General features: G+C 40.9%; 1 pseudogene and 1 gene segment (V, D, J or C); one reads left to right on the top strand and one right to left on the bottom strand.

Annotated features, from left to right (window-relative positions):
- The first annotated feature begins 39,285 nt into the window (after positions 1-39,285).
- Positions 39,286-61,098, top strand: LOC141114131 (T cell receptor alpha chain constant-like). The segment is given in 5 exon segments: positions 39,286-39,385; positions 49,395-49,679; positions 55,214-55,264; positions 58,256-58,363; positions 60,693-61,098. Coding segments are annotated over 4 exon segments (543 nt in total).
- An 8,753-nt stretch (positions 61,099-69,851) lies between these two features.
- Positions 69,852-69,957, bottom strand: LOC141124360 (U2 spliceosomal RNA; annotated as a pseudogene).
- Between the last annotated feature and the right edge of the window lie 2,132 nt (positions 69,958-72,089).

The raw sequence follows: 72,089 nt of genomic DNA, 5'->3' as shown, positions 1-72,089 counted from the left end.
ACAGGTACGTTAATCTGCCTGTATGTGCCCTTCTGCCGCAGTATATCTGTGTGAGGCGGTCGGGAAGTGGTTAAACCCAAAAACAAAAAAAATGTAATATATTGCAGCTTACCAATCCTTAAATATAGTGTCTGCATTACCTTATTTTTTTACATTTCTTTTTTCATTTATTTTTACCTGGTGCTCCAGCCAGTAAGACATTTCCTGTCTTATGGCCCGTACACACGATCCAAAAATGGGATGACAGATCGTCTGCTTTTTTTTTTGCACGCTAGTCGCATTTTAAAAATGGAGAGTTTACTAAAGTCACGAAAATTCTCATATGACAGAAAAAAAATCAGAAGTAATGTCATGTGTTGTAATGTATTTGTATTGTGTTTTCGGAAGACAGCTGTACTGATTAAACAAAAATCATACAATCTGGTATCATACGAGAAAAATTTTCGTGCTTGCTCCATCGCATAATATCGGATGAACTGTCGTGATCGGCTCTCGAAAGCTCTGTACTAGCGATCCGATTATTGTACGATCGAGTCGAAAGCGGTATTTTTCGTCCGATTTTCGGATCGTGTGTACGGGCCATTAGGGTGCAGAGAGTCTCCTCTCTGATGAGAGGAGCAACAGAGCCACCTTTGGAGGGCAACATTGTCAATTTAGGGTGTTTGTAGCTGTTTTTTTTCTTTTGGGATAAAGGTTTAAAAAATTGAATAAAAGCTGATCATTGTAAGCACCCCTGTCAGTGGTAAATGATTTGTCTTAAACCTCTTATTGCTACTTTCACTGGAAAACTTATTTAAAGCGGAGTTCCACCCTGAAAAAAGTTTTTTTTTAAAGTCAGCAGCTACAAACACTGTAGCTGCTGACTTTTAATAAGGACACTTACCTGTCCAGGGAGCCCGCGATGTCGGCCCCCAGAGGCCGATCCCTCCATTAGATGGGGTGTAGGCACCTCCATTGTAGCTAAGGGAAACCAGCAGTGGAGCCTTCAGGCTTCACAGACGGTTTTCTACTGCGCATGCGCGAGTCGTGCAGCGCTTTCTGAATGGCTCTGTCGTCTTCTGGTACACACACAGGTCCCAGAAGGCAGCGGAGGGAAGGAGGAGGGGCAGAGCCAGAAGAGCACATGACATACCTCGCCGCGGCGAGGCTGGGACGGACGTTCACCGTTAAACTATTAAGGTAAGTGAAAAAAAAAAAAAGAAACTATCCAAAAACAAGGGGTGAAGGGGTGGTCTTTCCTTTAAAAACAAGTTCTAAAGTTGGGTGGAACTCCGCTTTAAGGAGTTAGGCCCCTTTCACACATGCTGTCCGATCAGGTCCGCCTGTCAGTTTTTCAGGTGGACCTGATCGGATGCTTCATTCACCTCTATGGAGCGACGGATGTCAGCTGTGACATGTTCGCTGACATCCGCTGCTATCCGATCCAATCTGGTTCGCCAAATCCAGACGGATGGAAACCCTACTTTCGATCCATCTGGCAGGTGGGATCGAATGAAAACGGACATTCCGTTTTCATCCGATCTCCCCATAGAGGAGAGCGGGGCTCTGACAGGTCCGTCTCTGCTCACTGTGCTCAGCGGAGATCAATGGATCGATCCCCGCTGAGCAAGTGGAGTCCGTCAAAATGGATGTGCCCTGTGCGAAAGGGGCCTTAGAAGTAATAGATTTACTGGCCAGATCACCAGGTAAAAATAGAGGTAAAAATGCCTATAAAAAGCAAATCGAATGCAATCACCACTTCTAAGAATTGGTGAGCTGCAATATAATATTTTTTTGGCTGTTTGGTTTCTTTGCTTTCATCTGGTGATCCAGCCAGAAAGTCTGTTTTTTTTCACAAACTCAAGCTTTCCAGCAAAATGTATCAGTTTACAGGGATGAGACAAACCACTTATCACTGGCAGGGGCGATTAAAATGATCAGCTTTTATTAGGGTTGCACTGATACCGCTATCAGTGCCGATACTAAGCATTTGCACGAGTATCGGTGCAAATGCTGCGACACCTGAAACCAATACTGAAAGTGACGTCAGCTTGGGGGCGGACAGTGGCATCGCTAGGTGGATGTGGGCCACACCCGGGTGATACCCACCACCCACATGTCCAAGGCAGCTGCTATGGCTGGGCTGCTCCTTGAGCCTGAACTGCTCACCTGGCCTTTCCACTGCCAGCGGCCAGCCATTCAATTCACTGCACAACCATTGGGCCGGGGGGGTGGCGGAAATAGGTCAGCTGATTGTGAAGGGGAGGAGCTGGAGAGGAGACCCGTATTACTGCGTGTCAGGATAGGTGTCACTGCAGACACCACGGACTGCAGAAAAAGTGAGTGTTGCTTTCTCAGTTCACAACGAGTTTGTCACATTACATAGAGATAACTATTATAGGAGGATGGTTTGGTCACTGATCTCTCTCCCACTTACAATATGAGTGAAACTGAATCTGATCTCTGATGCCTTTACTTTACCTTCTTTTATCCTCTGTTCAGTATCACTCAGTTTGTAAGAGAGAGACAGTTCTCGGACCCAACAAGGTGTCCTGTATTTAACCACTTCCCGTCCGCCACACATTTATGGACGTCCTCGGAGGGGAAGGGTGATATCTCGGTCATTGCTGTAGCTGAAGCAATTCTGCACTGAATAAAAGTAATCCAGGCAGCTAAAAAGCCACTGGATTACTTTTACAAGTGGCGGAATGGGGTCCCACCCGAGTCCTGCCACCGCCGCCTCTACCGGCCTCTCCCATGCAATGGGAGAGCCCAGTAAGGATGAATCCAGCTCTAGGCAGACAGTGAGAGGAACGGATTTTGTTTGTGTGACGTCAGAAGAAAGAAGCAACAAGGATTTCATCACTTCCTGTTTCGGCTCTTTGTTACCTGGTCGTTAGTGGCTAGTGAAGCAACCAATCAGGCCAATCTGCGTCGGCTGCATTGGAGGCTAGAGGAGAGATCTGGGGTATGATAGACCCCAGATCTCTTCTTAAAGAGGACCTGTTGTTCATGCCTTGTAATAGCAATAAAGATGATCAAAAAAGTTAAAGGTACAAAAAGGTACAAAAAAAATTAATTGAAATAAAAAATTATAAGATAACAAAAAATAAAATAAAAAAATAGGTATCGCTAATTGGTATCGGCAAATACTCGAGGACAACTATAGGTACTCGTAATCGGTCTTAAAAAATTGGTATCGGTGCATCCCTGCTTTTATTTATTCATGTAAAACCTTTATCCCAAAAGGAAAAAAAACAGTTTGCTGTAATTAATTATAAGGCCTCATGCACACTGGATGTTTTTTCTGCCTTTAAATACCCCAGCATGTTACCATATGTGTCCATGCACGCATAGGCATTTAGAGAAGTTTAGAGGCAGGGCAGTTTAGAGGCAGAAGAAAAACCCCACAGCCAGTGCATCCAGGAGCAGCAGCGTTTTGGCAGAAAAAACAATTGACGCAGGTAAATGCACCGAAATGCATGTTAACGCTAGGCCAGTTTAGCACTTGAGCGTCATTCATTTCAATGGCAATGATAAATTATTATTCTGGACAATAAAATGAATTAAAGTGGATGTAAACCCACATATCCCCAGTGAAGTAAACAGCCTCAGATGATACACAGGGATGAAACAAATCCTATATAAGTTTTACATATATATCTGCTGTCTTCAGCTTTATATACTGTTTAGAAAGTTCAGATCGTGTTAGGAGATTTTCTCTTTCTGTTCAACACTGCAGTGAAGCCTGGGCATACAGACAAGACAGCTGATTGGAGGAAAGGCACACACCCCCTCCCCTCATAGGTAGAGACTTTCAGCTCTGTTCGTTGAATCGTTCAGGGCTCTGCTAATCTATTTATAGCATCCACCCCAACTCAAAACTCAGGCTGCTTTTATCATATGTGAGGGAGAACTTGTCAGGAGTTATAAGGCTGATAACAGAAGAACGGAGCAGGAGACAGCTACAGGACATAGTGCTTTGAAGAGAGATAACAAAACACTGCAGATATATGTGCCCAGCTCAAATTTCATTTAACATTATTCCCCTCTCCCCGAGATTGACAAAGCTGCTGTCTGCTGTTCCTCCTGTGCTTATTCCTATTGTGTCTAACAGGAAGTGTTACTGGCCTGATCACCAGGTGAGAACAGAGGACTGCAGCCACCTCAACTAATGATTGGTAAGCTGTAATATATTTTAGGTTTTGGGCTTAATACCACTTTATTGTTTTCAAAACAAACCTGAAAAAGTTTAATTGCCTGGCTGCTTCTGGCATCCATGCTCCCAGAGTAACCAAGCTGAAACAAGCATAAAGATCAAGAAAGTCAGAGAAAATGTTCCTATGCCTAGCACAGATAGTCAGAGACAGGTAGTCCATCAAACTCTATGGTGGAGTCTTGCATGTGCGCTGAACTGAACAGGTCACAGATGTCAGTCAGTCTCTTAATGCTGCCGGGCAACAGGTAGCCTGCAGCAGCAAGAACAGGAAGAAATCTTTTCCCCCCTACTCCCAACCCCCCTACCTAATTCCTGACTTTTCCATAAAGATCAATACTACAACTATCAGCCCATCCACTCATGCCAGGGTGCTAGAGACAGTCCTAAACTAGACCTGTTCTTTCAGCCCCAAATCCAATCAGCATGTAGACTTCACCTTTGTAAAATCTCTAAAATACACCTCTAATTAACCAATGAAACCACTAAGCTACTCATTCTTGCCTCTATTGCAACTCTCTTTTCATCGGTCTACCTCTACACAGACTATCTCCCCTTCAGTCTATCATGAATGCTGCTGCCAGACTCATATACCTTACCAACCACTCATTGTCTGCCACTCTTCTATGCAAATCCCTCCGCTGACATCCAATTGCCCAACAAATTAAAATGAAAATACTAACAACTTACAAAGCCATTTACAACTTTGCTCCAAGCTACATCACCAATCTTGCCTCAAAATATCACCCAAACCATCCTTTCCACTCCTCCCAAGACTTCCTGACCTCCAGCTTCAGTCTCCTCCTCCCATGCTCACCTCCAGGACTTCTACAGAGCCCCTCCCATCCTCTGAAACTCTCTACCTTAATCTGTCCAGTTATGTCCTACTCTGTCCACCTTTAGGCAATCCTCAAAAACTCATCTTTTCAGGGAAGCCCATTAGCTCATTCCTCGCAGTTATTACCTTTTGTACAACTTGTTCCACCCTATTAGATTGTAAGCTTCTATGAGCAGAGCCCTCCTGACCCTCTTGTATTTTATTGTATTGTAACTGTATTGTCTCCCTTTATATGGTAAAGTGCTGTACAAACTGTTGGCACTATATAATTACTGTATAATAATAAAAATATAAATAATCCATCATCAGGAGCTCTGGTGAAGACCCCTTGCCTCAAGTAAACCCACATCATCTGCAGGGAACCTTCTTGTGCCTTTATAGATTTTCCTCTAACTGGAGGAACAAAGTCTCTGGAAAATAGGGAGAAACATGGCGGTGCTTTTCCCACACATGGGTATCAAAGTAATATTGCAAGTGGGTCAACCTGGTAATCCTGTCTATAGAAACCCACTAAATTCCAAGGAGAGAAGAGAAGAGAAAGCTGGACGCTCGAGGAGAAGGATCACATTTATCCTCTGTTGAGGATAAAGGAGTGTTGTCTTCATAAGCATTAGTTGGCACTTGCTCATTCAGGGGAGGAGTCCGGCATCCTGGGAGTCTTCGAGACATCCAGGGCCACCCATAAATGAGGACATGTACCCTGGGGAGAAATCTGGGCTACTGGACAGTTACAATGTGCAGTTCCGAGGTTGAAGGCGTTGAAGCCTTGTCCAAAAAGGCCTCCAAACGAGGAGCAGGAAGAGACCCAGCCTTGGGTACATCATGAGGCATCATCCTTTCCATAACTAAACTTAACAGTAGCTGCCTCAGGCCGCCCCAGGCTACCTGTAACAGCCATTATCTCAAACAAAAAAGTTCATGTCCTTGGGAGTATTCATTCCAACAGCCTTCGCATGCATCCCGTGCTGGTTCCAGGTTCACATGCTCATCCTAGTCCTGGATCTGGGCCTCCTCCATTTATATGACACAGGAGGGAGGCTGGACCCCCGAGGAAAATGGGAACACACAAGGGAAGACGACACAAGCATTAACCCCTTCCCATGCCCCCTGCTACATTGGATCAATTGTGCTGCGTTTAGCAAAGTCAAAGTAAACAAAACCTGCATTAAAGTGCCTAGTACTTAGTGCTTAGTAGAGAACACTGCCACAGAGGCCAGAGGACACTACTGTGGGGAGAGGGGGGTTATTGTGAAGGGTCAGAGGACACTGCTTTGGGGGGGCACAGGACACTACTGTCGGAGGGGGCCAGTGGACACTGCTATGGGGGGCAGAGGAACGAAGAACATTACAGTGGGGAGGGGGTTGATGTAAAGGGGGCAGAAGACATTTCTGTGTAGGGGGGCAAAGAACACTAATGTGTGGCAGGGCAGGAGACACTACTGTGGGGGGGGGGCAGGATATATTACTGTGGAGGAAATGATGTGAAGGGGAGCAGGGAACACTACCATGGGGGTGGGGGGTGACAGGACATTACTGTGGGGGTTGATGTGAAACAATGTGAAGGGGGCAGAGGACACTACTGTGATACACTATGATTTCTTCATGCCATCTTTTTGACCTGAATTTGTCCTGATCAAAGTGGGTTTTGACCTACATTTGACTTGCTCAAAGCTCAAAAGACATTATGGTTGGCAGCACTGAATCATGTGAGATGAAGTTTGGGAAAGAAACTCTACTATGGCAGTTAATGGACTATTAAGGTATATAAAGAGAGAGAAAGCTGTATTTTCACAGGCTGACAACTAAGGGATTTCCTTTTTGCTGCAAGGAGACTGAGGTGTGCACCTCACTGCTCCTGTGTGCACATCAACCTGCTAACCGGCAGAAGAACTAGGGCTAAAGATTTCTCAGCTTCACAAGAACTTTGCCTATTGTCCATAGTAAGAGGTACCTCTACAGGGAGTGTTAAATGTCATCACTGCCATTCATATAGCATACAATCTAAAGTAGATATGGCCCACTGTTTACAGAGGAATTATCGCATTATTGTTTATCATTACTTTTGCTGTATTCTAATGCTATTACTTATTGCTGATTTAGTGGATTACCAGGTTTTCTCTAATGTAGCTGCACAGAACTCCATTTTATGCTTTATGCTTTTGCTATAGCCTAGTGAACATATTGTCTATTGAACTGTGATTGGCCTAATCTTTTACTTAATCAGTAATGTGCATACTGCTATTTACTGTAACCTATGACAATATATTGTTTTTTTTTGTCTCTGTGCGGCTGCCCTGTGGTTACCTTATAGAAAAAGGGCAGGGACTTTTTCCCAGCATTTCCTGCAGGTACAGCAGTGTGCCCATGCAAACGAATGAGCTGCTGTGCCCATGTAAACAAATCCGTACAGAGATAAAATATGTGAACCTAACCTTACTTTCTTTGATATTAGTCACCAGTATAAAAAGAGGGGTAAATTTCCCCAATGGGTACACAGACACAAAGAAAAAATTGATAGAGAGTAAATGTAAAAAGTAACTAAAGAGGGGAAAGGTGCACAACAAAACAGCCACGTCCGTAAGTATTGAGGAAACAGAAATTGGGTAGTACTAAGTATTACCAAAAGGGCAGACTTTTTAGGCTAAGAAACAATGGAGAAAAGACATACTATAGACAATCAAATTTATTGAAATTAACATCAACATAGAATAATCAAAAGTAGATAAAAATGTAGCATATATGCATCTATGCTTTAGTGCAGTGAGCCCTTGTGCGTCTACGCGTTTCGCCATTAGGCTTCTTCAGGACACGGCCAAGGTTCAAAGATGAAACAGATAAGAGAATGTGTTTCTCTATGTTGATTTGGGATACAATAGCCACAATAGGACGAACGATGCATATAGAAATTATGAATAGATCAAAAAAAGCTGAGTCTATAGGCAGGGGCAGATGGAATTTTAATATTCCTGGTCTGAAAGAGGCAAAAAGGGCCAGACGGCGTCCAACATATAGGTCCTTACTTGGATTTCAGCAGTGCTTGTGGCTATGTAAAGCCTAACAGCATAATGCTGTATATTCAGGATTTTAGTAAAAGAACGTGCCACTGGAAGACAGCAATCCACTGCACATGTAAAAAGTTAAAAAAAAAAAAAAAGGTTTTGTCTAGAGATACAGTTAAATAAGGGGTCAAATTTGATAACATTTTATTTAAATTGTATTTATTTATTTTTTTATTGTTTTTACTCGCAAGGCTTCTTTAACTGATCTCAAATGCAGATAAGTCTTCATTCAGACTTTAGGGAGACTGGACTGTCAGCAGTGTGTGAAGAAAATGTCCTGGCATCAGTGGGAGTAAACAATGCCCTGTCATTGGTATTAGGGGGAGTAATAGCACCCCATCATTGGTGGTAGTGGGAGGAATAGTGCGCCATCATTGGTGTCAGTGGAAGGAATAGTGCCCCATCATTGGTGTCAGTGGAAGGAATAGTGCTCCATCAAAGGTGTCAGTGTCAGTGAAAGGAATAATGCCCCATCATTGGTGTCAGTGGAAAGAATAATGGGGGTAATTTACGAAACGCAAATCCACAATGCACTACACGTGCACTTGAAAGTGCAGTCACTGTAGATCCGAGGGGAACATGCAAGGAAAATAAAAAACAGCATTTTAGCTTGCACATGATTGGATGATAAAATCAGCAGAGCTTCCCCTCATTTCAGATCGGCCCCTCAGATTTACAGAGACTGCACTTCCACTTTGCACTTGTAGTTTGCACTTGTAGTTGTAACTTGTAGTTTGTAGTGCAAAGTGGATTTGCCTTTCGTAAACAAACCCAATGCCCCATCATTGGTGTAAGTAGAAGGAATAGGGGCCCATCATTGGGGTCAGTGGGAGGAATAGTGCCCCATCACTGGTATCAATGGAAGGGACAGTGTCACATTGAAGGTGTCAGTGAGAGGACTAGTACACTATTGTCAGTGCAAGTGGCAAGAATTAATGTCCCACTGTTGCTGACAGTGGGGGGGGGGGAATAATGCCTCAAGGGCCAGATAGAAGCAAGTAAAGGGCCACATCCAGCCCCTAGGCTACAGTTTGGAGACCACTGCCATAGAGCAACATGCTGAAATTTTAAAGCTAATTTGACAACCCGTTGACTGACCCTGACTGCTCGTTTGCACTCCCCAGCTGCAGAATACCCCCTTCTCCAGCTCCTTCCTATTTTTTCCCACCACAGTCTTAACCCAAATGCTGCTCTTTAAAGTAGAAGTTCAGCCAAAAACAAACTAACTCTAAATCTACTTGCAGCCACATTCTAAAACAAATCTAGCTAACCCTGTAAAGCAAAAATTGCTATATATATACCCTTTCTGCAGCCGCTCCGGTCCGGTCCCACACTGAGCCGTCAGCGGGGGCTTCAGTGTGTAGGCATGTGCAGAGAAGGGAGCCGACAACGGAAGTCCCAAAGTACCTCTATGGGTGACGTAATTTCCCATTAATTTCCCAGCCATTGTCGGTTCTCTCCTGCACACAGCATCGACCGCTGGATACCGAACTGAATCGGGTTCAGAAAGGTATGTATAGTGACTTTTGCTTTACAGGGCTAGATAGATTCGTTTTAGAATATACAGTCAGAGAGGTTATTTAGTGGGATTTTGTGGGTGCCAGGCAAGTAAATTTAAATTTAAACAACCATCAAGATAAAAAGTATAAATTACATTTTATTGAACACGAACAGAGTTTAAAAATTATTATGCTGATTACACATAATATAGAACAAACAGCGATACATATCTACATAAGAAAATGGGGGGTCACTCAGCACTATAGTCCCGACATGTTTCGCCCGTTGGGGCTTCCTCAGGGGATATGTGTTGAGGGACCAATTCACATTTTGATAGACAATTGCGCGGTCATGTAACACTGTACCCAAACTACATTTTTATCATTTTCTCCCCACAAATAGAGCTTTCTTTTGGTGGTATTTGATCACCTCTGAGGTTTTTATTTTTTGATAAACAAACTAAAAAAAACAAAATTTCTGAAAAAAAAAAGTTTTTCTTAGTTTTTGTCATAAAATTTTGTTTTGCCCTTCACTGACGGGCACTAATGAGGTGGCATTGATGGGCACTGATGAGGCGGCACTGATGGGCACTGATTAATTGGCAGTGATAAGGTGGCACTGATGGGCACTGATGAGGAGGCACTGATATGTAGAATTGATGGGCACTGATAGGCGGCACTGATATGCAGCACTGATGGGCACCAATAGGCGGCACTGATATGCAGCACTGATGGGCACTGATAGGTGGCACTGATGGGCACTGACAGGTGGCACTGATGGGCACTGACAGTCGGCACTGATGGGCACTAACAGGTGGCTGTGGTGGTCACTGACAGGCGGGTGTGATGGGCACTGACAGGCGGCACTGATAGGTGGTACTGATTGGCACTGACAGGTGGCACTGATGGGCAGCACTGATGATGAGGTACTGATGTGTTACTTACAGGTGTTACTGCTGGGCACTGATTGGCACTGTGGTGGGTACTGATTGGCACTGTGGTGGGCTCTGATTGGCACTGTGGTGGGCACTGATTGGCACTGTGGTGGGCACTTGAAGGGTTTTTTATTGGGGGAATGCTGGGCAGTGATTGGTAGTGTTTTTTTGCACATCTGAGGGGGCTGTGCTGATAATCAATGTGCTGATTATCAGCACAGACCCCCCCTCTGACAGGGAGAGCCGCTGATCGGCTCCAATCGGCTCTCCCTGTCAGCGCAAACTGAGGAATGCCGTTTACCGGCACTTCCTGGTTCAAGCTGTGATCAGCTGTGATTGGTCACAGCTGATCAAGTGGTAAGAAGCCGCTGACAGAGGCTTCTTATCATGATTGGAGATGCGGGGTGTCAGACTGACACGCCGCACTTGCGATCACCACGCTGCGCGCCCCCGCGGGCGGGCGCCGGCATGTTATCCTGCTGGACATCATATGACGCCCAGTCAGGATAACAGAACCACTTCCCGGGTGTCAATCTGCTATAGGCCGGGCGGGAAGTGGTTAACCACTTGCCAACCAGCCGCCATCATTATACTGCGGCACGTTGGCACGATCCCGCGAACCGTCGTTGGCTCCTTTAAGCGGGATAGCAGGTGCGCTCGCACGCCCGCTGCATTGTGGGGGTGCCGATGCTCGTAGTCGGTGGTCGCGATGACCGCCGGCTGCTCGCGATCGCAGGCATGAGAGACAGAACAGGGACGTATTTGCCTAAACACACAAATCCCTGTTCTGTGAGAAGAGGAGAGGAGAGGCAGATTGTGAGTTCCTAATAGCTAGGAACCACGATCTTTCATCTCCTATAGTCAGTTCCCTCCCCCACAGTTAGAACACACAGTCAGGAAACACAGTTAACCCCTTGGTCACCCCCTAGTGTTAACCCCTTCCCTGCCAGTGACATTTACACAGTAATCAGTGCATTTTTATAGCACTGATCGCTGTATAATTGTCAATGGTTTAAAAAATGTGTCAAAAGTGTCCGATGTGTCCGCCATAATGTTGCAGTCCTGATAAAAATTGCATATCGCTGCCATTACTAGCAAAAAAAAAATATTAATAATAAAAATGCCATAAATTTTTCCCCTATTTTGTAGACACTATAACTTTTATGCAAACCAAAAAAAATCGCAATAAGTGTATATTGATATACGCTTATTGCAATTTTTATTACCAAAAATATGTAGAAGAATACATATCGGCCTAAACTGAGAAAAAATAGCTTTTTAAAAAAAAAAAAATGGGGATATTTATTATAGCAAAAAGTACAAAATATTGTGTTTTTTTCAAAATTGTTGTTCTTTTTTTGTTTATATCGCAAAAAATAAAAACCGCAGAGATGATCAAATACCACCAAAAGAAAGCTCTATTTGTAGGAAAAAAAGGACATCAATTTTGTTTGGGTACAACATCGCAGGACCGCGCAATTGTCAGTTAAAGTGACGCAGTGCCGTATCGCAAAAAAAGGTTAAGCAACACCACAGGTTGTGTATTAATATTTCATAGGCTAACCATAGCACCCAACTCACCTAGTTGAAATGGAAATCTAACAATATTGACAATGTAACTAAAAATAGGAACTTTATTGAACAGTGGGGTTTAATGCATAGCTATTCTATTTGCCTTTTCCTGGAATATCAAGCCACAGTGCATTAGGCAGCCCAGGGATAGTTATGTGGTAGCACTACACTGTAAGCTCACATTATATTTTGCCAGATGTACAGCAGACAGTTTTTGAACAAGTGTATTTCACTGTGGGCTACAGCTGATAAACTCACTATTGGGAGAGGAACATTCCTAGAGATTCTGCCAAGTAAGCTATTTTGCTTTTTTTTTTTTAGAACGTTCAACATAAAATAAAATGAAATGTATTGAAATATAATATAGATAGAATCTTATAAGAGATAATTGTGTAATTAGACAACTGGTTTATACAATGTAATTAAACTATACATGTGTATGTGGTAAAGTACGGTATGTTTTTAATTTTCCTATATAATTACAAATGCACCCTTACAATGCAACATGCATTCTATTAGTGCCATATACTGTGTACACAATTTATTTTTTACTAAAGAACTTGGTGGCAGACTCCATTCTCATAGTAAGTATTATCTGACTCTGCATCAACTCTCTTTTGTTTAACAAAAACGTGCTAACTCATAAGTGCAGCCAATTTACTCTGCTGCTGAAATCAGACCAGTACATGATGGATTTTAATTGGACACAATAGATTAGTATACTTAAAAATGTGCCCTTTATATTGTATAATGCCGCCTGCACATGATCAGACTTCTCTTTGGAAAAAGATATGATGGCTTTTCTGACGGGATTCCGCTCAAGTTTGCCTTGCATACACACGGTCATGCAAAAGTTCGCTGAACTTACGACCGTCAAGAACACGGTGACGTACAACACTACGACGAGGCGAGAAAATGAAGTCCAATGCTTCCGAGCACGCGTCGAATTGTTTCCGAGCATGCGTAGGAATTTTGCACGTCGGAATTGCCATAGACTATCGCATTTTCGGATAGGAACATTTTCCGACCAAAAAATTGAGAACATGCTGTCAATCTTTTGCTGTCTGGAATTCGGCCAGCAAAAGTCCGATGGAGCATACACATGGTTGCATTTTCTGCCGAAAAACTCTCATCGGTCATTTGCGTGCTGAAATTCCGATCGTGTGTAAGCAGCATTAAGCTAAGGGGCTATTTATTAAAAAAAAAGCTGATTCAACACTTCAGATTCACCAGCTGGGATTTATCAAACTGGCCATAACATGCTGCAGAGGGTGAATGTCAGAAAGAAAAAAATGAAGCAATTTACAGTATATTCACAAGGTGGCCATACACTGTGCAATCCTATTGTACAATCTCCTCTAGATTTACCAAAACTGTATACTAAGAGGACACACCTAATCTATTCAGTCAATCTGTATCCAATCTGGCAAGCCCTTGCACTAAATAGCTGAGGTTATATCTAAAGGAGATTGCGCAATCGTATTGTATAGTGCATGGCAAGCTTTAGGCAATAAACTGCTTGGTTTCCCATAAGATATCATTTGCCTGTGAAATTATTGGATTTATCGGTGGCTAAAGTTTGCGGACAAATCCAAAAATATTTCCTGCCATTTAAATATGGTAAATGCGACTGAAATCAAAAAGAAAAGTTCATTTTAAATTGAATGATGGTGAATCTCTTTGTTATGTGAAAGCAATATATGACAGCAAATCTGCTTTATAAATCAGGTGGATGATGCTTTGGCGAAATCTTGTGCAAATATGACATTGCGGGGTTGATTTACTAAAGGCGAATAGATTGTGCGTTCTGCAAGTGCAGTTGCTCCAGAGCTTAGTAAATGAGGTAAAGCTTCACTTTGCAAAGAATACCCAATCACATGTAAGCAGAATTATAAAAACAGCATTTTTGTTTGCACATGATTGGATTATAGAAGTTAGCAGAGCTTTTGCTCATTTACTAAGCTCTGGAGCAACTGCTCTTTCAGAGTGCAACTGTACTTTGCAAAGTGCACAGTCTATTTGCCTTTAGTAAATTAACCCCTATATCCTTTCTATATAGACCCCAATATGTTCTAGTGCAGAAATCTTGTTGCTAAACTTGTGTATTTTGCTCATAATCTAAATTAATATGAAGGAATTATATATATTATATATATATATATATATATATATATATATATATAGTGCATGTTATACTTATATGAAATGTCCCAATGAATTACTAGGATTGCCTTGTGGATTAGGAATAAACTATTTGATGAAACCACACTTTTATATTTAATGAAGCTGGAGCACATCATAAAAGCAACTTTTTCTGTGGCACCGCATTAGTTAACTCATCTGATCACATGCTTCCTGACTTATAACGGTCTTTCCCACATCCAGAATACAGTACTGATGCTCAGGAGACCACATGAAGGCTGTGATGTACAGGATAAAAAGTATTCTCTTAGTTTGACTGTAACTTGTAAAGAGGCCAGATCATTTTAATGGAGTTAAACATATACATAATTTACAATACGATTTACACTTAACACGAGTTTTCTATCCCAATTATACTAGATTTCCAGTAGTTTTAAGGTATGGATTTAGTATTAAAAAATACCTGCCATAAAGACAATATTAAGTAATGTAGTTTTCCTTTTTTGCTGTGTACAAAAGTTAATTTCTGCTGTAAGTCAGATATAGTTTTTAAGTACCTACAAACTTATTTCTACAAAGCACTGATTCACTGTGCATGTGGAAGCGAGATCTCTGGTCTTTGGAAAGGATACCAGGTTGGCAGTGGAAACAGGTGAGCATGGGGTGGCTGAGATACCAAATGATTCATATTGCTGTATATGAGCTTAATCAGGTACAAATGATGTGAATACATACATTGCAATGTTTTCCAGCAATGGTTTAAGTCTCATGTAATGTTTAGACACATTGGTCAAGCAACTACACATTTATAAGCAATACCGTAGAGCTGGGAAAACTTGGGTGGTATTGGGGGCTCATGAGGTCCAGTGACTGCCAGTTATAGACATCTACTTTAAATGATACTTTTTAAAAAGTTTAAAGTTTAAAGTTGCTCTCTTATATCCATTGTTATATCTGTTACCCCTAACATGTTTTCTCTTCTAGGCAATAAAAATCCCTCTTCACCTTCAGTGTTTGTGCTGAAGTCTAATGAAACCAATTCTCCTACAGCCTGTTTTGTGAAGGATTTTTACCCTAAAAATGTTGAGATCTACATGAATTCCTCTAAAAGCAGCTCTGGGCCAGCGAGGGTCTCCCCAGTTCTGACGCGGCAGGGAAAGTACAGTGCCATCTTAGTCGCTAACCTAGGAACCAAGAATGTGCAGTGTCAAGCAAAGCACCAGAACATATGGTTGACAACTCAGGATAATACTTTAGGATCAAGAGGTGATCTCTTCTATTATCCTTTGTACTTATAAAAGTATATGCCATGTTTCATTTCATTCTTGTTTATACAGTACATTTTAAAGTGAAATAAATGGTTAGAATTCATGGGGAAGTGGTTACCGGCAAAAGATTTAGTATTTCTACCCATCCATTCTTGATATTTATACAGCACAGCCAACCAGCAAGCCAGGTTATTGACCTAACTTTTCAAGTTAAATGGCCTGGCTAGCCAGACAGCCAGGTTAGTAACCTGACTTTTCTCTGTTCTAATTGAGCAATACATTGAGGTCACCACCCTGCCCTAAACTTGTGATTGGACACTGAAGGAGCAGAAGCAGATTAATTGTTTACTCTGCTTTCTCTTTGCATATCCTTTGTCAGCATATGAACACTATAGCATGCCTAATTGTCTCTTAGTGTTGCCCCTCCATCTCTGAGTTCTACTCTACAGAGGATTACAAGAGGCTGATGCCAAGTCAAATTTGGGTACTTGTACTAATTTTTTAAAAATACACTTACTGAATTTTTATAATACATATCTGCATTCATTTGTTTTTTTATACCAGCCTGGTGTATAACTTAAAGACTTTTTTTTACTGTATAACAAACCAATATTTAACAAATGAATAGCCAATATATGGAAAAGGAAAGATAGGGCCCATATGCCAAGATGGGCTACAGTATATGCTTCCAAAAAGTTCTGGGCAGGTGCCCCCACAAGTTTGATTTATAAAGGGAAAAAAGGGGAGACAATTGTGGTACAGGACACCATTTTAAGCTAAACACCCACCTGCATTAATGTTTTTTAACTTAACAAATGAATGTTGTTGTTTGTCTAAGATAAGCCAATAATTTAAACTGTGAACCTTCTGTGCAAGTATGTTCTTAATTTATGGCAAAAAGCCACATAACTCATTTAAGGCTTCATTCACACCAGGTGGATCCGCTGCCACGGCATCCGCCGGAGTCTGCCAGCTCAGCGGGAGATCTCTCTGTTGATCTCCCCTGAGCCGGGGGGATGACATGTCCCTCTCTGCTCACTGAGTGGGGAGGGGCTTGTCGAGCGCCGCTGCTTGCTATGGAGAGATCGGATGAAAACGGACAGCATGTCCGTTTTTATCAGATCTCACCCGATCCAATCCGCCAGGGACGGATGTGAGCGTAAGGCCATCCGCCTGATTTTAGCGGATCGGACCAGGTCAGATGTCAGCGGACATGTCACTGCAAAACTGACAGGTGGACCTGAACGGTCCGACAGTGTGAAAGGGGCCTTAGAGTTTACTCTGACATACCCAGCAACCCCAGTTTAATGCTCAAGTGAGGCCAACTATATATAATTTTTTACTCCCAGTGGGCTCTCCTCACTAGGAGAGTGGCTGAAATGTGGGTTCAACATAGGCACTGGATATTCTTCTGTCACCAGTGACCATGTGAATATAGTGTAATGTTAAAATTTATCAGACTATTACATCAGTGTAAGGGTTTATTTCCTATGCCATATCTATCTATCTATCTATCTATCTATCTATCTATCTATCTATCTATCTATCTATCTATCTATCTATCTATCTATCTATCTATCTATCTATCTAATGTATAGACTATCGTAAGATATAGTGAAAAAGTTGTCCTTTATTAGCTAATTACTAGCTAATGTGCTAATGTATTATTTCAAAATACTAAATAATGTTAAAAAAAATAAATAATCAGAATTTTCTTTGTGCTAACAGAAATGACTACTACGTCTGAAGGTGAAAATAGGTCAGAAGAAATGGAATGTGACAAATTTGGTTAGTAAAATACACTTTAATTCTGAAATACTAGAATTTTGCCAACCATACTAAACTAATGACCAAATCCAATATACATGGATGACCAAAATACAAACTTGTTTAGGTGATAGTGTAAGTTATTGTTCATAAATGCATTTGCCAATAGAGCCCACAAAACAACCTTGGCCATTTGCTATATGAACAGATTTTTCTTGGCCTTCAGAAATTAGGCGCTTTCTTACTAATGGGTCCGTTATTATGAAAGAAAGAAAACATAAATCTTTACCACAGCTAGTCTGCATCTGAATAGATGTGAAAATCTAAATGTAACTTTGGGCCAATACGGATAGTTTTATTTTCAGATGCTTTAATAAATAACATTTGTAGTTACCTAAGTCTAGTTGATGCCAAAGTATATTATTTGTCAGTATTAGATTTTAAATCTAATTTTACCATAAAGCATCTGCGTAGTCAAAATAAAAAAGAACATTTTGGCAAATGCCATACATGTCAATGATTAGGTTCTGAGCTGACATAATGGCTAAGGACTTTGTGGAGCAATTCAAAATTCCAGTGGTTTATTACTAAAATAGTTATCATGCATGAAATAATTTATTATGCGTAGCAGTTTATATCATCAGGAGATGGTAATTTTTTATTGTAATAAAAAAATCTAATGGCAGGATAAAAATATGAAAATAATTATTTTCCACAATCTGGATTTAGGAACAGTTGCAATGGTATAGCAATACTTTTGGAAACACTAATGCGAAATAAATAAAACATTGTACAACAAGTTTAATGATTTCACCATGCATGGTGAAATAACATATTTGAATGATGTTATCGACTGTTTTCTATATTTTAGAAAAACTGAATATGCTTTTCTTGACTGTCCTGGGAGCTAGAGTGCTATTTTCTAAAGCTGTAGCCTTCAGTCTGATAATGACAGCCAAGATCTTCATGCTGTGAGGTAAGATATGAATGATGTTTGCAAAGGAAATAAATACATTTGAAGCTGTGTTTAATATATAATGGTGCTCCACTTTGCATTGCAATGTTTGCAACATACACACAGAATCAAAACTGCTCCAAGAATGGCATTTGTTGTATGAACAACAATTTTGAGGTACTTTACCATGCAATGAGGCAGCTCATTTATTGTGAGTAGGCTGCCAATACACCCCAGTGCACCAAAAACTGGATGTGGTCTTTTTTTTCAATGCAGGGCACCACAACGCACAGTACGTTACTGTGAATTGGGATCTGCGGTAACACAAGGCCGCTGCCTTAGTGCATTAAGGTGCTATTCAAAATGACAGCATGTCAAATTATTTACCTTAGACCCAATCCAATACACAGTCTCTCTCCTATTCATTGAGGCCTCATGGCACCAGTGAGCACTCTAATTAACTGGCTTGGAATGTGTCTTTTTGTACACCACATATATTTTTTGCCCCTTTTTCTACCTTATTTCTTCATATGTTATATCACCCTGCTTGATTATCCCTATTCTGTTAGTTCCACCTCCATCTGCCCTGCCCTTAAAAATGTTGAGTTCCCCTGTCAGTTTTACATGGTAGGGCTGCTTCTTTGACAAGCAACACAATGATTATAAACTTTCCTTAATTTATATCACCTCTTTGTTTTACCCTACTTAGTTACTGTGCAGATCCCATACACTTTTCATTCAGCTTTAATTCCATGCTTAGTTTGAAATTTGATTGAAGCGTGCTTTCTTTTCTATCTATGGTAAACACACCAAACATTATATAGTTACTATTCCCACACAATAAAAACTGTTTTTTTTTTAAAGTTCTGTTTAAAACAACTAGTTTTGCTTGTACATAATTGGATGGTGGAAGTCAGCAGAGCTTCACTTCATTCACTAAGCTAAGAGAAAATTCCCTAGCAAAGTGAACAGCTTATTTGCATTTAGTATATCTACCTCATTAAGTTAATATGCATCGTCTTTTGATTATTCAATGACATGTTGACATAATTACCCCTAGGGAAAATATGTTCTTTTAAAATGAAATACAGTAAAACCTTGGTTTGAGAGTAACTTGGTTTGAGAGTGTTTTGCAAGACAAGCTAATTTTTTTTATAAACCTTGACTCGATAAACAAGCGATGTCTTGATATACAAGTACCGTCACATCACAACTGAGTATAAAAGAGAAGAGAGGCGCCTGTAAGAGTAGAATTTTGGTTATGTTTAATGAAGGTACTTTACAACATTTAGCAACTCATATGGTTGATGATTAAAACAAGCATCTAAGTATACAGGCATCCGGGGTAAGGCTGTCCACACAGACTGTCCTCAGCCATCAACATCATCCCTTCCTTGCTGCGCTCCACAAGCTCTTCAAGCCTCGCTTTCAGATCGCTCTACTGCAGGGTAGTCTTCCCGGTCACGATTGCAGACTGACAGCAGTGAGATCCGGTGGAGCGGAGGATGGTGGACAGCTTTACCCCGGATGCCTGTATACTTAGATGTGCCTCTTTTAATTATCAACCATGTGAGTTACTAAATGTTGTACCTTCATTAAATAACCATATTGCTACACTTAGAGGCACATCTTTTCTCTTTGATACTCTGTAGCTATTTCTGGATTTTTCTTCTAATCACCTTCTGGAGGCTGCCATTTGTGGATGGACATTTTATGGTTACACAACCTATCACATTGCTATAATCTTTACATATGGACTATTAACTAAAGGACTTATGAATAAATGGTTGTGGAACGAATCATCTGAGTTTCCATTATTTCTTATGGGGAAATTCGATTTGATATACAAGTGCTCTGGATTACAAGCAGGTTTTTCCGGAACAGATTATGCTTCAGATCCAAGGTTTTACTGTAATAGTGACTTTTTCATCTCATACATGGAGCGAATCGTATGGGAGGTCCTCATGTTTGTTTTTGGTAAATTTGGCTCTAGTTTCTTGACTCCGCAATGACTCTTCACCTGCCAATAGTTGGTTTCTTGGCTTCATGGCACCTCTTATTTTGAAGCACCACTGTATTCTACTGTTAGTGCTATACAAAGTTAAGTGTTATTTGTGCATACTGCACTGTATATATTTTATATAACATTATACATATGCAATGTTTTTTATTTTTTACTTTAGATGCCCCCAAGCCAATGAAGAACTGCAAATGGATTTTTATTCATCAATGCAATGTCAACCACACTATACACATAGTGAATAATGATCAATTATGATAATAGTTATGATCTGTCCTTAAAAAGTGACTGTATGACAAAAAAATAAAAAAAGATGATCTCCTATCATTTACAGAATGGATCATGCATTGGAGCTCACCTCTAGGCAGCAGTTCTGAATAAATCAAAAGCTCCCTTTCCCCTCTATACCATCAGCCAGGTCTTTATTTTTCTTATCTTGCCCCTGGATTTAATTATTCTCTCTTCTTGGCCCCTATGATGTCATCACAGGCACAGGGGCTAAAAAACATCCTGCAGCCTCAGGAGCTAGAAGAAAGGTTTGGGTTACCACATGGCTGGCATTTCACCTGCCTGGCCAGTAAATCAATGGCACTTTGTACGCTGATAAGAAAAAAATATTGGCACAATATAAGCAGGTATTTTTGGGTGGAGTTTGCAACCAGCCAATCAGAATCACCCCAAACAGACATACCACACACATGTGACTCTTTGGTGCACAGAGAGGGCTTGACAGGGTGGCTGGTACATGTGATGGCTTCTTTTGGATTTTTTTTTTTTTAAAGGTTTTTTTTATTGTCACATACAAAAAAGTATACAATGAACACATGAAAGTCGACGCAGTTATACATACATTTTTAATATTTTCTTCTTCGCATATGACCATAATGAATATATATACCTCTCCCCAGGGACCCAACCAGGGATTTTAAAAAACATTTAGTGAATCTAGTCACACGCGGTTTCCAACAGGGAATTCTCACTAAAAAAGAAAGGTATTATTTAGTCCCTGCAGGACCCCGCATCCCAGTGATGTACTATCTCCCTAAAGTACATTAAAATAGTACAAAACCCCCCGGCAGACCCATCATAAGCAGCATCAACTCTATAACCTCTAGAGTTGGCCACTACATAGATTTTTTCCTCCAACCCCTTGTGTCTAAGGTTCCATCTTACCTTAGGGACACAGGGGACACTATCCGCCGGTTGGAAGGTATAGAATACCAAGACAACCTTATTCTGGTCACAGCTGACGTTACAGCATTATATACCTCCATCCCACATGGGTTGGGCTTGGCGGCCGTTGAACATTATCTAAAGGCCAATGGTAACATCCCACCATCACAACAATTGTATATCATGGAACTCCTATTGCAACACAAACTATTTCTGGTATAACAATCAATTTTTTTTGCAAAAGAAGGGCGTGGCTATGGGGGCCAAGTTTGCCCCCAGCCTCGCCAACCTTTTCATGGCTCTCTGGGAGGAGGATGTCGTCTATCCTGCACAGCGACCTGAGCTGTGCCTTTGGGCCAGATATATTGACGACATCCTCCTCCTATGGAAAGGTGACAAGGACACTCTCCATGACTTTATGGCCACTTTGAACCAGAATGACAGGGGTATTACCCTTACGTATGAACTTAGCACAGTTTCAATACATTTTTTGGATCTGGAGATTGCCATTTCTGACCGTCGGATTGTAACTACCACCTTATTCAAGCCGACGGACAGAAATGGTTATATCTCCATGGACAGCTGCCATTACGGTCCATGGCTTGACTCTGTCCCTCGTAGCCAACTACTACGTATCCGTAGAAACTGCACCAATACTGCTGATTTTTTTCATCAAGCACAGTTCTTAAGAGAACTTGAGGAAAAGGGCTACCAACCTGTTCAAATAGATCAAGAGATCACAAAGGTCTCTCTTATTGACTGTAAAACGCTGACATCTGTACGACCAAAACAAACCCCTAATGACAAGTTCAAGTGGTCTTTGTTCACCCAATTCTCTGTCCAGCATAGACAAATTAAGCAGATTTTGAACAGCCATTGGAGCATCCTGAGAAGTGACCCCGTTATGGGTCCGATGCTTCCTACTAGGGCGGGTGTCACTTTCAGGGGTGCTCCATCGTTGCGGAATCGCATTTCCCACAATGTTATTGAAGCACCCACAAAACCGTCTTTCTTTCCAGAAACCAAAGGATATTACCCCTGTAAAAAATGCAGTGTATGTACACATAATCTTTGTGGTAGTCACAGATCGGTTTGTTTTGAGTCTGCCGTTACTTCCACCATTTATCAGATTAAACATTTTGTCACATGCACCACGCGGTACATTGTGTACCTCATTACATGCCCCTGCAATATGCAGTATGTAGGTCGTACGATCAGATCGTTTAGTATTCGAGTCAACGAACACATTACTGCTATTAGAAAGGGTCGCACCAGTGTCCCTCGCCATTTTCTGGAGTCTCACAATAAGAACCCGAAGGGTTCTAAATTTCAGGTTATAGATAAATTCGTTCCATCATGGAGGGGGGGTCCACGCACCAGGGGGGTATCACAGCTTGAAACATTCTGGATTTACCAGTTAAAGAGCTATTCCCCCCATGGGTTAAATGTGGAATGGGGCGTAAACGCATTTATTAACAAATCCTAATGGGTGCTGCAATTCCCTGATATATGTATATGCCTTGGTGCTATCCTCTTTGGGTCCCCGTTATATGGTTACTGAGTTGGGTTTCATTCAGTTTTAAAATATATGATCATTTATATATATTTTATATTTTTTTATGTTTTGTTCACATCACTCTGATTTAACGATATGCATATAGATACATATATGTAACAGTTGATCTTGGCTATTGCTCCTGATTTGCCTTATCATACATGTATATGCTCAGCCCTCCTCCTGTAAAACAAAACGCTTATTTCCCCTCTCTGGGGACACCGGAAGTCGAGCGCATTGGAGCGCTCTGGACTGATGCGCTATGACAGCCCTCCAGGGCCATTGTGGGTGTAACTACTCCACTACTTGGCCGTTCACTTCCTTGTATAAAAAGGTGGCTTGGAGCACGACGTCCGTTGCGCGATGACGTCACGCGCAGTGAAGTAGTCATGTGTTTCCACTTTGAGCGCTCTGATTGGAAGAGGGCTTTGAGGTCTAGAACTGTCACCAATGTAGGGTATCACAAGGAGACTACTAAAGGCGGACTGACTTTATGCAGCTAATGAACATTCTGTGTAATTATCTATGTATGTTTTATGCAGCTGATGAGTATTTAGAGTGATTATCCATGTATATATGTGAGCGTGGTACAGACATTTAGGTTTATGCCCCAGTAGAAGGACGATGGTCCGAAACATGTCGGGTTGCTAAAGCCTACAGATGCTCTGATACCATGCGATTTTATTCTATCCTTTTTGTGATCACGTTTTATCTAATTAAGTGCACTGCCTAGCACTTTCCAGCTTTTCAATAAAAGCATTTTTTATCGGATTCATGCCCTATGTGGAGATTTTTTTGTTCTTTCCTTTTCCATGAATGGGATCCTGCTGAGCCCTAGCCATTTGTCTCTGCACACTCATCCCATCTAAGAGAGATATCCGGATTGGTCGTGGACCCACACATCATTGGAGAGCTGCGGTTGCCCAGGATGGGACTCCCCGTCAGGATTTCCTCAGCCAGATATCCCCGGGATCATTGGATCCCTAAAGCCCGTTTGACACTCCACCGTATGGTGACTGTGTCCATCCCTTCTGGTAAGGTCATTTACTTCTACCGTTTACAGTTTTGAGTGGGATTTTCAGAAGATCTATGTGTAAGGGGCCTCCTTGTACACAGCTTGCTCCAGTCTCCGCTCCATGCACAGATGTGACACCACATATGCCCACAAACCCCCAGTTTATGTGGACTAATATATGGTTCATCACACACCAATGGACTTTTTTCCTTAATTTGTTTATTTGTGATATGTCTAAAAAATCACACTCATTGCCTATATTGGCATAAATTATGCACATAATATTTGGTTACTTATTCACGATATATTATTATGCTACATATGTTTAAGATGTGTATGCACATTTCCAGCGCTGCATGTGTTTAATATCTATATATATATAACTAGAAAGAAAAAGTAAAAACAGCTAAACAAACTTCCACTAAACAAACCCAAAAATGTTGCCAGAGTGTACTCCCCCCTCCCCCCATCCCTCAATAAAGTCATTATTCAATAAAACACTGAATTTTGCTCAGTCGCAGAATTGTCGCTGTCGTCGCTTTCAGTGTCTGATGACAAATTTCCCCACGAATCACTATTGCTCAATTCTGCATGTGATTCTTATTTACTTATTTACTATCACTGTTTTCTAACTAGTCAAAAAACGATTTTGACGTAAAGGGACACTTTTTGCCATGGACATTCTCAAGTTTCCAGGCAGAAAGAATGGCATATATAATATAAAAGTGCATGCAGGGCACTGGACAAAGCACTAGGGACAAAAGGGATGTGAAATGATTTGATACAGTAATGTAATCTTACAGATTACAGTGTACTGTATGTATTATGTTTTTTGCACTTTTTGAATTTGCCACCGGGCTCAGCCCCCATGCTTCGCAACGCTCGCAGGGAACGGAGCCCAGCACATAGTACATCGGGCAGAGGACACAGCTCACGGACACAGCGGGGAGACATTGCAGGATCCTGGGGACAAGGTAAGTAATTTTGCCTGGATCCTGTGATGCGATCCTGAGTGTGGCTCGGGGGTTACTGCTTTTGGTAGTGAAAATTCAACCCGAGTCACACTGGGGAATACCGCTAGGAAGGTTAACTCTTCCCAAGTGTCTAAATTGTTTAGGATCCCCTCATGCTCTATATATGGGTTTGTAGCCACTGTGTCAGACGAATCCACCCATCTATACCATATTTTTCTAAATTTCTTTGGGCATCCTCTAGCTTCTTTTGGATTTTTCTTTGGTCTTCTTCTCCCTGTCAGTGCTACTGCTCAAGTCCCAGCCACAGACTAGCTAGTGCTTCTGCCACTGACTGAGGTATCAGACATAGAAGTAGTGTGTCTTTCAGTCACTGTCAATAGGCACTAGCAGGCTTATTGAAAAAGGCAGCAGCACATCAGCTCCATGGCCATCCCCAGCCACACACCAAGCTCTGAGCACACCAAAAAGGATGAGATTATATTTTTGTAAATCCAACCCTGCTGATCTAGTAACATATGCTGAAACAAGTTTTAGAATGTAAAACACTCATATCCTCCTGGTGATGACATCTTGTATATTCTGATCATTACCTTCACTCAAACATGCAATTAAATATTAGAAGCAAGTAACTATTTTTTACAAAAAGTGACATTTTCAAATGCTCCAGGAGATTAACAGATTTAAGGAAAAATGTTGTGTGCAACACTTGTGGGTGAATGTGTGGGTGAATGTTTGCTTGATGTCAGTGCGTAATAATTTGCCCTTTAAAGATGATACTGACATAGAATAATTAATGTGAAGATTACAAAGTGCAGGGAAGCACAGAGAGAATGGTCTTTTTTCTGCTAAGTGAACATATGTGTTTGTTGCTGTAAGCCAAGCAATAATTTACTCAAATGATTAAACAGAAATATTTTGTCTAATGCCGCGTACACACGGTCGGACTTTTCGTCTACAAAAGTCCAACGGACGCCGACGGACTAAAGCTGGCTGGTAATCCGATCGTGTGTGGGCTTCTCCGGACTTTCAGCAGACTTTTTCAGCCTCAAATCCGACGGACTTTAGATTTGAAACATGCTTCAAATCTTTACGTCGTAACTACGACGGACCCCGAAATCCGCTCGTCTGTGTGCTAGTCCGACGGACAAAAACCCATGCTAGGGCAGCTATTGGCTACTGGCTATGAACTTCCTTATTTTAGTCCGGTGTACGTCATCACGTACGAATCCGTCGGACTTTTGTGTGGTCGTGTGTAGGCAAGTCCGTTCGTTAGAAAGTCTGCTGCAAGTCCGCCGAAAGTCCGCAGGAAGTCTGTCGGACAGGCTGTCGGACTTTTGTAGACGAAAAGTCCGACCGTGTGTACGCGGCATAAGAGTATCTGCTGTTTTCATGTAGTTAAGGTGATTTATGTTAATATACTGCATACAGGACAGGTCAGGTATTAACAGAATATACAGAATACTTTATTAATCCCAAAGGGAAATTGGGAAATTGTTGCGATACAGACACACTTAACAAAAACAACACAAGATCACAACAATAAACTGAACATCTCAAACATCAGTTTACAGCTCCCTCCCCACCAATCCCCCCTCCCTTATACTTACCTGAACCCATTTTTGATCCAGTGCTGTGCCCAAGAGCAGCGGCTCTCTCTGCTCTCTCCTCACTGGTCACAGCATGTGAGGAGAGCATTGGGCAGGAGTGAGCCACACTGTGCTGCAGTTAATAGCTCTCCATGGTGCTGAAAAGAATACTGCTTCAGCACCATGGAGAACTATTGCTGGCAGATTTGAATTCCCATTATACTATATATGAGAAACTGGATGTTTGTTTGCCAGTTGCTGCATTTGCATGGTACACATTCATCGTACTGTCAATAGGGTGAATATAATTTTGGAATGCAGGGCAAATCCCACTGAATCCTCCAAGCACAAACTAAACAGGCATGGATGTAAAAAAACTGACATCCATCACATTTAGCACCGATTCAGCAAAGGATCTGCCTAAGGATCTCCTGCGAATGGGAGTGGACCCCACTCTATGTGAAAGAGCCCTAAAAAGCAGATGAGATATTTATTTACAACTATACATCACTCGGCATATCCTTTTCGAAGAAATTCTAGACTTCTGATAGTACAGGACTTAAATGTTGCAATAGATCTATTTTTATGTGTACAGTATATAAAGGCTATTATTTGAAGGTAAGATTTAGTAAGATTTTTTTTTCACCTCTTGCTATCTCTGCAAATAAAGTCAGGGTAAAGTGAAGGGAAATCTCTACAATAAGTACAGAAGCAACAATAAAAAACTTAACACTCTATACAAAAAGGTTGTGGCTGGAGTTCAATTTTATGAGTAGAAGGCAAACTAGTGTGTCATATATAAGGACAAGCAGCCAAGGGGCTTAGGGTATGGTATTGGGCGATATATTCTTTTCTGTACTATAAGAGCTCTGAAATCTGACTGGGTAAACAGTGAATACGATCATTGGCCACAACCCTACACTAGTCCGTCACAGCTTTTTGTCCTGAAAGATGCCACAGGTTTCTTAGTGTTAGATGGAAGGAAGATCCAAAGGGATAGGTGTAAAAGTGTGCTCCAATTTGTGAGGTTAACATACTGTGGAGGTTGTGTGCCTGGAGAGGCCGTCTTTGCAGTTAATAGAAAAACCCAACAGCTATTGGATGCCAGTGCTATTAGCATGGAGATGTGTTGAACAGAACAGCAAATGGGAAAAAAACTTACTATGCTGGCTTAACGTGGTATTAAAAGTGGAATAAATAGTGAGCGGACTACCTTTTTATTGCTCACTGTTTGAGGCTGTTTCTATCTCCAACTAGTCCTCTCAGTTCTTTTGCAATCATTAATTTAATGTTGGAAGGTTTACCCTTTTTATAATGATTGTGTTTTCTCTCTCCATGTTGGAATAATTTATTTTATTTTTTTGCCCAGACCATTGGTCATGACCCAAACTGGGGTCACAGGGGAAATAGAGTTGGTGGTCTTCCCCGTCACTATATGTTATTATAGCAAAATGCAACAGTGATAAAGACTACCAAACACCAAAGAGGACTCCCAGTGACCCATCGACTTTCCAGATTTCTTATCAGCTGGTTGCTGCTATTGGATGGTCGCCATTCCTCCAGAGAATGAGCAGGTATTCCGTTTGGGGTGAAACTGTTACCTAAGGAGGATATTCTGACACCAGCAACATTGGCATTGTGTGTGCATGCAGCTATGTGCTGCAGGTCTCTGCTGGGTCTCAAAGCATTTTATTTGTGTTTTAAACATTTATGCCTCTCCTGATAATCAAGAGAGGGTGGATTTATTTGTAATGTTACCTATTAAATTGTATTGGTTCAGCACCTCTTTTGGCCAGTGATGCTTTTAACTGCGTAAGAGAAGGGGAGCACTGACGAGTGATGAAGGTGGTGATCTTAATCATAGGTTTCTTACCTGCTGAAAAATGTTATTGGTGATTTTAAATTTAAGTAATTCCTGGTTATAGATAGAAAACTATTTTAAAAGATGGATCTCAGACTACTGTTAATTTTTTGGGGGCAAAGAAAAAGAAACCAATTTGTCTAGTGTAGACGGGGTACCTCCACAACTTAGGTAATTAATTCAAAGAAATTGAGAAAAGGAACGGGTTTAATAAAGTTTATTTGGCATATGAATATCATGGTTTGGTCCTTCATTCAACCACTTGCCCCTTTCCCGTTCCCTTTCCCAATTTCTTTGAACTAATTCCTGGTTATACCTGGTTCAGAGGTAGGGAAATTCCACAATCAATTTAAACTTTATGTCAGAGGATTTTATTCCTTTTAAAGTGGTTGGAGATTTTTTACCCTAAAGCATTCTCTGTATTAAAGTGATACTAAACACACACTGTTCAATTTACATTGTCCCTTCTCTTTCTGTATGTGGATGATGCCACTGTAATTATTTTAATTTAAAAAAAAAAGTGCTATTTTTTCTAATCAATATACAGCTGTCACATAACCCAGCTCTTTCCCAGCCTGTCTGTAGGGAAACAGTGGCAGGAAGAGCTTTTAGTCCTCTGCTACTGGTTACATGTTTAAAATGAAAAAAAAAAAAAACAGCCTTTGCAACACAGAGTAAAAATAAATAATTAATACCAATAAACTATTTTAAATTGCCATACAAATATATATTTAAAAACAAATCTTAATTATTTTTTGGCAATAATATGGTGTGGGTGGATTTCTGCCAGTCACAAGCTTTGTTACGCCCCTCCAGCCTGTGTCTTAAAACTTAAAATAACAGGGAGGTGAGACCTCCATCAATCAAGATGTAAGATCCTGCCCCCATTGTGTTTAGCTGGTTAGTGGGCATTGAGAAGGAGGGAGGGAGTTGGCTGTCATTTATGACTGTGTATACGCCCACATGGGCTGCTCATATGTAATAGGGAGGAAAAGTTCAGGGTAGAAATACACTGAAAAATTTGCATGTGCACTAACTGCCAATGCTGCTCTGCACAATTCCTAACTGCAGTGGACATAGGAGGGAGATAGGAGGGAGAAACAGAAAACAGTAGGATAATCCATTTTTTTTGCAAAATACAGAAAATGAATCCTATAGTGACTGAGTGAGTATGAAAAGCATGTAATGCAGCAGTTATTGATAGTTTTTTTTAATGATACTTTAAGGTAAAAAACCTTCTATTGTCAGCTCCACCCCCCCCCAGCCTCAACAAATACTTATCTGAGCCTGATCTTGATCCAGCACTGTGTTCGAGAGCAGCGGCACTGCTCTCTCTCTTCCTCCTTACTAGACTCAGTGAGAGCAGTGGGAGCCATACTGTCAATCAAATCCAGTGATGAGGGAGTGGGGGGGCTGGGGCCGAGCCGCACTGTGTGTATATACTGATACACACACAGCCCAGCTCGGAATCAAGCCTGAACCTGTGCCACCATAAGAAGCGGCTTCCTTTGGTGGCAATCGGAGAAGAGGAGGAGCCCAGAGTACCAGAGGGGAACCAAGAAGAGAAGGATTGAGGCTGCTATGTAAAAAAAACATTGCACCAGAGCAGGTAAGTATGACATATTATTAATAGAAATAACCATCACTTTAAGTGTCATCTATTTACAATTGTTTTTTTCAGATCTCAAGCTTCTCTTAGCTGAGCTCAAGTTTAAGGGATCCCAGAGGGGTAAGATGGGCATGTGGCTATCCAATGACTCTTGTAAGGCGCACAATAGTGCAGCACATAGAGGTAGATAGAATTATAAGGACTTTATATAATATGCTATATTTCCACTCCCTAGGGAAAAACGCACAGTGGCCACTTCCAGATCAGATTACTATATCAATGTAAGCATATCACCATATCAAAAAAAAATCTAAGAACCTGAGTTGCTAAGGTTTGTATAAATACAGATGGGATATAAAATCGTGTGTAATAGCAATGTCACAAAATCCACTGATGAATGTACAAAAAATATGCCTATGCTAGCATTATGCAAAAATCAACAAGATGGTCATGCATGCAAGAAGGTAAAGGAAGTGCAAAGCATATGTGTTGGAAGCAGAAGGCAAGACAGTCTGGGAGATACAGTAGCTGTAGGACATACCATTCTTTCCTAATGCAGAATTTGAAAAAGAAATGCAAGAACATATTAAAACATTATATCATGTATGTTTCATCTGCAAGCTGGTGTGCAAAGATTGAACTATATCCAGTCGCTCAAATATTGAGACAAGGGTTTCAGTGGAGTATGACAATAACACACTAAAAGGGGTGTTTGTCTTGTAATACTTATACCTATAAACTAGGTATTCCTGTATAAGGGGTAGTAGAGGAGTATGCCAGGCACACATTAAAGGGGTGTCTGCCTAAGAATACTTGCATGAAGGAAATTGTACTGTAAGCACCACCTAAATAAGGGCAATATGAATATAAAAGATACTGGCTTGGAGCAGGGGCGTTGCTAGGGGGTGGCTATTGGGGCTATAGCCCCGAGTCTCTTGCCGCAGGGTCCCTGCCTAACCAGTGTGTTGCAGCTGCTGCGGCAGACGGGCTGGCTGCATGAGAGAGGCGGAGGAGAGGAGAGAAGAGAGCAGGCGGACGAGCAGAGATGACATCTCTCTCCGCCCGCGTCACATCAGCGCTCTTCACAGCTGGGCCTCTTCAATTTGGGAGAGAGGTGCGGCGAGCAGCAATGAGATGACATCATCTCTCACTGCCCGCCACACATCAGCGCTCTTCCGCCCTCACAGCAAGGTGGAGTGGAGGTCACGTGCTTCCTGTCATCGTGGAGCTCCACTTTGCAGCCAGACCCCCTTGCTTCAATGTCTGATTCTGCAGTATGGTGAGTTGAACCACTTCATTATATATTAGAATGTAACAATAGAAATAATGCACTTCAATCACCCTGACACCATATCAACCATTATGCCAAGATGATTGAAGCGCCAACACCAGCCATCGCCCGTGAAAAATTGCTTACCACTGGTCTCCCAACCCCCCCCCCCCCCCACAGGCATGCAAAAAGCTTGGTGACCACTGCTATGGGCTCTAGCCCCAGATCTTTTGCAGACCTAGCAACGCCCCTGGCTTGGAGTATGGCAGTCACACCTCTGTTCAGAGTCTGCCACATAATACCCCCACAGTACCAGCTGTAAAGGAAAATAAAATAAAGAATCCTGCAAGTGCTCCCAAAGTTGAATTGTTCAACTCATAGCTTAGTACCAAGAACTGTCTATGCTATGATAGCAGAAGTAATTCCCAGATGCATTAATATACTGTACATTACTACTTAGCCGCATGGATGGAATTCCCTAACACTCAATAACCTTGGACTACCCAGACAAAGACACAACAGGTAACAGAGCTAGGCCGTAGCTGTATCACCATTGTACTGTGTAATCAAAATTTATACCAGAAATAAAGAATAGCATTTGCCAGTCACAAGCACTTTTTAAACCTCAGTTGATGTTCCCATCTTGGCGTGTATCATTGGTGACTCCTTTATGCATTGGGCTTCCCAACATGCATAGGACAGAAGCTTTGGGTGGAGTCTGGGCTTTCACATGTTTAGAATCCCCCTTTACATCAGTTTCTAGAGCGCCCTTTACATCAGAGTTCCCCTTTAGAGTACATCAGAGTCTGTAGGGTTTGCCTTACAGTGCAAGGGGGAACTCTGTGGACCCTGATGTAAAAGGGAACTCTGCAGACCCTGATGTAAAGGGGAACTCTGCTATCCTGATGTAAAAGGGAACTCTGCAGACCCTGATATAAAGGGGAACTCTGCAGACTCTGATGTAAAGGGGAACGCTGCAGACCGTGATGTAAAGGGGAACTCTGCAGACCCTGATGTAAAGGGGAACTCTGCTATCCTGGTGTAAAAGGGAACTCTGCAGACCCTGATATAAAGGGGAACTCTGCAGACTCTGATGTAAAGGGGAACGCTGCAGACCCTGATGTAAAGGGGAACTCTGCAGACCCTGATGTAAAGGGGAACTCTGCAGACCCTGATGTAAAGGGGAACTCTGCAGACTCTGATGTAAAGGGGAATGCTGCAGACCCTGATGTAAAGGGGAACTCTGCAGACCCTGATGTAAAGGGGAACTCTGCGGACCATGATGTAAAGAGGAACTCTGCACTCTGCAGACCCTGATGTAAAGGGGAACTCTGATGACTGTGATGTAAGGAGGAATGTTGCAAACTCTGGTGTAAAAGGGAACACTGGTGTTAGAGGTTCTCTGGTCACCAGAGCCCCTCCTTACCTCACAGTCTGCAAAGTTTCCTCTTGCACTGTAAGGGTGAACTCTGCTGACTCTGATGTAGAGGAGAATGCTGAGAACTTTGATGTAAGGGTGGCTCTGGTGCCCAGAGAACTTCTTTCAGCAGAGTTCCCCTTTACATCAGGGTCTGCAGAGTTCCCCTTTACATCAGTGTGAATACACTAAGGTAAAGGGGTTCACTGATGTAACAGGGGAGTGAGGACACTGATATAAGAGGAACCTTTATTTCAGTGTCCTTACCTTAGGGTCTCTACTCACCCCTTACATCAATGACCCCCATAAAATGACTGACTGACTGCGCCACAGACTCTTTGTGGTCTGGAGCTGTCACACACTGACAATTGCTTTCAGGCTTTGGTCCTCCTCTCCCCCGCATCCCCTCCTTGCAGTCGCTTTAAAATTTGCTGGAAAGGCGCCAAGCACCATGGCTTCACTGTGCACCTGACAAGCGGCCTGCCTCAAAACCCCCTTCCCCACTCAAGCTGAGCCCTGCCGAGACCAAACCTGAGCTGAGCTCAGTCGATTACTAGTTGTTTGGCTCTGGAACTCAAATGGTTAGTAATTGGCTGAGCTCGGGTTGGGTGGGGGAGGGGCTGATCCGCTGGTCAGGTGTGCAAGGAGGGGGCGCGGGTGGGAGAGAAAGCTCGTGGACAAGTGTAGTTTTAATGAGCACTTATCTGCTGTTTACGGAGAGCAGAAAAGTGCCCTTTTATACTGGCAACACTGCTTGTGGCCCCCCAACTGGCAGAACAGCAGGGTCCGGTCACAAGTGTGACCTTTGTGACCCTGGTAGTTCTGCTACTAAGCTATATCAAAATCATAATTTTTCTTTGCACATATTCATTTATTTGTTTTTGGCACACTATAAATTGTTTACATGCAACTATATGATAGTTTCTATCTATATGCATTTATTTTGCACATTTCATTTGTTATTACATACAGCGCAGCACTTGTTTTTAAATTACATCATAAGCCCACCACTCATTGTAAAGAAACATTGGGATAAACTAGGGATGCACCGATAACATTTTTTTAACACTAAGTACGAGTACCGATACATTTTTAACCTTTTCCTGCCCGCCGGCCGTCAAATGATGGCTGGGCGGCCCAGCTCTCGATCTGGGTGGACCTCATATGATGGCCTTCTAGAACGACTGCTCTTGTGCACCCACGGGGGCGCCGCACCATGTTGCTAGGACACAGCGCGACCCCGATCTGTGTAATGAGCCGCGGCTCTTTAACCATGTGATTGGCTGTGTCCGGTAATCAGCACTCCTCGCCTCACACTGACAGAGTGTGAGGAGAGGAGAGCCGATCAGCGGCATCTTCTCACAGAGGACATCTAGGGATGTAATTAGGGCACAGATCATCAGTGCCCTGATTAAAATTAAGTGCCAGCAATGCCACTGCCAGCAATCAGAGCCAACCAGTGCCCATAATTGGCACCAATCAGTACCCAAAAGAGCCAGCAATCAGTGGCCATCAGTGATGCCAGTCAGTGCTGCCTATCAATGCTTCCCATCAATGCCCATCACTGGTGCCCAACAATGCTCATCACTGTTGCCCATCAATGCCACCCATCAGTGCCGCCCATCAGTGCCGCCTATCCGTGCCGCCTATCTGTGCCCACCAGTGCCACCTATCTGTGACCACCAGTGGTGCCTATCTGTGCCCAGAGCCCACCAGTGCCACCCATCAGTGCCGCCTATCAGTGCTCATCAGTGCCACATATCAGTGCCACCCATCAGTGCCCATAAGTGCAGCATATTCGTGCCTCCTCATCAGTGCCCGTAAATGCCGCCTCATCAGTGCCCATAAATGCACCTCATCAGTGCCCATCAGTGTTGCATCATCAGCACCCATCAGTGAAGGAGAAAAATGACTTATTTACAAAATTTACTGACAGAAACTAAGAAAAAACTTTTTTTTTTCAAAATTTTTTTTTTTTTTAGGAAAAAATTAAAAACCCAGGAGTGATTAAATACCACTAAAAGAAAGTTCTATTTGTGTGAATAAAATGAAAAAAAAAATCACATGGTTATAGTGTAGCATTCAAAGTGTGACAGTGCTGAAAGCTGAAAAATGGCTTGGGCAGGAAGGGGGTGTAAGTGCCCTATATTGAGGTTGTTAAAGTACTCACCGATACAGATTAATAATACCTATCGCCTAGGTAGAATAGTTAGAGGGGTGGTTTGATAGGTGGGGATTGTTAGGGACTTGAGTGAGGCTGGGGTGAGGGCAAGGTGGGAGGGGAGGAGTAGAGGGGTAAGTAAGAGCAGGGTAGTTGAGAATGGAGTGGAATAAGGATTGTGGGGTGGGAGAGTTGGGATGGAAAAGGCTGTGATTGCTGGGAGGGAAGAGGATGGGGATAGGAAGGAGGAGGCAACAGGCAGAAGTAACAGTTGGCCGAAGGGAAGGATCCATACACACAGTCCTGGCAGAGACCATCTCTATATATATATACTGTATATCAGCACACAAGGAGCTCCATGGAGGAGCAGAGAGCAGAGGACCCCTATATTGGCAATGAATGGGACTCACATACACACAGAGTCTGTCGGGCTCTAGCCGAGCCTCACAAGCACATACACAGAAGGTCTCAGTGTGCTCACCTCGTCCACTGTTAGCGGCATTCAGATCCGGTATTCCTTCACCAGTATCCTGGGCTCCACTCTGTGCTCCACAAAAATTTCTGGATCTTCCCCCGGTATGTCCTTGCCTTGGAGTGATCGGAGCCCCTCACAGCAGCATACCTTAAAGACACTGACTCTGCCCCCTTCCTCCACACATGCCGCCCCTTAACCCCTAAACCCCCTCCTCACACGGGCCCCAAAGAATCTCCTCACACAGACACAGGCCCTCCTCCATCTATAACACATGCTGGAGGGGAGGAGGAGGTGGGGATAGCACCTACCAGAGAAGACAGCCGGCCGGAGGGGCGAAGGAGGCGTTCCGCTCCAAAGCTGATGTCACTTCCGGTATATGTTTCAGGTACCGGAGCATTTGTGTGAGTACCGATGCTTGGGCAAGTGCTTAGTATTGGCACCAATACCGGTATCAGTGCAACCCTAGGATAAACACAGCTTGCGTGCATTCAGGGATCAATGCCCATGCACTTGTTTATGGCGTATACCTTCATATGGCCAATCATCACAAGGGCAGCTGTACGCTGTGCCTCGCAGACACAGAAATACACACTCAGTTTATGTTGTTCCCATGTGCACGAGGCCTAAGTCTTACTATTCTCCAAAGGATGTTAGTGCATACGAACTATCTTGCTTTGCACTGATGTACGTATTTACAACTTATGACTGTTACTGAATTGTTATTTCATATACACATACAGTATTTGTCCCTTATATTGCAATAAATTTAAAGTGCATATTTTGTGGATGTGCTGATTATACTACTATACAATCTTGCTAATTTATTGAGTACCTTCAACAGGCATGTTACAAAGTTACATAGTTACATAGTAGGTGAGGTTGAAAAAAGACACAAGTCCATCAAGTCTAACCTCTGTGTGTGATTATGTGTCAGTATTACATTGTATATCCCTGTATGTTGCGGTCATTCAGGTGATTATCTAATAGTTTCTTGAAGCTATCTATGCTCCCCGCTGAGACCACCGTCTGTGGAAGGGAATTCCACATCCTTGCCGCTCTTACAGTAAAGAACCCTCTACGTAGTTTAAGGTTAAACCTCTTTTCTTCTAATTGTAATGAGTGGCCCCGAGTCTTGTTAAACTCTCTTCTGCGAAAAAGTTTTATCCCTATTGTGGGGTCACCAGTACGGTATTTGTATATTGAAATCATATCCCCTCTCAAGTGTCTCTTCTCCAGAGAGAATAAGTTCAGTGCTCGCAACCTTTCTTCATAACTAAGATCCTCCAGACCCTTTATTAGCTTTGTTGCCCTTCTTTGTACTCGCTCCATTTCCAGTACATCCTTCCTGAGGACTGGTGCCCAGAACTGGACAGCATACTCCAGGTGCGGCCGGACCAGAGTCTTGTAGAGTGGGAGAATTATCATTTTATCTCTGGAGTTGATCCCCCTTTTAATGCATGCCAATATTCTGTTTGCTTTATTAGCAGCAGCTTGGCATTGCATGCCATTGTTGAGCCTATCATCTACTAGGACCCCCAGGTCCTTTTCCATCCTAGATTCCCCCAGAGGTTCTCCCCCCAGTGTATAGATTGCATTCATATTTTTGCCACCCAAATGCATTATTTTACATTTTTCTACATTGAACCTCATTTGCCATGTAGTCGCCCACCCCATTAATTTGTTCAGGTCTTTTTGCAAGGTTTCCACATCCTGCGGAGAAGTTATTGCCCTGCTTAGCTTAGTATCGTCTGCAAATACAGAGATTGAACTGTTTACCCCATCCTCCAGGTCGTTTATGAACAAATTAAATAGGATTGGTCCCAGCACAGAACCCTGGGGAACCCCACTACCCACCCCTGACCATTCTGAGTACTCCCCATTTATCACCACCCTCTGAACACGCCCTTGTAGCCAGTTTTCAATCCATGTACTCATCCTATGGTCCATGCCAACGGACCTTATTTTGTACAGTAAACGTTTATGGGGAACCGTGTCAAATGCTTTTGCAAAATCCAGATACACCACGTTTACGGGTGATACACCACGTCTATGTTACAAAATAATTATTTAGTTATACATAATTCTTTAGTAAAACTGCTTAAAGCAGAGTTCCAGTAATTTGTTTGTTTATTAAAATAACAATACAATAAGTGTAGCTGTTGAGTTTTAATAAACAGCCACTCACCTGTCCCATGGACCAGCGGTGTACTCACTGCAGCCGTGTTCTCCCCATGCCCTCCCTCGGCGGCGCTGGCATCTCTACTATGGGCACCCAGCTGTGTCAGTTTGCGCCTCCACAGCCGGGTGCCCCTTGCACATGCGGACTTGCCCCAAAGTTTTCTAGGACCTGTCATATGTCCCGGAAGACTTCGGGAGGGGGAGTTCCTACTTCCGGTCGCCTAGGCAACTGGAACAGAAGTGGGAGCAGGTACCTGTCAAATTCGGGTACACCCCCCCTCCCCCCTCCTCCCCAAAAGCTCAGTTTCACAAACAAAAGTCGGGGAGGAGGCCTTAAAGTAGAAATTCCACTTTTGGGTGGAACTCCACTCTAATAATTAAATATAACTGTTACAGGTGATTTGTTTTTTCTTTTTAAAGATGATAGAGTAAAGGTTTTACCATGTTATCTTTATTAAACAATTATGATTTTCCAAGTACTTGGTTTGTCTGACTAATTCAAGTAGATATAATTATTTATGCATGAGTTACTTTTTGAACGATCATTATCCTATTTTAAGGAAGCATTAGTTCCCTTTGAACCACTGGTAAAATATTTTCTATCCACAATATAGCATACACAAACTTAACCAGTTCAGTCCTGGAAGAATTTACCCCCTTCCTGACCAGAGCACTTTTTGCAACACGGCACTGCGTCGCTTTAACTGACAATTGCGCGTTGATGCGGCATTGCACCCAAACAAAATTGATGTCCTTTTTTTGCCCACAAATGGAGCTTTCTTTTGGTGGTATTTTATCACCTCTGCGGTTTTTATTTTTTGCGCTATAAACAAAAAAAGAGCAACAATTTTGAAAAAAAAAGCAATATTTTTAACTTTTTGCTATAATAAATATCCCCAAAAAATATATAAAAAACCAAATTTCTTACTCAGTTTAGGCTGATATGTATTCTTCTACATATTTTTGGAAAAAAAAAATCACAATAAGTGTATATTGATTGGTTTGCGCAAAAGTTATAGCGTCTACAAAATAGGGGATAGATTTATGGCATTTTTATTTATTTATTTATTTATTTTATTAGTAATGGCGGCGATCTGCGATTTTTATCGTGACTGCGACATTGCGGCAGACACATCGGACACTTTTGATACTATTTTGGGACCATTGTTATTTATACAGCGATCAGTGCTATAAAAATGCATTGATTACTGTGTAAATGACATTGGCAGGGAAGGGGTTAAACACTAGGGGGCGATCAAGGGGTTAAGTGTGTCCCAGGTAGTGATTATAACTGTGGGGGGGATGGGCTCACTACAACATGACAGAGATCACTGCTCCCGATGACAGTGAGCAGTAGATCCCCGTCATGTTGCTAGGCAGAACAGGGAAATGCCTTGTTTACATAGGCATCTCCCCATTCTGTCACTCCGTGTCACAATCGTGGGCCCCCGGTGGACATCGAGTCCGCAGGACCCGCGGGCACGATCGCGCAGTATGCAGGGCGCGCGCGCCCACTAAGCCACATCTTAAAGGGGACGTTCAGGTACACCCATTTGCGCAGCCGTTCCATTGTGCCGGCGTACATCGCCGTGCGCTGGTCGGCAAGTGGTTAATTTACAAAATTAAACAGTTGTATTGTAACTGGGACAAAATTAGATGACAGCTACAAAAATGGTGTATACATGCATTTTACATGACAGGTGTTCAATTCTAAACAATATACACTATACATCTTGTGCCATCGTTGTTTCTGTCAGTATAATGACATGCAACTTTTTTGTATTGCACCTTTCACTGTGGTATGTTGGTTCAAGCAATAAACTCATCTTTGGAGGAGGAACTGGACTGACTGTTACACCAAGTAAGTGTTGATACTATAATATGACAATGGCAACCACAGGAATTCAGATGCATTCATTTATACAAAATACTTTTTATTGTTACAATATAACTAAATGTGTCTCTGAACAAACATAAACTGAAATTGTATTACTAAGGGAACACTAGTTACCTCCAAAAAAGTAACCCTAAGAAAGAAAAAAGGGGAAAATATGATAACTTAGAGTAAAAATGTCCAAATGATTCCAAATGATTTTCACAAAATAACTGATGCGATCTGAAATAATGGCGTATAGTACAATGGCATATAGAATACAATTGTGTATTACTGATGTTTTTTCAAAGTCCACACCACAGTTTTTAACAACAGGATGTAGCTGGAAATTATTATTTGGAGAAGGCACTAAGCTCGTTGTTTCACCCGGTATGTATTTACACTAATGTATGGAAAAGTTTAGCATTCATTCTCTAAAGAAAAAAATCATGAAGAGGGTTTTAAAAACACATATTTAAAAGTAGAACAGTGCACCTGTAGAAATAAAAACTAGGCTGCTTTGATTACATTTAGCAAAGTATGTAAAATTGCAAGTCAAAGGCAGCAATATACAGTAAATATATGAAAGAGTAAGTATAATAAAGCTTCAAGATCAATCTGGCCATCTTCTACCTGATGGAAAGCAAATTCAGCTATGATTTGAAACGTTCTAAAGAAGTCCTGTCAATCACAATGCTCACATTACACCATGTAATGTTTCTGTTAATTCATTAAAATACAAACTAATGTAAAAGAGCCAGACTTTTTTGTAAAGACTACTTTCAGTTCTGAAATATCTAAACCACAGCCTTAGGTGTTTGTAGACACATTGCCATTTGTGTCAATAGGTATGTTTTTTTTAAGGTTGCCCAATAACATGTATGCATATTGTGCATAGTACAGTGAAACAGCTTAGTATCTGTTTAGCTACTGCATTTCATGGTGAGCACATGAAGTTATCCAAAATGACGGAAAAAAAATGTACCAATATGGGTGGATTCATTCAGAGATTCCAAAATTATTTGCCATCAAAATCAGAATCATGGAAATAGAAATTGATACTATTGTAATCATGAATATGAATCTGTAACAAACTTCATGCTAGATATGTTTTCTTAGTCCACCATTATTATTCAAAAATGTGTAGCATACAGTAGATAGCAAACCTATGTCAGGTTGAACATCTCCAAGAAGAAGAAGAATAAATACTTTTGAAATGTCAGTTTATTATAAGTGTAATATACAGTAGAATTCATAATTATTGTAATGGTTATAATTTGCAGTTAATAGTATAGTATGATTGCCATGGTTACTTTATAATTTAGTGTACTTCATAATAGTTTTAATTACAACTCATATGTTTTATTATACAATATAAATGAGGGCCACTTTAATTGATTACTCATATCTATAGTTTAAATTGTTGCTGTATGTTTATTTAAACCCTTTTCATATGATTAGTAAATATATAAGGTTGCAGTATAGAGTGCAGTTTAGGAAAAGTTTAGGAAAAGCTTGGCATGTAAAATAGATGTATTTTTTAGTGAAACCGAGAAATGCTAAGACGGATTTTGCAAAGCCAAAAATTACAATGTAATAACAACTTTGGCAAATTAATCTTTGGAACAGGAACCAAACTGTTTATACATCCAGGCGAGTACTTCTTACTTTCTTTCTAAAACTGCATTGAATTTTATATGTTAATGAGGATAAACTCTCTTGAATGTTCTCTGTTTCCTAATTGATTCTACACAGGCTACTAAGGCTTTGTTCAAAAAGTTACGTCCAATAAGTTTTAAAGATTACAGTCATATTGCTAAAGTATAGAACCTTATTCCGGTATGTTAAAGCTTTGTGAATTGAGTCTAATGGGTTCTTATAGCAGCACATTTCTAGATTTCTATGGAAAATCCAGAAGGAACTTGTTAATGCGCCATAGGTTTGCTGGAACTGTGGGACTGGCATCTTATGCTGCGTACACACGAGCAGACTTTTCGACCGGACTGGTCTGATGGACCTTGTCCGGCGGACAATTCGACCATGTGTGGGCTTCATCGAACCTGCGGTAGACTTTTTTGGTTGAAAATCTGACGGACTTTAGATTTGAAACATGTTTCAAATCTTTACGTCGGAACTCCGCCGGACCCAGTTCCTAATGAAAAGTCCGCTCGTCTGTATGCTAGTCCGCGGATGAAAACCGATGCTAGGACAGCTATTGGCTACTGGCTATCAACTTCCTTATTTTAGTCCGGTCGTATGTCATCACGTACGAATCCGCTGGACTTTGGTGTGATCGCGTGTAGGCAAGTGCGTTCGTTGGGAAAGTCCATTGGAAGTCCGCCGAAAGTCCGTCGGATAGTCCGTCGGACCAGTCCGGTCGAAAAGTCCGCTTGTGTGTACGCGGCATAAGAAGGCAATTTTCCTACTTGTATCCTTGTAGTTTTGAGAGAATGGTAGATTATTGAATTTGGCAATAGCAACCTAAATGCTATGGTTAGAGTTGCGTGGATTGCCCTGTTGAGAAAAGAATTAGAATAAATGTATCAGTTAAAATTATTTTGTGTGTTTAACAGACTTCTCTTTTGGCAATGTCTACACTTACTTTCACCATATTTGACAAAGCGGAAATGTACCTAGCAAAATTTGCTTTGCCAATTGAAGACATTTTCTGTCTAAAATACATCGTAAGATTTACATCACATTTTACCTGACTTCAAACATTATTTCCATTAAAAAGAATGGAAAAGTGGTATTATTCGGTAAGAGCATTGCAAAAGCTGTCTACTTTTTTGCCATCTTCTACACAGCACTTCCAACACACTTTTCTTGCCAAATGTTAATCACAGTCACAATATGGCTGAAATGAAAATCAGTTCTAATACCATATATGTTTCTACTGCAACCAAAAAAGAAAGAAAGAAAGAATGTTTATTGACACAGTGCTTACCTAGTATGTGTTAATGCAAAGCATTGCAACAAAAATGTTTGCTTTCCCCATATAAATGGGTAGGATTTTGTGTGCCTGTGCTGGTGAAACATTTTGTAAAGATGTCTGTTAGTGTGTTAATTCCAACTACAGATTAACATTTGGATCAGGGACACAGCTATCTGTAATGCCCAGTAAGTACTAATATTTTTGTTGTAAGGCATTCGAGGTACAAACAGTATAATAAATTAAAGAACAATATTATAAATCCCACCAAAAGTTGAATGTACCATATTCAGTGTGAGGGTCTCTGCTAAGATATAAGAGCAATGAAGTGGCTTGTACATAAGGGGTTTGCATTTTTGTCCCATTCCTATTTAAGTATAAGGAAACCAGAGAAACCTAATGCAAAGTAACATAAAGATCACTTATACATATATTTGTATATACAAGTCTTTACATCATTCTTTCATACATAACACTTGACCACTGGTGATGTCTTTTTTTGCAGGCAGCGTATACAAACCTTCTTTTAGCATACCCCTTTATTTCAGAATTTTACAATCATTCTGTTATTTTATTTCTCATAGAGCTTGCCTTTAATTTGGGTAATGAAAGACAAATACATTTAAAATTTCAGAAGAGAAACTTTAAGAAGAGTTTTTATGAGTTCTAGCAGATCTGTGATCATATTGCTCTCCATAATCCAGATGTCAGTATTATAGTAAAGGGCATGCTGCAGGTTCCACATGAAGTTCACAAAATTGTGCTGTAAGAGTTCCATAGTTTGTGTAAAGGTAACAATGTATGTGTGCACACTGCTTCTCTTTGGGGTAAAATGTTCTTTGGACCCGGAACAAAATTACGTGTATTTCCAAGTAAGTATGTAAGTTGTACATTTTTGTAAATTTTATAGTGATACCCATAACAGCCTATCATTTTGATGTTAGAGCTGGACAGTTGTTTGGTATGCAGGAGCAATTATTGACAAAATATTGCCATATACATTGGTCAGTGTAGAATCAATATAATCAGCTTTGTATCAATCATGTATAACAAATCAGTCCAAATCAGCTGGCATTTATGCATAGTAAAGAACTGGCAGTGTGTGATTTTGACAAGCTGATAGAAAATATATAAGGAATGGATATGCATGCTGTAAATATATACATCAGTTTTTTTTTAAACTTAATTTTTTGTTTATTGGTTATTTCATTTTTAAAGTCAGATATATACTATTACAACATATTTTACTAATAGCAGAAAATCACTGCATTATCCAGCGCAGTGAGAGTACTTAATGAAATGTTCTCAGTCATAGATCACATCATAGTAAGTAGAAGAATTCACAGAAAAGCCACAGAAATTGATTTACTGGAATATCTGTTTGCTAGGGACAAAGCTCTTTGCACATCCAAGTAAGATATAATGGTTTCGTATAGCAACAGAAACAGGATTGCTATAATTTCTACAATTTAGTGTCACTAATTAGTCATTTAAACTCAATCTACAGTATAAAATTTATTGTATTGGATATACTGGGTGTTCATTTAAAAGCATTGTATATTAAGAATTGGTGTATAGTAGTAAAGCAATTTTACATGGGTTTTTCAAGGTTTAGGTTAGTAAACCACCACCACACAACATTATTTATGGGACCATTTACAAATACAGAGGGTACAAAAATAGATCTTAGGGATACCTTATAAAGTTCACTAAAACAAAAAGCAGTAATGTGTAATGATTTTCTTTGTGATCTATAACTCCTGTGCTTAGTACAGACTAAATGCAGCCACCCAGGACACACAAAATGTATTTTATATTTCAAATATTGCAATAAACATTGAAAAGGTTAGCTAATAATTGTTTATTCACCATCAAACAGGAATCAGAACTATTCTGTATATCATTGTTGAACCTTAACTTCATCTAACATCTAAGATGTTAGCAGCAATAGAGGTCTAACACAGACAGTTTTGAAAGTTCTTTATTGCATATGACTAATGGTATTGTCTTGGTTTGTCCAAAATTGGACAACTATCACACGGACACCTATTTTCCACTAGTTTTAGGTAATCAAAAACCATACAAGGGTAAAATGCACCTGGAAACTTAGAATGCCAAAAAAAGTTCAAAATAAAATAATATATAATAACTGTATGTAACAGTAAGCTGTCAAAAAAGTCAGCATTCTTGTAAAGATGCTTAACACTGTGATAATACTGGTTTAAATAAACTCCTATTTGGGGAAGGAACCAAACTTCAAGTTTTACCAAGTAAGTCTGTATAATTTACAGGTAACATCAAAGATTTCTACACAGTACAGCACATATAGTAGATGTTTACAAAGTTTACAACTCAAATATCTAGATTTTTACAGCTTTACATGCATCTACTTTATACTGTACATTTTGAGAAACAAAATATTGCCAATATCTATATGGTGTATTTTGTAATCTGAACTACAAGTAGATCATGTAGACTTTTGGAGACTTTGATTTTACATGCCAATGGTTATATATTGCATTGTATTTTATTGTATCATACTGGCCTTGATGTTTGCGAACAATCAGTTATTTAAAAGAAAATAGAAATGTTTTCACATTTTAATGTAATACGTGCCCTATTTGACTTTTCACTATTATGTTTCAGTGGTAGCATTATTGTAGAACTGCTAATTACTTTCCATATATCACTAAACTTAGCCTTCAAAGTACTTAACTGATACAAAAAATATTGAGTCTGATTTACTAAATGAATTGAAAACCTTCACACAACACACAGTAAATTGTGTGAATATTCACTTTAATTATCCAGTCTTATAACAAGCAAATTCATATTTATTTTGAATGGCCAATCATGTGCAACTGAGATGGATAAACAGAAGTTTGCTTTTGACATGACTGGATAATTCACACAATTTATTGAGTGAAGATTTTTAACTCTTTCACTAAATCAGCCTTGAGGTATTTCAGCTTTCAGTGCATAGGGGCAACAATATTCAAGGTATGCATTATGTATGCATTTAAGTATATCTAAACCCCAAACTTTTGTTTAGTTATGGATAGAGAAAAAAGGGTTAAGACCAGTGGCTGTGTCCTATTAAGGACATTTTCTTTTACTTGCTACCTGTAGATTTAGGAGGAAATCTCTCAAAGTAAGGGGAAATCGTGTCTTAGACAGTTGTCACCTCAAAAAAGTGTCCTTATTGGAATGTTTCCACTGTGTTCCTGTTCTGGTAACAATAATGATAAACAAGATTTTAGATTTTCCCTTAATGACAGTCCCGTGGGCAATGGTCTCCAGGATAAATAGAGATGGTAAATCTCCCTGGCTGGGACATAGCCAGAAATTAAAATTCACCAGGGTTTCTAACCCAGTCATACTCTATCAAAACAAGTTTTTGGATTTAGATACCCTTTAACCAGCAAACTGTAGGCAGTTTGTTGTTTGGCAGTGTAATACAGTGTAAATAACAATGGCTTCAAATTCATTTTTGGAGCTGAAACATTGCTGGCAGTTAAACCAAGTGAGTTCTTGCTTCAATTTGATATCCAGTGTATTTTCAGATTTAAGGGGTGTATAATATTTGCAGGTATAGGGTAAACAGATCACTGGGTGTCTGGCTAAATATGTGTATTTTCATTATACTGCTATTATAACTTTAATATACCTTATGATACTGTTAGCATATATAGGAACAAGGTTCATGTCAGCGGAACAAATATAGAAATTAGTGTTTAGGTAAAATAGTGTTGACCATTCAAAGCAATCATAAGCTATAGTAGTACAACAAGATGCCAATAAAATACTTTAACAATGCTGTTAGCTGAGAGCAATCACTTGCTAGTTATTTATCCTACTCTATTATATAACTAGACTTTTAAAGACTGAGAATCTTATGCTTTAACCTGCTGAGAAATGTAGCTTCCATGGGATTAATCAGGGTTTTAGTAGAGATATATCTTGTTGTGTGAATAATGTTGGCTGAAAGCTTATATATGGATCTGGCACAAGTGTCACTGTATTACCAAGTAAGTAAGAACTGTGGAGTTTTCCTTTAAGCTATTATGTAGAAAAGTAATTTACAAATGAAATGTATTTTTGTCATTGCTATGGGCAGATGAAAACTAAGCTGCAATATGGCCATAACTGTACAGCCGTGGCCAAAAGTTTTGAGAGTGATACAAATATACATTTTCACAGTCTTCTGCTTCAATGTTTTTAGATCTTTTTTTAGATGTTACTATGGTATACTGAAGTATATTTACAAGCATTTCATAAGTGTCAAAGGCTTTTATTGACAAAAACATTATCAAGTCAATATTTGCAGTGTTGACCCTTCTTTTGCAAGACCTCTGCAATTCCCCCTGGCATGCTGTCAATCAACTTCTGGGCCACATCCTGACTAATGACAGCCCATTCTTGCATAATCAATGCTTCCAGTTTGTCAGAAATTGTGTTGTTTTTTTTTTTTTTGTTCACCTGCTTCTTGAGGATTGACCACAAGTGCTCAATGGAATTAAGGTCTTGGGAGTTTCCTCGCAATGGATCCAAAATTTTGATGTTTTGTTCCCCAAGCCACTGAGTTATTACTTTTGCCTTATGACAGTGTGCTCCATCATGCTGGAAAAGGCATTGTTCATCAGAATCATCACCAAACTGTTCTTGGATGGTTGGGAGTAGTTTTTGTACCATTCTTTATTCATGGCTGGGTTCTTAGGCAAAATTGTGAGTGGGCCTACATCCTTGGCTGAAAAGCAAGCTCACACATTAATGGTCTCAGGATGCTTTACTGTTGGCATAACACAGGACTGATGGTAGTGCTCACCTTTTCTTCTCTGGACGAGGTTTTTTTCCGGATGCTCCAAACAATCATAAAGGGGATTTATCAGAGAAAATGACTTTACCCCAGTCCTCAGCAGTTCAATCCATTTACCTTTTGCAGAATATAAGTCTGTCCTTGATCTCTTTCCTGGAGAGAAGTGGCTTCTTTGGTGCCCTTCTTGACACCAGGCCATTCTCTAAAAATCTTTGCCTCACTGTACGTGTAGATGCACTCACACCTGCCTGCTGCAATTCCCACGCAAGCTCTGCATTGCTGGTGCCCCAATCTCACAGCTGAATCAACTGTAGACCTGAAACCTTCTTCACAAATGCAGTTCAAATGTTTTTTTATGGGATTAAGTTCATTTTCATGGCAAAGAGGAACTTTGCAATTAATTGCAATTCATCTGATTTCTCTTCGTAACATTCTGCAGTATATGCAAATTGCCATCATAAAAACTGAGGCAGCGGACTTTGTGAAAATTAATATTTGTATAATTCTCAAAACTTTTGGCCATGGCTGTATATGTACAAATACTTTAGAAACAATTTCCCTGCCTTTACCACTTTACTGTCATTGGCCTTCTTGACAGCCACATAGCTTGCAATGATTAAGCTTCTATAAATACAGGCATTAAACTGGGACACTTAAAGGTCTTGCCATGGGTCAAAAAAAATTACCTATGCCATAAGACCGACCATACACGGTCTGAATCTTGGCAGGTTCAGCAGAAACCGGTCGAGATTTGAACAGGTAATCGCCAGGCTTAATGTATCAAGTTGTGTCAATGTATCATTGATACAATCAATGTATCAAGGCTGCTATAGCTGCTACCGATAATCACTGTCTTCTCCTGGCGAGGATGGGTTCCCCCGATCACCCCCCCCCCCCCCAGGGAGCAGACAATTGCTCAGCAGGAGGGGTTCCCCTGTTAGCACTGTCTGTGTTGATGAGGGAATCATGCAAATTTCTTTCCTGCAACCTGTCGTTGCAGGGAAGAAATTTGCACTGTTTATGGCCTGCCTAAGACTACATGAGTCTACAGTCCTGTTTCTTAGATCTGTAGATAACTGAAAAATTGATTTTTACCAAAAAGAATGGACTAGTTGGACAAAATAATCAATGTGCTTGATTTATTAAGGCTCTATGCACACTGGGCTTAAAAAAATGCCAGTTCCCTTGGCAGAAAAAAATGCTCATATAGAGCGTTTTGTACACAGTTTAGGCAAGTTTAGTGTTTTTTCAACCAGTGAGCTCCAATCAGAAACGCAAACCAGAAGGATTTTTTTTTCTCCTGCCTCTAAACATTGAGCTTGAAATATGCCTCTATGGCTGGCCATACATGTTCAATTTTCTTGTACAATTTTCTTTTAGATTTACAAAAAAACCATATAATATAAGGCCAAAACTAAATAACTTTCAATCGTATCCAATAAGGTAGGCCCTTGCTCTACATAGTTTAAGGTAAATCTAAAGGAAAATTGTACAAGATAATTGAACATGTATGGCCAGCCTAAGTGTTCTAATGTGCATGGGCACATAGGATAACATTGAGCTGCTTCTACTGGCAGAACACAAAACTCTTGTTGAAGCAGCGATTTTTAGCCAGTGTGTATGGATCCTAAACAAGTTGGAGAGCATGTTCACTTTGCAAAGTTTATTTTCACCTAGATTAGTAAATGTGGTGGAGCTTTGCTGCTTTTAATCATCTAATAATGTGCAAGTAAAAATCTTTTTCCCCGCGCATGATCAGGTGCTTTAATGTACTTTAGTAAATCAACCCCTATAATTGCATGTATGTATGTATGTATGTATGTATGAAATTCTATTTTTTTTTTTCAAACACATTTTTAATAGGATATATAAGTATATAAATGTTAAACACAAACAACTTGGTAACTGCATTGCCAGTGTTATATCTTGTCCCACAACCTTGTAAAAAGTATTATCAACCGTTGTTTATATACAAAAAAGCACATAGAGTACAAGTTGCTGTAGTAATATGCTAAACCCTTGTATTTTATTGAAACATATAAATAAATTCTAAGTTTAACAAATGTGTACGGCAGTTAAATCAGGTAAGGATTGTTTGTATTAGTATAGCCATGCTTTAATAATATATTTTGGATTTACTTGGATTTAATAGTGGGCCCTACAAAACAACTTATATAATGGTGTCTATTAGTGGGATCATGTAAAATATATTCTAAATTTAATTAAAACTGTGTCCTCTTAATTTTCAGAAACAGACAGAGCAGTGCCTTCTGTATATAAACTTGAGTCATCTAAACAAGTCGATGGTCTGCCAGACTCTGTTTGTCTGGTCACAGATTTTCCATTTCCAAACACAACATTGAAGTTAGATGGAAGCAAAACTATAGATCTAAATACAGCAGCTCTGCTGGATAAGTCGGAGAATCATGTGTGGAGATATAGTACAGTTGTATGGGATAATGACAATCCTTCTAAAAACCTTTCTTGTAACATGGAATATAATGCAAAACCTGTTTATCCAGACACAAGTACAGGTATGTTATGACATTTAAAAAAAATTACATAGTCAAAAATGATATTTTTAGGAAAAATAAGAGGTGTGATATCTAGCTGGATGTCATGACATTGCCAGGATTTATGGAAGAACCATATATGCTGGGAAGCAGTGGTGGCAAATTATCCCTGTTTTTATTATGTTATTTATTTCTTAAATAAACTTTGCAGAAAAAAAAAGTGAATAACATTTAATTGGTATGTAAAACACCTTTTTTATAATAGATAAAGTGTATAGTACTGTGATATAAATCTGTGACTGTAACTGCCCCACAATAGTTTGGGCTACAACAATTAGAACTGCATATAGTTCACGGATTCCTAATTAAACTTGAAGGATAAATTCACATAGTATAAGCATACATGTTCATGGTATCAGTCTAATGCTGTGTACACACGACCGTACTTTCGACAAACTAAATCACGTCGGACTTTTCAACGGACTTTCGACTGACTTTTCGACGGACTTCCGTTGAATCGGACTTGTCTACACACAATCACACCAAAGTCCGACGGATTCGTACATGATGACGTACGACCAGATTGGAATAAGGAAGTTGATAGCCAGTAGCCAATAGCTGCCCTAGCGTCGGTTTTCGTCCGTCGTACTAGCATACAGACGAACGGATTTTTCGACCGGACTCGAGTCCGTCAGAAAGATTTGAAACATGTTCCAAATCTAAAGTCCATCACATTTTCAACAGAAAAGGTCCGCTGCAGGTCCGATGAAGCCCACGCGCGGTCGACTTGTCCGACGGAACGCAAAGTCCGGCCGTGTGTACACGGCATTAGTGAAAAATATGTAGAATGAATCCACGCTATGGATATAGGTACTCTCCGGGTGGGTTGGGAGCTGCGGGCCCTAACAGGTATAAATCCACCTAGGTGGAAAAATACTACAGTATGAAAAAATAGGGATGTAGGTGTGGTGCTGCTCTAATGTAATGCAATTTTTTATGGTGATCTTGTGTGATGATTTAATTGAAAATTACTGGCTACATATGTTATCTTGCAAACTACCAAATAAAATACTTCATAAATAAAATAGTGCTTTAAAGAGTGACTTCTTTACGGAAAGCATAACATAAACCCAATAACACTGTTGAAAATAAAAATTAAGTGACACGTGATGCAGCCTTAAAGGCCAATTACTGCTTGTTTTTCACTTAGTGCTTATTTTTCAATTGTGTTACACCCTCTGGTGTATATGTTGTTAGGTTAGAAAATTAGAAAATTAGTGTAGATCGCTCCTCTAAAGTTTGTTAGTGAATGAGAATAGTTAAATATGCATAAAATAAAATAAAAATAAAATCATAGATGGATATCGCATGAACCAAAACTAAAAACTAAAAAATAAATAATAAAAAATAATAAACAACTGGTGATTACACATATGTGAATACTTATAATTAAAGTGCCATGTGCTAGATATAGATTTTTAAGTATTGTAATCTATGTCACATACCATTTACTTTGAGTGCAAAAAACTTGCTAGTTACACTAGATCATAAAGTGACTGGTGCTTAAACTGTAAACCAAATGATTTGTACTTCATAAGCCCAGTACTTGTTGAAAAGGTACATAATTATGGTGAGAAAGTCTTTTAAATGGTTCAAAAAGTCTTTGTTTAAATTATGATTTGGAAAGGGTTACATTTTCATTGGAAGGTGATGTAAAAAACATTCCTTATTCAAGTGCTGGTCTTGTGATGGTGCTCCTTAGCCGAGGTCTTATTGTGCTTGCACTCACTGAATAGGGACACCCCTGCAGGTGTATGAGCAGTCACAGTGTTTGCCACTGTGTAGCAGCCCTGGATGTCTCTGGTCTATACTGTGAGTGTTGCTATGCCGGCTTGGGATATGTTCACCACAGAAAAGAGGGAATGTCCATAGCGTGAACCCATTTAAAAACTTTTATTGTGCCATATGTCAAGATTGTACTCACATTTTTAAAGTCCGCGGTGATCGACTTGTACTCGTCTATCTGGAGGTGACACAAGATGTGGATAAGTCCCGCCCTACGCGTTTCATCATAGGACATCTGCTGGGGCCCCACTTTAATTATAAGTATTCACATATGTGTAATCACCAAACAGTTTTTTATTATTTTTTATTATTTATTATTTATTTTTTAGTTTTGGTTCATACGATATCCATCTGCAATTTTATTTTTATTTTATTTTCTGCATATTTAACTATTCTCATCCATAAACAACTTTTAGAGGAGCGATCTACACTAATTTTCTAATTTTCTAATCTAACAACATATACACCAGAGGGTGTAACACAATTGAAAAATAAGCACTAAGTGAAAAACAAGCAGTAATTGGCCTTTAAGACTGCATCACGTGTCACTTAATTTTTATTTTCAACAATGTTATTGGGTTTATGTTATGCTTTCCGTAAAGAAGTCACTCTTTAAAGCACTATTTTGTTTATGAAGTATTTTATTTGGTATTTTGCAAGATAACATATGTAGCCAGTAATTTTCAAATCATCACACAAGGTCACCATAAAAAATCGCATCACATTAGAGCAGCGCCACACCTACATCCCTATTTTTTCATACATAGCATTAGTGCTTGAATTTTGGCAGTCAGGTCTGCAGAATGCTATCTCACATCTTCAGCCAACATTAGTTTTTCAAATGTTTTCAGCAAAGAAAACCTTTTACAAGTGTAATATGGAGCCATTGGTTTCATCTTTATGAATCTCTGGTTGTCTAACTATTATGCTGACCACCATATGGAAAACTCCATCTTGTTTATGAGTAGCTTAGGCACTAAGCACTGCATTTTGAGATGAAAGAGGGTGTGCACCTATTTTCACATAACTGAAATTGGGACTTTTTGGAAGGTGTAGTACATAAGAGAGCATTATTAACCACTTGACCTCCAGGTGATGTACCACCCCATCTTGACCAGGCCATTTTTTGCGATACTGCACTGCGTTACTTTAACTGACAATTGGGCTGTCATGCAACCCTGTACCCAAATAAAATTTATGCAATTTTTCCCACAAATAGAGCTTTCTTTTGGTGCTATTTGGTCACCACTGCGGTTTTTATTTTTTGTGCTATAAACAATAAAACACTACCAATTTTGAAAAAAATATATTTTATGCTATAAAATATATCCCATAAAAAAATGTAAAAAATCTAATTTCTTCATAAATGGGGACTAATATGTATTCTGCTACATATTTTTGGTACAAAAAATCCCAATAAGCGTATATTGATTGGTTTGTCCAAAAGTTATAGCGTCTACAATCTACGGTGTATATACTGTATTTTTTATTTATTTAATTATTGTATACTGGTAATGGCTGTGATCAGCGAGACTACGATATTGTGGCGGACAATCAGACACTAACTGACACTTTGTGGGATTCAGTGACACTAATACAGTAATCAATGCTAAAAATATGCACTGTCACTGTGCTAATGACACTGTGAAGGGGTTTAACATCTAGGGTGATCAAAGACTTAACTGTGTGCCCAGCCAGTGTTTTTGTGTACTGTATGTGCTGCTTTTACTAAGGGAAGTGATGGATTTTATTCCCTGCTTTGCAGGGACACAAAATCCATTACTTCCCCCCTGTCAGAATGGATTTCTGCCTTATTTACATAGGCAGAGCTCTGTTTTGTGTCTCTGCCTGACGATCGGCAGGTGCTGGTGCACATCCAGTGCCGGACACCAGCTGATCAGCTTCTGCTGTGAGTAATTAGGTGGCAGAAGTGCAGAATCACGTATATATACATGATTCTGTACAGGAGGGCCGCCCTGTAGCAGTATATCTGCTATGGGGCAGTCCAGAAGTGGTTAAAGACACAATAAAGGTATTTTCAGTGTGTTCTGTTCCTTAGCTATAGAATAAAGTTCTGATATCCATGTCCAGCTCAGGACATGTACCTGGGACAAGCATTATTCTGCCAGGATGGTAAAAAGGGTAGAATGGCTGCAAAATGCAGATGGTCTTACAGAGCTGATTGAAAATGTTTGGCTTATTTGCAAAAAATAACAGCAACACAAGGGGGTGTTTTCCCCTATAGCACAACCATACAGGAGAGTAAATACATTTCCCCACTTTTACCACTATTACATAGTTACAATACATTACATCCATTCAGTTCAACCTGAGAGTGTGTGTACGTTGCTTCCATTTTCAATATCCCTGTACATTGTGTGCACCAAGAAACACATGTATAGAAGTTTTTTTCAATTTATCTACACTTTCCACTGACATCACCAATTATCGAAGGGGTGAAGAACCCCTTACGCATTGTAAGATTGAACCACTTCTCATCCTACTTCATTGTGCATCTACGTGTCTTTTTTTAGAGAACTCAGATTAAATAGGCTCCTCCCAATACCAGAGTCACCATTTAAAGATTTATATATTACGATCATATCCCCTCTTAAAATAGTTTTAAATGCTCAAGGTTTATTACCTTCATGCATTCTATGCATGAAGATAAAAAACCTTCTGTGTGCAGTGCCTTCTCTAATACTCACCTGAGCTCTCTCTCGATACAGCAATGTGGATGAGAGCTGAATGTCTCTGGGTCTCTCATTCCTCATTGGCAGACCATTGGCTCCTGCTACTGTCAATCACAGCCAGTGAGCCACTGAGGAGAGAGAGGGGGCGGACTCTTATGGACACATAGAGCAGGGCTCGGGAGCGAGCACACACTAGTGCCCCCAGAGCAGGCAGCTTGCTATTGGGGGAACTGGCTAAAGGGGAGGAACCAAAAGCACCCACAGGGGACCCAAAAAGAGGAGGATCAGGGCTGCTCTATACACAACCGCTGCACAGAGCAAGCAGGTAAGTGTGACATGTTTATTATTTTTTTGTCACTTTAAAGAGGGAGTCCACCTAAAAAAAAGATTATTAAAAGCCAGCAGCTACAAATAATGCAGCTGCTCACTTTTAATAAATGGACACTTACCTGTCCTGGAGTCCAGTGATGTCGGCAGCCAAAGCTTATCAATCGCTCGGCTCTCAGCTACTGCCGCCGCCATCCTCTGCCAGGCAATCAGGAAGTGAAGCATTGCGGCTTCACTTCCTGGCTCCCTACTGCGCATGCGCGAGTCACGCTGCGTGTCCTAAGTGGTCCCCGCTATCTCCTGGGACTTGTGTGTTTCCCAGGAGACAGCGGGGGGGTGCGGGAAGGGGCGTGACTCCCGCGGGAGTCTATGCCAGGAAGTGTGTGCAAATACCTGTAGTAGACAGGTATCTGCACCCCCCTCCCCCCTGAAAGGTGGCAATTGTGGCACCGGAGGGGGGGAGGAATCACATGAGCGGAAGTTCCACTTTTGGGTGGAACTCTGCTTTAAGTGTCTCTTCCTTAAGAAGAATACATTTATTGTTTGTAGTCATAGTTTATTGTTTGTATTACATGTGGGAAATCTATAGACTGTATGAAACTTTGTTTTTCTCCCATTTACTCTGGTTTCACTCAATCTGTAGACAAAACCCTTAATCAATATGTGCAATCGTTTTTTTGTTTTTTTCAGATGTAACCACTCAACAATGTCTATCCATTGTTCCTGGGAATTTTAAAACAGGTAAACATTTTACATTCAGCGCATGTACTTTGCTACCTGAAATAAGGTGATGTAGAGTTCTCACCAATCATCTCTGTTAGGTTATAGCCATACTTTTAATTTCACAATTCACCTTTACATAAGCAAAAGATTGGAAAATCGTATTTGACTGGATCTGTACCCTGAGTGTATGATACAAATGAATGGCAACGTCTTTAATTCACTATGGCCTTGTGCACACTTGGTGCCTTTTTCATGCATTCTGACACATTTTCTAGGAGAGGCAAAGAAAACTTCAGCCTGTTACTTTGAGGACCACTACAGAAAAAAACCTTGCATGCTGTATTTTTGGTGTGTTGAACTGCATTTTCCAAACGAATTTTACAACAAATTCTTCACTTATTCAGAAACACATGTAAACATGCAAGCATATACTCTTCCTATGTATCTGGTGTAAATTACTTTAAAAAAAAAAAGCTAAAGGTCTGTCTTGTTGGACTTTTATTTGTCCCAAATGGATTTTGCATTCCCATACAAGATTTTGGGAATGCAAAGACAGCTTAAAGCAGGTCAAAAGAAGGTCAATTGCAGATTAAATGTATCAGTATCAAGGAGTTATGAATATTCTGAGAAGCATCTCAAACTGATATTAAACTGATATCATTGACGCAAGCCCAAAGCTTGTTGATACTAGCCCTGAAAACAAGCAGTGGAGTTGATTTACTAAAACTGGAGAGTGCAAAATCAAGTGCAGCTTTACATGGTAGCCAATCAGCGTCTAACTTCAGCTTGCTCAATTAAGCTTTGACAAAAAAAAAAAAATGGAAGCTGATTGGTTTTTATGCAGAGCTGCACCAGATTTTGCACTTTCCAGTTTTAGTTTATCAAACCTGGTGAATATATTTATTGATATAATATTTATGTTAGATAATGATTATTTACCACTAATAGAAAATTATTATTTAACACTAATAGATAATGATTATTTAACACTAATTTAAAATTATCTCTAGCTATGCTTCCAATCAGCTGTTCCAGAAAATTACTGATTAGACTAACCTATATGCAAAGCAATTTAAAGGGCAGTTTAAAAAAATGTCTGCCCAGTGGAAAGCTACAGATTTACAGGAAATTACAAGGTTTAGGGAAAAAAATGTAATTATTGCATATACTAGTATCCAGCAGTAGGGAGGTAGATTTCTGCAATACACAATGACTTCTGCAGTTACCCCAGATTACAAATGCTCAGACAAAAATACAGATATTAACTGAAATCTATAGACTTGTACACCTTGATAAGCCCACCTACTGTACAATTTAAAGGATGACCTAAACACTGAAAAATGTTACATGAGTACAATTAATTCTTGTAAGGGAAACAACTCAGTGCTGTCAAAAGGGTCTCAAAAGATTCCCTTTAAATAAAGGGGGAGGGGGATTCACCATGCTTAGCAATGATTTGTTGGCATTTAGATTTAGCAGAAAAAATATGTACATTTACCTGTACCTGTGCAGAGCAAAACATGCTCATATTGACAAGTTTAAAAGTGTTTAGGAGTACTTAAAATACATGGGAGTGGTAGACCTGTCTGACCAAATATTCACAATGGGGGTTATTTACTAAAGGCAACTCCACTTTGCACTGCAAGTGCACTTGGAAGTGCAGTTGCTGGAGATCCGAGGGGGATATGCAAGGAAAATAAAAAAGAGCATTTTAGCTTGCACATGATTGGATGAAAAAATAAGCAGAGCTTCCCCTCATTTCAGATCTACTCCTTAGATTTAGAGCGACTGCACTTCCAAGTGCACTTGTAGTGCAAAGTAGACATGTGCACACTGAAATATTTTGTTTTGGAATTTCATTTTTGTCCGAAAAATAAATTTATTTAGTTACTCCCGAAATTCGTTTTTATTTATTTCATTTTTCGTTAAAAATTGCAGTTGTCCGAAAATCCAAATGAAGGTCGAATCTGTCATTGAAGGCTTATGGTGTCTGTCGAATGTTCAAAGAAGATTCGACGGAGCAGCTAAACTGTACGACGCCGTATAGTTTACCTGCTCTGTCGAATCTTCTTAGAACTTTCAACAGACACCATAAGCCAAAGTACGTGTGTACTTAGTTCTAGCTATTTTACTGCTCCTCCTCTTTGGTTACAATCAGCCAATAACATTCATCATCATCATTTTTTTTATTCATCTTTTCTCCCCTACGTCGCATCTTTTCTCCCCTAAGTCGAATCTTTTCTCCCCTACGTTGAATCTTTTCTCTCTATGTCAAATCTTTTCTCTCTATGTAGAATAATCTTGGACTAATAGAGTTAAGGTTAGGCACATTCGACCACAGGTTTGATGGACACAGATTGTTAAAATGCATTCGGACGAAAATGAATACACATGTCTAGTGCAAAGTGGATTTGCCTTTCGTAAATAATCCCCAATGTGTACTATTACTAAAACCCATACACAACTTCAGTAAAAGAAAAGAAAATTCATTTTTGACTGGGATAAGGCATTTTAAGTCCATGAAAATGAGGATAAATCTAGACTTTCTGGTAATCAATTAAATTGCTGAATTCCTTGCACAGGAAAGAAGTAGTCATTGCCAATGAAATGCAATGTTTAAAAGACGCATGTTTCAAATGTTTCTTTGATTTTCAAATAATGGCTATTTATTTATTTTTATTGAGACCCACTTCCATTTATTTTTTTATTATCCAAATTATTTTCTTCTAAGATTCCTGTTTTTGTTTTAAATAATTTTTCAATGTATAAATCTGTTATTATAAAGACCTTTTGTCTGCAAATTCCAGTTTTAAATGCCTAAAGGTCTAGGTATTATGATATGATGTTTGTTCTGGTAAAGAAGGAAATAGCCCCAGCAAAGAAGAAATTATTTGTTAATTGCATATTTACAAGCTCTAAGAATGGAAGTGGTAGTTGGACAAGAGTGTAGACTGTAACTATAACATTCTGTTGTACGTTGCCTTTCCAATATTTTTTTTTTTTTTACAGATATAAGCTTAAACAGTTTGTCCTTTTCAGTATTTGGATTGAGGTTCCTGACTATCAAGGGAATACTATTTAATGTAATAACAACAATAAAGCTATGGTCATTTTAAGGTAAAGATATAAACTATTGTTCCCGCTGTAATAACAAATCATATAGAACTATTGTCCTCTCTGTAAGAACATATATAGATTGTGATGTCTTTTGATTGGGTTTTAACATAAAATCAAGAACACACAACATATGTTAACACTGCCGTATGTTTGTTGCTGTGCATTACTATTAAAGTGGTTGTAAAGGCAGAAAATGTTTTATCTTGATGCATTCTATGCATTAAGATAAAAAGCCTTTCTGTGTGCAGCAGCCCCCCTCAGCCCCCCTAATACTTACCTGAGCCCCATTTAGATTCAGCGATGTTGCAGGAGTGTCTCGGCTGCCTTGGAGTCCCTTCCTCATTGGCTGAGACAGCAGTGCAGCACCATTGCCTCCCGCTGCACTCAATCAAAGCCAGCCAGTCAATGAGGAGAAAAAAGGGCAGGGCCAGGCCACAGCCTCATGTCTGAATGGACACAGGGAGCTGTGGCTCGGCTGGGGTGCCCCCATAGCAAGCTGCTTGCTGTGGGGGCAAGCAACAGGAGGGAGGGGCCAGGAGCTCTGAACAGGGACCCGAGAAGAGGTGGATCTGGGCTGCTCTGTGCAAACCCACTGCACAGAGCAGATAAGTATAACATGTTTTTAATAAAAAAAAAAAAAAAAAACAAGACTTCAGTATCACTTTCATTCTCAAAAACAGTAAAAACAAAAGCACATATGTGAATATTTGGTGTATCGTGTTGTCTTGCATTGCCCATAATAAGTGCTGTGTATTATTTTGTGTGTTGAGTCTATGTAAATTTTAAACAAAACATGTTCATAAAAGTGAATAGGCCCTTAAAAGAATACAAGCTGTATATGTATCTGTAGTGTTTACTTATCACTCTCCAAAGCCCTAAGACACGTGTCTTTCTGCTGCTCCATTCCTCTGTTATCAGCATGATAACTTCTGACAAGCTCTCTGACACAGGAGATAAAAGCAGCTGGAAATGTGTGTCAGGAGGGAACGTAGAGACAGATAAGCAGAGAGCTTGTCTATTCACAGTACAGCTCTGCATGTTTCTTCATTCCTCTGCCTATGTGGAGGGGGGGTGCCTTTCCTCCAATCAGCATACACACAGTGTATGCCCAGACTCCACACCTACTGCTGAAACAGGAAGAAAAATTTCTAACACAATGCGCACTTTCTAAAGAGCTTAGAAACCTGAACACAGCAGATATACATGTAAAACGTATGTAGGGAGATTTGTTTCATCCTTGTGTATCATCTGAGGATGTTCACTTCACTGGGTATTTGAGAGGGTTTACATTCACTTTAATTTTTTATTTTTTTTATGTGTCCCATGACAATGAAAATCATGCCACTCTATTTGCAAATACTAACTTCATTTACTAAGTCAGCTTATGGTCCTGGTAACCACCACACCTCACTATTTACCGATGTGATGGACTGGGCCAAGTGTATAATTTTAAGTTCAAGTTGGTATTTAAATAAAATAATGTCCCAAGGGCTGGACAAATCCAGAAGTGCTCCTAAAGAAAGCTCTGTGATTTCAAGCTGGCTGAGTGAGGCCCCAGGTAGCTATTTTTTTCAACATAACCATTCACAATAACTATCAGAGCAGTGTAACAGGGAACTGGAAACCAGGTAATAGTGGATACAATCAATTTGCTGATAGACATAGGTAACAGTGATCACAAAAAAAACCTTGCAAGCAAGTCTGTTCTTTAGGTGAAGATTTTTTTGGTATTTTTTTATGCATAGTTTGCACCATAAAGTTCATACGTACACCTCCAATATTTATTTTTTTTGACTACCACTTCAACTAAACATCCTCAGTTCCAGGGTGTAGGATCCTATAATGCAACACCTGTTACCTGAGCAACATCACAGGTGCAGGTATGATAAGACAAAAAGTTGGTCTTTGGAGACTTGAGGACTGAAGCAACCCTTTTACAAGGGAAGTAAACTCTTGCACCTTAATACAGTAAGAGTTTGTTGTTCACACAACAAATTGCATATATATTCCCATTAATTATTCAATCATGGGCAGGTAAAATACGTAAACCAGGATTTTCTTTTAACATCATTCAATACCTGAAGTTAACCTTCACACATTTTATCATTTAGTAAATCAGCTTCACTGTATGAAAAGTGGCTGAAATGATAACATTCACTGTAGAGAAGAAGCATCCAAGATCAACAGACATACAGTATCTCAGTTAACAAACTAATGCATAGAAAAATAACTCTAGCTCTAACTTTCTCTGTGCGTCACTACTGTAAAGCCTCTACTAAAAAATGTTTAGGGAAACTGTGCCATTTACACTGTCTTTTTGACTTTCCAGGTTTTCCAAGTTGTAGAAGAAAAATCACTGGAATCTGACTTAAATATATGAAAAAATACAGTTTTTCAGGAGTTTTTCATTCTGACCAAATAAAAATAAAGTAATAAACATTATATATTAATAATAGAAATGAATAATGTAATAAACATTTCATATTAATACAGATAAATGCATTCTATTTGTATTCTTAGAAATAGTTTTAGGCCTTCGAGCTGAGTTTTTCAATAACAGAAAAAGGCTAGTGAATTTTTGTGAGGACATTTCGTAGTTTGATGTTTTAGACATCCTAAAAAAATATATCCCCAAGAGGGGTATTTTAAAAGACCTAGCTGACTTGTTATCCTCCTTAAAGTGATTCTAAAGGTTTTTAAAGGTCTAAAGTTTTGATCCAGCGATGTGCCCGATAGAAGCGTCTCTCCCGGGCCTCTACCTCCTTATTGGTTCAGACACAGGGGGGAGATTTATTAAAACTGGTGCACGCAGAATCTGGTGCAGCTGTGCAAAGTAACCAATCAGCTTCTAAGCTCAGCTTGTCTTATTGACACACAGAGTGAGGCTTGGAAGGGAGCACGCACAAGTGCCCCCATAGCATGTGGTTTGCTATGAGGGCACTTGGATGGGGGGAAGGAGCTAGGAGCGCCAGCGGGGGACCTGAGAAAAGGAGGGTTGGGGCTTCACTCTGCAAAACCATTGCACAGAGTAGATAAGTATACCATATTTGTTATTTAAATAAAAAAAAAAACTATTATGATCACTTTAACCTCCCTGGCGGTTTTCCCGAGTGTGGCTCGGGGTTAAATTTCAGCACCATTAGCCACACTCAGGATTGCAGTGCAAGATCCTGGTGCAGGTTACATACCTTGTCCCCAGGATCCTGCGATGTCCCCCCACTGTGTCTGCGGGCTCTGTCCTCCCCCCCCGAAGCCTCTCTGTGCCGGGCTCCGTTCCCTTTATTATTATTATATTATTATTTTTATAATTATTTATATTTATTCATTATATTATAATTTATGATTTTTTGTTTCAAACTTCATCTTACCCGGGATATCTACTAAACTCTTGTTTGGACAGATTTAAGTGTGTTATTGCTAAGAATTACAGACCTACCATGTAAAACGCCAAATTTCTATGCAAAATAATTGTACCGCTTTGAGACACAAAAATCTGACATAATCTTACCGCCAGGGAGGCTACGGTGCCTCCGATCACTAGATGACTGTTGACTATTGATAATTACATTGGGTAAATGCGCATGTTCCTGCTTGAATAAATCAATGTATTATTATTACTGTTCATAACCACAGAATGAATGCAACCACATTATTAAAGCGCATGTCTGTAAAAAGTTTGCGTAAAGTGAGAAAAGGTTTAGAACTCCTGTCATGTTTTTGCTGCTATTCAGGGCCTCTGTTAAGACAGATTTACTCTCATCACTTCCTGTCCTGATGACATCATTTTACCAGAGAAGAATTAAGGGGAGCTGTCCAACAGAAACACAGGAATATAAAAACTTTTCTTTGGAAAGGCTGGGACCCCTGTCAGATTTTTATTTCTGTCTGTGTCCCTTTTGCTGATTTTCTCTCACTTCCTGTCTAAGGAAACTGGTGTTGGGAGGACAGGAATTGAGGGTAAGTCTAAATAATGGAGTTGACAAAGAGCAGTCAAAATCCAACAGAAGTTCTAATGCTCCGTACACACGGTCGGATTTTCCGACGGAAAATGTGTGATAGGACCTTGTTGTCGGAAATTCTGACCGTGTGTAGGCTCCATCACACATTTTCCATCGGATTTTCCGACACACAAAGTTTGAGAGCAGGCTATAAAATTTTCCGACAACAAAATTCGTTATCGGAAATTCCGATCGTGTGTACACAAATCCGAAGGACAAAGTGCCACACATGGTCAGAATAAATAAAGAGATGAAAGCTATTGGCCACTCCCCCGTTTATAGTCCCGACGTACGTGTTTTTACGTCACCGCGTTCAGAACGATCGGATTTTCCAACAACTTTGTGTGACCGTGTGTATGCAAGACAAGTTTGAGCCAACATCCGTCGGAAAAAATCCTAGGATTTCGTTGTCGGAATGTCCGAACAAAGTCCGACCGTGTGTACGGGGCATAATACTTGCTACAACTGTTCAAAACTGAAAAAAAAAAATATTTGACATGCACATTAAAATGGTTTCTTTGCTGAGTAAAAATTACAATAAAGGTCAGTTTTCAACCTTGCAGTGATCTGAGAGGTCACCTGGATATGTTTTTACACGTGGATGTCCAAAGTGCACTGCAAGGTGGTTACATACATGTTCAAGGTATTTCTATCTACAAGCATTTCCAGAATGCTGCATTGAGTCAAGGTGACCCTTGAAGTGAGTAAAATATGTATTTCTGTTGTTATTTATTAATTTGAAAACATGCTGGTGCAGTGTAAAAGACAACTATTGCAGAGCATTTCAAGCTCAAAAGAAGGAGTTATGCAGCAGGGTCAGAGTTTCCAGGTTCCATTTTCAATCAACTGGACTTCCGTTGTCCTAATTTGGAATTGCAGCAGTAAGTGGGCATAGCAATGAATGTTCTTTTATTTTTTTAATTTAAAAAAAGCACCCCTTTAAAAAAAGTTATTCCATTACACACACGAAAGGTAGTTGCCACAACGTGTTTTAACAGAAACACGCACTTTTCACATCATCCATCTGCTGTTACAATTTGAGGAAATGTCTTTGATACTCCCAATAACCAATGTAACAGGGTTTTAAAATGTGCTAGTCTTCACAGAAGTGATGATTCTTGATTTGTTGATAAAAAAAAATACAGAGAGGCATTACAAAACAGGCAATAAGCAACAGCAAAATAAACAGGAATAAAGCTAATGTGGTTCACCTTATCTATGCATTAAGGTGAAAAACTTTCTGTGCTGCAGAATCCCCCCCCCCCCCCCAGCCCCCCATTTTACTCAGGGCCATCTTAATAGAATCATGGGCCCCTGGGCAAAGTAATGCTCTGGGGCCCCTACAATGGAGACAGCGCAGGTAAACAGACATCAAGTAGGTAGGTGGCAGACAAGTGGAGCTTCCCCTTTTGGGTGGAGCTCCGCATTAACTACATAAACAATCAATCTGTACAGCAAAGAAACAGTGGGAAAATACCACATACATAAAGTAACAAAGCTGTTCTGTGCATATAATATATCTGCTAGAATACTGCTCAGGACAGTTGTAACAAGTATAGACACGGCCATCAATAAAAATCATGAAGCACCATCCAGCCTGACAGGGCCTCAGATACCCCCAACATTGTAACCCCTCTACATCTAATTTACATCCAGCACTCCTAACTCCACTCAACCAAACCCCCCCCCCCCCACCCACCAGGTTTCCCCCCTTTCCCCCTACCATTGTTATCCTGCACCCCAGATATCCCACCAGCACTCAGACCCCTCTACAGCCCAGATATCCCCCCCCAGCACTCTTATCCCTCTCTGCACCCTAGATATTCCCCCAGCACTCTGATCCCTCTCTGCACCCCAGATATTCCCCCAGCACTCTGATCCCTCTCTGCACCCCACATGTCCCCCCAGCACTCTGACCTCTCTACACCCCAGATATCCCCCCAGCACTCCGATCCCTCTCTGCATTCCACATATCCCCCAGTACTCTGACCCCTCTACACCCCAGATATTCCCCCAGCACTCTGATCCTTCTCTGCACCCCACATGTCCCCCCAGCACTCTGACCTCTCTACACCCCAGATATCCCCCCAGCACTCCGATCCCTCTCTGCATCCCACATATCCTCCAGTACTCTGACCCCTCTACACCCCAGATATTCCCCCATCACTGTTACCATATTCCATAAGATACCCCATGTATTGTGACCCCACTACATCCCTGATACCCCCTACACTGTGGCCTCTCTATATCCCTGATACCTCTAGCACTATAGCCACCCAAGATACCCCAAGCATTGCTACCCCCTATACACTCCGGATCCCCCCTCAGCATTGTTTTCCCCCATACACACTTGATATCCCTCAGCACCATTATTCCATCCATGCAGTACCCCCTTTTCCAGTTGACTTACGGTGCATGTGAACTTTTGGCTATGTGCCCAGCTCCAGCACTGGGACAAGGGCTCACCTATACTAATCAAATCGTGCAGGCACAAGGAGGGGTGGAGGATGGAGCATTCCAAGCCCTTCAGTGCAAACAGTGCTGGACAGCTGGGCTCACCATGACACCATCCACAATGCCACTTCCACAGGCGGGCACTCACTGCTGCCAACTCAGCAGCTCCCACTCCAGCTCCTACCCTCGCGGACTCCCAGTCCCGAGCATTCAAGCTGCATGGGGCGGGGTCAGAGCATCACTGGCGCTCTGGCCCCACCCCTCCCTGCTGGCTGTGAAATAATAGGTATCGTTCTGCACAGCACAGCGCACTGCTGCCAGCCTGTCTCCCCTGTGTATCCATCACTCTCAGTGCCATCATGGGGCCCCCAATTTCCGGGCAGCATGGGCTCAAGGAGCAGCTTCTTTGGGGAAAGTGCAGGGCCCCACCATGCAGCTGGGGCCCATGGGCAGTGCCCAGGTGTGCCCTCTCATTAAAACGGCCCTGCAGCGGACATCGAGTCCGCCAGTCCCGCAGGCACGATCACGCTGTATGCGGCGGGTGCTACAGGTACGCCCATTTGCCCACCGCTGCCATTGTGCCAACGTATATCAGTGTGCAGTGGTCGGCAAGTGGTTAAGCAATAGTGGATTGGACAGACCAAGTCTCTATACACATTCCAATTCCCCTAAATACAATTTATAGTAACTTAGTCAGTTCTTCTAGTACTTTTAACTGTCCATCCCAGCAAGATATACAGTATATTATCTTTTAAGGATAGGTCCACTTTTAAATCGCTCTTGTGTTAAAATGTATGTTAACCTCTTAAGGCTGTCTGTACGCATGTGGCAGCAAGACAGTGGGCTTTAATGCCAGGCTACCACATATATGCATACCCCACGCTGCTGCTTTGTGCAGGGAGCGTGCTCATCTGGCACTCTCTGCACATTGACCACACTGTCACCGACAGCTTCTGCTCACTCTTTATGATCGGGTGCAAGGGATAGTCATCCGATCATGTGATTACATTCATAACCTTTCAACAAAAACACAAGGCGCTTACCATCATAAAAGCCTGATATGAAGGCTCTATGATTAACCTCTTGACAGAGTCAAACACATTAGAGCAGTGGTTCTCAACCCTGTCCTCAAGTACCCCCAACAGGCCATGTACTGGGAATTTCATTTAGGTAAAATAGCTGTCCAAAATACCAAGCCATTGACTCTGATTTAAGGCATCTGTGCAAGATAAAGGAATCTGCAAACATGGTTTGTTATGGGTACTTGAGGACAGGGTTGAGAACCACTGCATTAGAGGGAAGAGGAGCAGGTGGAACATCCTCTGTATGAGTAATACCAATAAATCTTCAAATCATGTTTCTATGATGAAGAGTGGCATCTTTTCTTTCTTGGATGGTTTTGATTTTGAAATGGGCAATGAACCGCTTGAAACCATCACCTTTCGGTAGGTGGAGCAGGGGGTTAACTGCCTTGAGTGAATCAATATGGTTTCTCTGCAGCATAGTGAACACATGATAGGAAAGCCCACTTCGGTCACCCGACATTAGGAACCCCTTAATGCACAGGTGTCAAACACAAGGCCCGCGGGCCGAATCCGGCCCTCCAGGCCATTTCATGTGGCCCTCACACCCCCCCTTGTCTCCACACCCACCTGGTCTCAGCAGTCAGCAGCAGAGAGGACAGGACTCCACCAGATCCTGCACTTCTCTGTACAGCCCTCCTGGCAGCAGCATAAGGCAAGGGGGTGCACTGATGTAAGGGATAGTGGGGGGGATGCTCGGTTTCTGATGGTGGGGGGGCTCTTGACATCTGATGTAAGGAGGTTGGGGTGCTGATACAACCGGCCCTTTGAGGGCAACCATAATGCTGATGTGGCCCACAAGGAAATGGAGTCTGACACCCCTGCTTAACTTTTAGGTAGGGGGTCCATTTTAAAATTCTTGTTGAGTATGGCTCAGTTGACTATATCCATGAATAGCAGCCAGCAAAACAGCAAGAAGGTAGGTAGTTATAGCAGGGGGCACCACAGTTTACTGACATATTTTTAACATTTTCTCCTAATTAAAAAAAAGAACTAGAGCAGATTCGTTGTACATGATTTAGTAAGGCAGGGCAGGTGTAGATAGGTTTCTGCATCTATGTTGTTGTGGGTAGAAAATAAAGCTAGTCTTTGAAGCCTTTCTCACTCTGACACCCACTTCCTCTGGAAAATAAAGAGGTAAGAATACATCACAAAACAGCTAACTATCATCAACAGGAAATGAGAAGCAGAACAGGTGGTAGGCCACAAATATCGTGCAGAGTGTATGCATTAATGAGCTATGACAGAACACCCAGAATTCATGTAGAATTTTAGGGAACTAATAATACTAACAGGTTGTAAGAAAGGCTTAAAAATGTCAGTGAATTTCAAATCACAAACTTATATTCAGATGTGTGTAATATAAGTTAAAGACACCAGGCCACTGGCCCATTCAGGATCAGTGTCTGCACCTTGCCCATCTCCTCAGACATATATACTTATCCATGCTGCTGTTCCTCTGCAGCGCCCCCACCTGTCAAAGCACCAGTGTCACAAGCCTTATTTTCCCACAGTATTTGTTGCATTGGTTTGAACATATCAAAATGCAAATGATTTGCCTGCACTGACAACAATGAAAGGAAACGTACAAGTGCATTTCTAGTGTAAATAAACCCGCATAGTTAGCAACCACATTTTTATATATTATAAAAGAAAATGAAGCAAGGAACCCGACAAGTAGCTAGGGACAACAATCTAAATTTTATTTTCACTTTATGGGTTCCAAAATTAGAGATCTATATAAACAACCTACATTAAAATGCCTTTAAAACCAGTTAATTTAAAGCTGAAGTTTAATCTGCTTATATTTTGTTTTCCCTGGCTCCTCCTTTCTCCCCTCATTAACATGCTAATAACTTATTTAAATAAAACCTTATTTTCGAACCAGTAACATCATCATCAAGTCCTTTTGCTTCCCTATGCAGTGCAGGAGATCATGGCTGGTTGGAGAGTCCAGCAGTGTGCCGTACATAGCTTCCAAAAAACATCACAGCAGCCTGCCTCCTCTCTAAAGCCCATAGCCCTGATGCAAGCAGAGGACTAGCTTTTGGGAGGAGTTTTGCAAATATCAGAATGCATAGCTCCCAACTGTCCCTGATTTTGAGGGACTGTCCCTGATTTGGAGCAATGTCCCTCTGTCCCTCTTTCCTCCTCATTTGTCCCTCATTTTGGTCTGATCTATATAGTTGTATACAAAATAATTATCTTTCAAAAAGTGTTTCCCAGTGCTAAACCTTTCATCCAAATCCTAAATTGCTGCATTTGTACGTTTGAAAAGCCAATATAATGGAATAGCAGTGGTAAAAAAAGCACTTGTGGGTTTAACTATTTTTTTGGGGGGTTAATTCTCCTTTAAGGGGTCGTGGTGGGGGGCGTGTCCTATGCCTACATACTTTTGCTAGTAGGTGTCCCTCATTCCCATGTCAAAAAGTTGGGAAGTATGCAGAATGCCTTAAAGTAGAGGTGTCCAACCATCCTGGGCCACACTGGAAGAGGAGGAAATGTCTTGGGCCACACATAAAATACACTAGCTCTGTAAATTAACTGTTTTTGAAACTACTTCACTTGTAAAGGACGACATTAGTAAAGAGCACACATCTTTTTTTAAATGGCATCACATTTTAATTTTTCATAACTGTTAAGCGATATGTTCAAAGGTTAAAAGCAGTGACTAACATCACATAATCACTTAGTGATGAAAAATTTCTGTAACTCAAAATAGTTCACTTTTTTTCGTACACAAATGGAACAGGTATTTATATACACCTCTATAACACGACAGTGCCATCAAAAGAGGAGTTAATAAACTACAGGAGTATCGTCAAAGGTTAATTAATATTGCTATCAAAATGATTGTCCCTTGTGCTTAGTGCTATAATTATACAGTTAAAGTATATCGAAACTATGTCTATAGTAAACATTTTTTGAAAGCCCATGGTGTGTGAACACACTCAAAAACTTCACCCGGTGCAAAAAAAAAAAAATGTGCACATACATAAAGAATGAAACACAAAAACGTGCAGACGGGTGTACGCAAGGGCTTTGCCCTGATCTCCCGGGGCGTTAGGCTCCAGATGGGGACTGGGGTACTTACACTTAGGCCATCTGGCCGAAACCAGATCGACCCCATTCTCTGGAGGGTCTGCCAAAACAGACCCATCCAAGTACTAGGTGGGGCTCCCCCGAAGGGAGACCCCATGAGAGAGGGCGAACCAAGCCAGAAGGCCATGTCCACCCCCTCCTTAGACTTTCAGGGCAGGCCCGAGGACCTACACCCTACCAGTCACACATGCAAAAACCGCGTACAAACATAAAAATACAAAAAAGTGACAAACATAAAAGGGCTTAAATAAAAGAAAGTGGGGGAGAAGGAAGTGGAGAGGAGAGTGAAAAGTGGCCATTGTGTAATCAGTCCCAGCCAAAAGGAGGCAGGTGGAAAAAAAGTGTGATATGGTGCAGTGACCGTGGTGCCATAAATCAAAGTGACCCTCACTCACAGTGATTTTATGGCACCCCTGGACTGCCACTCCAGGGACACATACACCATGGGCTTCTTTTCAGGCCTGACCCTCAGCCAAACCAGTGCGGCCCTCCATCCCTGCCAGATAGTGAGCCCTTCTAGGTTTTCTCAGGGAGAGCCATGGACGGTAATCACAGCCTCCACCGATATTAACCTTTCCAGGCCCCCATCATGGTCCAGTGGATTTGCATGGCAACACCCTGATCTAGTGGTCAGGGTGACAACTCCACTGGACACTGACAGGAACAGCGACCACACCTATCCTAGCCAGAAGGCCGGAATGACCCAGCCCTTCGGCCAGACCAGTGCAGCACCCATCCACATCAGAAGTACCCTTTTGGCCCGCCCAGACTCAACCTAGTACTAGCCTCCCTTATCCGGGAGCACTCAGGTTCGGCCCCTCCTGAAACGGAACATCCAGATATCGTCAAGCCAGAGGATTTGCATAGCACTCCCCGATGAGAGCACCACAGCGCCTCCTCTGGCAACTGATAAGAACAGATACTACATTTGATCTTAGCCAAAAGGCCGAGAAGCAATAACATTTTATTTAATTTATTTTAAAATTCAACATACAGTTAAAGTGTTACTAAACCCACAACAGTAAAATCAGTCTGTATATGCAGTAAAGCATGCTTGTTATACTCACTGTGAACCCTAAGGGGTTAATCATCTGCATTGTGTAAAAAGGCTGTTTGGTCCTGTCTTCCTTGATCCTCCCCTTCTTTTACTGTCCCCAATCCATCTGCCGATAGAACAGAGCCTTAGGAGGCACTCTGCACATGCTCAGTTTAGTGTCTATTACTAGAGAGATTGCTAGAGAGGTTTTTTTTTTGGGAGGGTGCATGTGATAAACATAGGGCCAATCAGCACTGTCCAGACAGAAAGTCGGGGGCCATGCAGCCTCATAGGACAGTAAGAGGAAAATGAAAACTCCTCCTACAAGCTATAACCAGTGCATGGTCAGACACTGATAGAATCCACAAGACTGCAATATCCTGCTGATGATAAAAGGTATTTCGCAGTTAATATTTACTAAAAAAAATTGCATTTCCATGTTCTGTGTACTGTGGGAGACCAGATATAGTGAATGCAGGATCCTGAGTTTAGTAACACTTTAATATGTAGATTTACTTTCCAGACCGGAAAACTTTTTATGCAAATGTAGCCCTACCCCCCAGGGGCCACTGATTTTAACCAATTCTCCCCCAAACAGTACAGAGGCCACCATCCAACCAAGCAACAGTCCATTCACTCCTGCTCCAATAAACAGTCTAGGGCAGGGGTAGGCAACCCTCCAGCTATTTTGAAACTACAAGTCCCATGATATATTGCAAGACCCTGACAATCACAGGCATGACTCCTAGAGGCAGAGGCATGATGGGATTTGTAGTTTCACCACAGCTGGAGGGCCAAGGTTGCCTACCCCTAGTCTAGGGCTTGTCTTTTTGTGATTTATTGCTGATAAAACATATAACAGGAGAGGGACTGAGGCATGAAATTATCCAAACTGGTTAGCAATTGGCTGTAAGAGGACAATCTTCTCCTTAAACAGCTGTGAATATTGGACAGTCTAAGGCTTGATTCACACTAATCCGTCTTTTGATGCATTTTGCAGAAATGCAGGGAAATTTTTTAACATGGGTTCCTATAGAACATGTTCACATCAATGAATTTTTGTGCGTCTGCGTTTTTGGAAAGGGTCGGGGACTTTTTTCCTGCAAAATGCAGCTTTTTTCATGTAATAGAATTCAATGGACCTGTATCCAAAACGCAAGATTTTACCGCGATTTGCATTTTCTTTTTTTTACACTGTGTATAGCTGGTTGCTAAGGAGGGAGCCGGGAAGCTGGTCACCACGTCTTTAACAACCGATGAGTCATCAGCTGTCAGTTGGCTTCCCGCTCAATGTAAAAAAAAAAAAATCGTGAAAAAAAGCAGCGTGGGGTCCCCCCCAGGTCCATACCAGGCCCTTGGGTCTAGTATGGATTCAGAGGGGACCCCACACACCAAAATTTAAAAACAAAATGGCGTGGGGGTCCCCCCAAAATCCATACCAGACCCTTAGCCGAGCATGCAGCCCGGCAGGTCAGGAAAGGGAGGGGACAAGCGAGCGCCCCCCCTCCTGAACCAAACCAGGCTGCATGCCCTCAACATGGGGGGATGGGTGCTCTGGGGCAGGGGGGGGCTCTGTGCCCCCGACCCCAAAAGCACCTTGCCCCCATGTTGATGGGGATAAGGGCCTCTTCCTGACAACCCTTGCCCATTAGTTGTCGAGGTCTGCGGGCGGGGGGCTTATCGGAATCTGGAAGCCCCCTTTAACAAGGGGGCCCCATATCCCGCCCCCCTATGTGAATGAGTATGGGGTACATTGTACCCCTACCCATTCACTAAAAAAAAGTAGTGTAGTGTTAAAAAATACAGTAGACAGTTTTTGACAAGTCTTTTATTAAAAATCTTCTTCTTCTTCTCCGCTTCTTCCTCCGGTCTTCCTCCATCTTCTCCCGCATCTTCATCCTCCGGTCTTCTCCTTCTCCCCCTGCTTCTTCTTCCGCTCTTCTTCTGTCTTCTTCGTCCGGTGTTCTTCTTCCTCTGCCGCCGCTCCCGCCAACTCTCCTCCGATGCTGCGTCCCGCTGATCTGTCGGAGCTGATGTCCTGCATTTCTTAAATA

This window comes from Aquarana catesbeiana, linkage group LG01, assembly GCF_042186555.1.
Source record: "Aquarana catesbeiana isolate 2022-GZ linkage group LG01, ASM4218655v1, whole genome shotgun sequence".
NCBI classification, from domain to species: domain Eukaryota; kingdom Metazoa; phylum Chordata; class Amphibia; order Anura; family Ranidae; genus Aquarana; species Aquarana catesbeiana.
This window is presented reverse-complemented; position numbering and strand designations above follow the sequence as displayed.